Source organism: Aedes albopictus, chromosome 3 (assembly GCF_035046485.1).
Source record: "Aedes albopictus strain Foshan chromosome 3, AalbF5, whole genome shotgun sequence".
Lineage (NCBI taxonomy): Eukaryota > Metazoa > Arthropoda > Insecta > Diptera > Culicidae > Aedes > Aedes albopictus.
This window is the reverse complement of record NC_085138.1, coordinates 226,977,113-227,049,201: the sequence shown is the minus strand read 5'-3', so window position 1 is coordinate 227,049,201 and position 72,089 is coordinate 226,977,113. Positions and strand designations below refer to the sequence as shown.

The 72,089-nt window shown below is 40.7% G+C and overlaps 4 protein-coding genes across 5 annotated transcripts in view; 2 read left to right on the top strand and 2 right to left on the bottom strand.

Moving 5' to 3' along the window:
• The window catches only part of LOC115269408 (protein Red), a 33,771-nt gene extending 5,500 nt beyond the window's left edge, over window positions 1–28,271 (bottom strand). The window contains exon 1 of the mRNA XM_029878092.2: window positions 27,442–28,271. Within this exon, the coding sequence (XP_029733952.2) occupies window positions 27,442–28,145 (704 nt within the window). The 5' untranslated portion in view covers window positions 28,146–28,271. The remainder of the gene's footprint in view (window positions 1–27,441) is intronic.
• On the top strand, window positions 8,493–9,648 carry LOC109428795 (chymotrypsin-like). Its single transcript, XM_019704645.3, has 4 exons — window positions 8,493–8,651; window positions 8,716–8,879; window positions 8,943–9,208; window positions 9,280–9,648. Exons 1-4 carry the CDS (start codon window positions 8,601–8,603, stop codon window positions 9,573–9,575), a joined length of 777 nt encoding a protein of 258 aa, XP_019560190.2. The 5' UTR covers window positions 8,493–8,600; the 3' UTR covers window positions 9,576–9,648.
• A 7,196-nt stretch (window positions 28,272–35,467) lies between the features above and the next one.
• On the bottom strand, window positions 35,468–51,137 carry LOC109397774 (rhomboid-related protein 2). 2 transcript variants are annotated; one of them, XM_029878120.2, is made up of 7 exons: window positions 50,282–51,137; window positions 42,088–42,343; window positions 41,932–41,991; window positions 37,714–37,822; window positions 37,535–37,642; window positions 36,270–36,483; window positions 35,468–36,200 (listed from the first exon to the last, which is right to left on the bottom strand). In XM_029878120.2, exons 1-7 carry the CDS (start codon window positions 50,414–50,416, stop codon window positions 35,895–35,897), a joined length of 1,188 nt encoding a protein of 395 aa, XP_029733980.1. In that variant the 5' UTR covers window positions 50,417–51,137; the 3' UTR covers window positions 35,468–35,894. The 2 variants fall into 2 exon arrangements, with proteins under 2 accessions (XP_029733980.1, XP_029733981.1); XM_029878121.2 differs by lacking the exon at window positions 41,932–41,991.
• Window positions 51,138–51,486: 349 nt separating this feature from the next.
• Window positions 51,487–64,250, top strand: LOC109397789 (tectonic-like complex member Mks1). The gene is made up of 6 exons (XM_019670107.3): window positions 51,487–51,649; window positions 62,594–63,188; window positions 63,293–63,575; window positions 63,635–63,698; window positions 63,764–63,917; window positions 63,989–64,250. Exons 1-6 carry the CDS (start codon window positions 51,576–51,578, stop codon window positions 64,217–64,219), a joined length of 1,401 nt encoding a protein of 466 aa, XP_019525652.2. The 5' UTR covers window positions 51,487–51,575; the 3' UTR covers window positions 64,220–64,250.
• The last annotated feature ends 7,839 nt before the right edge of the window (window positions 64,251–72,089 follow it).

The following is a 72,089-nucleotide window of genomic DNA, read 5'->3' as shown; positions in this document are numbered from 1 at the left end:
AAAATGCATGAAAAAAAATCAAATATGCAGCAAAACTGTTGAACGGGACTGTTATCGAATCTTATCCCCGTCAGTATGGTGATGGATTATAACTGTGAATTTTCAAACTAAGCTATGAAAGACCCCGGTAAAGTAGATGAACATACGACCTTCAGAAACATACGAAAAGACACGACGAGGATGACGAAGAAAATGTTTTAAAATGTTTTTTTTAGCCATTTTTCATTTCTTGATTTTAATGCGTGAACATAATGTGTGTTTTACAATCAATCTTCTTACAAAACTAAGTTCAGACCCTCTGTCGCAACGATTTCAGGGTGCATACTACTCATACTATGCATATATAGTAGTTTCTGTACGAAATTATCATTGCTTCAAAGATTCTGTAATTATATTGTTGTACTAGACTCAGAAATCCAGTGCGAACTTTTGCCCCACAGCTCCTGCGAACTTTTGCCCCACTGTCGAGGTTTAAACAACGTCCCTTTCTGCAAGAAGCACTAGTAGTTTATTGTTTATTCGAGTGCACCTCGCGAACTACTATGGAATAACGATTCTCCGACATAAAGAGGTTATGAGATTCTTCTTCTTCCTGTGACTACAAATTCTTATTCCAAAAGATCCAAAAATTCTATCAAAACCCCTAGAAACACATTTTTTTGCATAACTCTGCCAAACCATAACGAAATCGTTCCAAATTTTATTGACGAGTAGCTGACCTGATTATGTTTCGAACCCATACAGATTTGTTTGGGTTCTTAACTCGTGCTCAGAAAAACACCCACTGCGAATTTTTGCCCCGTGCGAACTTATGCCCCGCATTACTCTACTAATTGGTTGCGACCACATTTTGTGGATAACTCGCGTCTATTGCTACTCCAAGAGAATTTCATTGTGGTTTTGTATCTACAACGCCCTCCATTGTGGTATACCATAACTATTGCTTTGAAAGAAGCTTGTCCTCTGCGGTGTGTGCGGACTGCAAGAGGTATTCCTGAATGGAACTCTGATCTCTTCAAGTTCAAAATATCTTCTGATAAACCATTCTTTTGTATAGTTACGAATCTCTAGCTTCCGCTTGAGAATTATAGCTGTATAATCGACTAAGTGGGCCCTAAAAAGCTCTGCTTAATTCAAATCTTCAGGAGGATATGGGGGTTTGTCCTATTTTTCTGCAGAGGGATTTGAGTATTTCAAACATGTTTTGAACTCTTGTAGTTTTCTATGGGGTATTTTCATGGCGTGAATTTACTTTGTAGTTTTACCCCGAAAGGGTGCGTGCGTTGTATAACGATGGAATGAGTTTCAGATTTATCTGGTTACCTCTTTCTTTCTGAAATGCTTGAAACGCATTGTCGATTATCACATCTGTGATGTTCGTCTGGCTGACATGCCTACTCATGTGAACTCACATGCCTCCCAATTTGGGATGTCCACAGTGACTCTTTTACACAAAGTTGTATATGTTTTCAAGAAAGTACTCGCTCAAACGTAGGTTTGGCGGTAATTTCTTGAATATTGAGGATGCTTTCGATGACGTGCCTTTCAATGTCATATTGAAAGTCGCATGATGTCACAAGCTACCTCCAATGAGCTATAGGCTCTCTTTACGCTTATGCGTTTTACAGTGTCCTTTTTAGGGCACTTAATAAACCCATTGTGGTATGGGCTATGAGCTCTCATTGCGCTTATGCGTTCATTCCCTCTTCTAGGGTACCCCTTCCTATTTCATCACCTTTCCCTTTCCTAATCCCATTCCACCCCTTGTCCCGTTTTCCCTCAGGTAAATGATGAAATAGGCTTATATGTATGGCGATGGCACAAATGTCCCAAATGGAGGATAACGTGCCTCTGGAGCCGGCCTTCTGATACCTGATACCTGATACCACCATGTCATAACTCTTTTCTCGGCTCCTATGCAACTGAATAACATCTTGAGAAGGCGTTTGTTTCAACCTTTTCACAGTTGTTAAATAATAGTTACACACTATCCCCAAATTAATCGATTAAATATACCTAATTAGGTTATGGATTGGATAAACATGTGGAACTGGAACTCGCTTTAAAAATTGAATAATTAAAGTACTTGCCGTTACATGGAATCGAACTCCCGATCTTCGTATCTACTGGTTCCGATGATGTCCTCGCTGCCACATTGCTATATATGAATAGCATAGAAAATAGCCCGTTTTGTTTTACTCCAGACAAGGCTTCATAATTGTGCCACAAGAAACCTTACCCAACTTCATCTTGCTGCAAAAGCTTGTGAAACGTCAAACGCAATAATGTTTACACATTGAACAAGCTGTGTGGTTGCGCTAACAGGTTCTTCGTCACAGCTTGAAGCTGAAAGAATGTGTTTTAAGCAGCTACGAAGCGCTACTGGTTTGTGTATTTGGCAGCATTACAAAACCAAAAAGTGCGCTTTGTTTGCCCGGTCGTTCACACTGCGTCGTTGACGGTGGTATACTGGATATCGTTTGGATTAGTTGTCATTAATTATCGAAATGGATGGAATGGTTGTTAACACCGTCCAATTTCGATTCCCGGCGACTAGTCCACGTCCTTCCTGGACTGAAATCGCAATGTTTTTAAAGCAGCTGAACGTGGATTTGTTGAAGATGGAAACCGCTTACAAAACATCCAACGACCGGTCGCTGTTGGTGAAATTCAATTCTCCAGAGGCGATGACAGAAGCGTTGGAGAAGAACACCGATCCAAGAAGATTTCAGTACTCCAATGGAACCTCGGTGGAAATGCGGATGTCAGTAGCGGGCAGAAATGTTCACTACGTTCGTATATTTGATCTGCCACCGGAATTAAGTGATGAATGTTTATCGTCGGCACTTACAGACTTTGGTAAAGTCGAATGGATGACTCGTGAAAAGTTTCCTGTGAACCTCGGTCTGGACCACATGTACACGGGAGCAAGAGGTGTTTTTATGGATATCGCAAAGAACATTCCCCCGACAATCGATGTCGGCAATCGAAAAGGAAGAGTCTTTTACGATGGATTGAAGGATGTTTGTCTCTTGTGCCAAGGCCAGGGGCACTGAAAAGATTTCTGTCCCCAACGTCAGTATCGAGGAAAAGCGGATGGAAAGAAGGTTTCACAGCCCATTTCATATGCGACTGTCGTCCGTGGACAGGGAGCTGTGTCGGTGAATCAAGAACCAACAGAAGAGTCGGAAGATGTCATCGAGGTCCTAGAAGAAGACGTACTGGAAACGGAAACAGTGAGTGAAGACGAGTTTCAACCAGATGTATGCGACATCAGTCCTGAAGAAGAAAGGGAAATACGCCGGAAAGAAGCCATAGCCGAACTAACCGAAGTTGCGAAGGCATTTGGAGAAGCAATTAGCAAGCAAACTGCCAGTCAGCGGCGAGCCCAATTCGCATCCTCGGCGTCAGGATCAAAGGAACACATCTTCCGGAGTTGTATTAAAGTGCAATAAAAGCAACCCAAAAAATTTCGCAGCACAAAGATGGATAGCTGTATTATATTAATGTAGTAGCTATATATCCCTCTTAAAGTTTGCTTTGACAATAATGTTTATATCTGACAAGCCGTGTTTGTATACCAATAGTTTCTTCATTACAGCTTCTAGCTGTAATTATATCGAATAACATCTTACAAAGCGCTGCTGGTTTGTGGATTGGTCAGATGTCAGTATCACGAATCGTACTGCATAGCTGAGACGAGACTCGCAAAAAGGAAAAAAAGCAACGTTAAATGTAGCTCAAATGCAGCTGTCAGTTGTAGCTCGGTTGATTATGTAACCTAAAATGAAGAAAGTATTGCTATTCGAGATAAATTCTGAAGGTAAAATTCATTCTGAGCAGCATTTTCTTCGGTTGTGCTGTCAAACATAAATTAAAAACAAAGTATTCCAATGATTACTTTGCTTGGCGATTGTTGGCGATGCTAAATTTCACCTCAAAATGATTTTGTGCGTGAGCGAGATTCAATCACATTGAATGAGAGATGATGCGGTCACGTACACTTTTTAACCACCAGCCCAAAACATAATGTCAACACAGATAGGAAGAAGAAAAAAACAAACAAACTGGAGAAAAAGAAGGCCGTCTTCGCGAGTCTCGTTTCAGCTGTATAGCAGTAGCTGTTTCGTTGGTGAGGAGTCCTATACGATTTGTTCAAGTTTTCACATCTTCCGGGAAATCTCCCGGAGTTGAAATAGAGTGCAGTAAAGGCAGCTCCTATGCGAAATGATCGATTTCAGAAAACCGAGTTTGGTAGTTGTATGGTGCTTGTTTTGCAGTCGTGTATTAGGGTAAAAAATATAATTAGGACATGTATGTAATTTGGACAGGCACGGCGATTTATGTCTTGTTCCGGAGATCCAACAAAAGTAGATACTTCTCAATATCGATTATTGGATCACGTAGACCCTATTCTGATGACTTACGTTGAAAATACGCTTAACAATTAACAATTTACTTCAAAATTATCGAAAATGTAAATTGTTTCACTAAAACCCCTCAAATGCACAGGTATGCAATGAGAAATGTTCAATAAAGTAGCATTAGGCAGCCAATCTCTTAACATTCATCTATCACGCAGAAAAATCTATGTTAAATCAAAAATATTTGAGGCAAATTCAAATAAATTGTCAATTTGTTCTGGCCACAAAAATAAAACTGTTTGGAGCAAATGGAACGTCACATTTGAAGCTAATGCAATCCTTGTTTGAAACAAAAATGCATCTTGTGACAGATTATGTTAGAAATAAATGTAAATATTTTTGTTTTTTTTTTTTTTGTGGCAGGTCGGCCCTACGGAAATATTTGTTTTCCCATTGAACTTATAAAGCAATTTCCTTCGCTGGAAAAATCCACCTCCCGTGTTGTACTTTCAATGCCAACATCATGTATACATGTATTAAATAACATACGCTCCCGAAAACAACGGGATTTCGTGAAGACTTTCGGTGAACCTTGCCTTTTTTGCAGGAGGAAATTTTGTTTGATGTTGCACACAGAACCGCCAAACTACCCAAAATTGAGTTCTTTTGACGCAATCCCATAGTTCGGCCCAATAAGCCAAATTTGAGTAAATCGATTAAACTCACACTAGGTAAATTGCCTTCACCTCCAGCAAAAACATTTACTTAAGAGTAGGTAAATTCAACCCAAGACCCCCCCCTCATTCAACCCAAATTTGAGTAAACCTGCATTTACCCAAAATTGGCTTATTGGGCTCAAGGACCCCCGTTGGGTAGATGCATCTCTGTTTGTTTTTGACAACATCGGTGAGGGAAAGAGGGAAAACCACCTAATTTTGAGTAACTAGTTTATTCGATATACTCAGCTTTGAGTAAAATCGACCCAAAAATTAGGTAGTTTGATTTCTCCGTGCAGCTGGAACTTGTGAGTTTTGTTTATGTTCTCGACGGCGGAACGGGGGGCTCCTCAATGGGTATTGTCGCAATAAATGTGTAATTGAGTTAGTTTTAAAAATTAAAATTTTAGTTTTAAACATTTCATCAATTTATCCCTCCCCCTGGATATTCGATCTTGACGCGATGGGAGGGCTTAACCCATTAGCACTTTAGCGCCAGTTCATTCACCACCGCTTGGACTTTGAGCTAGATATATCTAGTTTACGAGTTGAGCGCAAGTGAAGGAATCGCCGTAAGTGCTAATGGGAACCAAAGGAGTATCCGTTGTGCATTTATCACAAGTCAAAAACAAATTATAATTCAGCTTGCATAGACCTAATCTTTGCATTCTTTGAATTTTCTCAAATTTAACAAAAATTGTTAAATTCAACGTAATGCAAGAGTGGGTAGGGGAGGTCTCTGCGTTACACTCATCATTCGTTACTTGAATTCGTTAGTACACAGGACAGGGTACGCTAGGATAAGTTGACTTACAGCCTTACATATAAGATTCATTACAATTGGAAAATTATGGACTGATTAGGCAAAGAAAAAACTGTTGATTATAGGAGTTTATATTTGTATTTCTTATTTTTATGGGTTTTGTGAATTTATAAAAGTTGACAAATAATCATTATAATTTTTATTTTTGACAAAAATCAGTTGATTGAACTTTTTTGTTTTTATATCTTAGACGATATTATTTCAATGATCAAAAAAGCAGGAATTTAGTTAGGACTTAGGACGGTTGACAATGTAAAGGGTTACGATGCATATAATATTACTTTGGACTGAGATGATCACAGATATGCAGAAGACGACTAGCAAAATTAGGAATACAATTTGATACATTATAGACTATATTTTGACCAGTGCTGAAAATTTCATTTCGTCATATCCATGTTCAATCACCTACAGCTCATTTTGCAGGCTGAACCTGGGAGTATGGTATATGAAAGGCTGGTGCGGCTGGACCGGTTCTGCAGGAAAGTCACGGAAAACCGCCGTTTTTCGAATATTTAAGGTAGGTGTCACGGGCTACCTTTGAGGGATGCCAAATGATATTCACCGTGAATATTATTGGCATTTTTTCAAGGTAGTCCGTGACATTTATCTTGGATATTTGAAAAATGGTGGTTTTTCCGTGACTTTCTTGCAGAACTGGTCTAGCCGCACAAGTTTTTCATATATCATATTCTCGGGTTCAGCTTGTAAAATGAGCTGTAGGTGATAGAATTCAGATATGACGAAATGAATTTGACACATAGGGTTTGACTAATTTCTTTACAATATCGAATGGAAGCTCAAAAAGTGTTATCTAACACTAATATGAGAGTTATTTGGGGATGATGCTGGTGCTGTCAATAACTAACATCGGTTATTGACACTATTGGTAATCAGCTTGAAATAATTTTCAGAATGTATTATAAAATAACTGAGGATATTATCTGATTATTGTTTGGGGAAGCTGTCAGAAAAACTAGTTGCCCATATCGGCTAAAAACGCTAGCTCTGGTAGCTGTCTTCGAATAATTTTCAGAAATATCAAATCTTTAAAAATTAGCTACGACACATTTTTTTTTTGTTTTGCTCTTTGTATATTTCTAAAGAATAGTACACTGAAGGCGTTAACATAGACATAGACACCCTTTTTTATCTCTGAATAATGTCCAGTGACCTCGGAGATTTTCGATTATTGAAATATTGTTCAACTACCAAACGAACGAAATTTGTCTCCGTGTAGAACGCTTAAAATAGGTGGTGTTCAAAATACATTACAAGTTTTCTACTGTAAATATATTTTGGTCATCTCACGCACTACATAGGGATACCGTGCGATTGCATACTTGGAGGCGTATTATGTGGGTCTGGCGATATTTTCTTGATTTCAACAAAAACTGTAATAGTTATCAAAATAGATGCCTGTTAAACGGAGAAATTTGAGAATTCGTAAGAAAAAATTTGTTAATTTATGCTACTTCCATGATTTAGCAGTATTCATGGCTAAACATTGAGATAATTGCCCTGTCCAAATTATATATATATATCTGATGGTGTCCAAAACATATATTCGGTGTCCAAAATGCAATTCTAACAGGCGATTGGAAATAGTGATTTTCTCAGCTTAAAATGTTTTCGTTAAGGTTTTTGTTACCAGGAACGCAAAATACAATCATATTATAAGCGTATTAGTAACTTTGCAAAGTAATCAATTGCTTTCTAAGAAAGCTAGGAGACGATTTTTCAAACGTTGTCCTCAGCCTGTCCAAAATACATGAATTACCCTAGTTAATGGCTTATATTTGACTAGCTTCCCTTTTATTCAGCGTTGAGTGCTTCAATTCGATTGTTACACAACATAAAGCAAATGACTGAAGATAATAGTGCTAAAAATGTTATTTGGGTAGCCAACCTAATTTTTATAACTGTAAATAGCAACTCTATCTTTCCTTTTTTCAACAACATTTCCTTTTGAGGGAGTTTTAGGAGGAACTTTCGAGTTATAACAAGTCAAATGAGCTAACAATTGACCAAAATCGAGGGGTCCGCAAAAATTGTTGTGGCTCTAACATCAGTTTAAGTAACCAAATACATTTTTAATGTTTTTTGGCAAGGACTTCAATAAAATCGTCGACTTATACATTGTTAAAGACAATGTGTAAATAGTGGGCCGGTCTCAGCAAGAGTTGGTCAGGTCTGATTTCTTGGGCGACTATCTGGCGCATATCGTTGACTGCGAGTAAAAGTAGCCACCGAACTAGGTTTTTATTTTGTCTGGCAAATATTGAATAAGGTTGAAACAGATGTGAAAATTTGATTGGGCATAAAACTATGTATTCTACACATTTTTACTGCAATTGCTCTCTCAACAGAATCACATCTCTTTTTTGCCACAAATATGTTCTGGTTGCTCCTATGTGCGTCGTCTCCAGACTCGCCGGCTGGCATAGTCCATGCGACGCGCCGGTCGATGTAATTTTTTTATCATAATCGCGATTGCGCGACTTCTTGCGCGAAGGTATGTGAAAGTGTATTTGGGTGGACATTTATCGGAAACAAATAGCTCATGTCTTGATAACGCTTACACGTCTTCGAAAATTTGATGAAACCACACATCAGACGGCTATAAAAGTGAACTGGTGCGTTAAGGCTTCACCAGAAGTAATCCTAACAGCAGTGCAATCCAACATTTGCGGCACAATGAAACAATTCACGCTTCTAGCAGCTGTGCTGTGTATTCTGGGCGCTCAGGTAGGTCATGGTTTTGAAGACGTCGTAAGAAATGAATCAAGTAATGTTACTAATTTATATATAGGCGGCACCGGACCGTACTCCTCGCATCATTAATGGACATACTGCTCCTCATCAACCCTATAATGCGTACGTTCTGTACCTGAACGCACAAAACGCAGGATTCTTCGGTGGTGGCTCTATTATCTCCGATCGCCACGTTCTGACTGCTGCCCAGAACATTGTTGGGTAAGTCAATTTCGTTTGGTGAAATATTCATAGAAGAGTTACTTAATCAATAAACCTCGACAGATTTGTACGATGGGACATTGGATTTGGCACCAACGTCTTCGTTCATCTCAACATGCTCACTTCAACCGTGGCCACAGCCCATCCTCAATACGCCGCTGCCACCCGCCTTAACGACATCGGTATCATTACCCTGCCGGCTTCTTTGGTCTTCACTTCGACCGTCTCTCCGATTGCCCTTCCAGCTCTCAATGCCCAACCAGCAAATCAGCATCCCTTCGAAAATGAACAGGGAGCGATCGTCGGTTTTGGATTCGTTAACGCTGCCTGTGAGTATTAGATTCGTTGTACCTTGGTCCATAAAGCAATCCACTAACATGCCTCACGAATCCCATTCCAGCAACGGGCCGTTCGGACTTCCTGATGCGCTCCTTCCAGCGAGTGACGAGCAACGTTCGTTGCCAACAGTTCTTCCAGATTACGCTTCCTCAGCACTTCTGCGCCGAAGACGCCGTCGAGATTTCCAACGTTTGCAATGGTGATCTGGGAGCTGGTTTTGTCACCGATGTACGTGGCCGGCCGACCGTTACCGGAGTGGCCTCTCTGATCAGCCAGAGCTGCGGCAACACGTCCCCGTCTGGATACACTCGGGTCGAATTCTACCGACAATGGATCCAGAGTGTGACGCAAGTCTAACGGAATCAAACCAGTGATACAATGCTTACGTTGCGATCAATGTGAGAATAAATATTTCATTAGTAAATCGCAATAGCATGTGAATCATGATTAACCTCCACGTACCCGACCCCCAACAACTCATTTTCAAAATGCTGGCATTTTGTCAATTTTCATCCAATTTTTCCGAAGTCGCCCTCAATCGATCATAAATTGGTGCAAGTTTATTACACCCAAGTGACCATGCAATATCCGGAACCATTCCGGAGATATTCCGGATTGTACTGGGGTCAGGGAGGCTGCCGAAATGGCTAAAAATGATTATTTCGTGTGTTGTTGTGTTTGAACCACCGATTTTCAGCGGAATTTTAATTGCGAGCAATAAAACACAACTGCGATAACCAGATTTGAATAAGTTGACCCATCCGGATCACCGTGACAGGTTCCGCGGGGGCCTCATTGGGGACACTTCTGGTTTTCATTCAAAACATGTCGTGCGACACATCAAACTTCATGATTTCGAATGACTGATTCAGAAATTATACCCTGAAGTATGTATCAACTATTATGGCCACCCCGGAACATCTAGCATAGGTTCCAAGGGTGTGACATCGAGGGCATTTCTGGTTTGCAACCAAAACATGCCGTGCGACGTATCAAACTTCATGATTTCAAGAGAATGTGGCAGAAAAAGTTGACTGATCTATGTAGCAACTCATTAGGCCGCTCCGGAATACCTGAAACAGGTTCCGTGGGGGCCTCTCAAGCACAATAACACACGAAATGATCACTTTTAGCCATTTGGCAAAACATACCCTTCCCCCACCCCCTGACCCCAGTACAATCCGGAATACCTCCGGAATGGTTCCGGATATAACATGACCACTTGAGTCTAAGAAACTATCACCAATTTATGATCGATTAAGGGCGACTTCAAAAAAATCGGATGAAAATGGACGAAATGCCAGCATTTTGAAAATGCCTTACCGATGGTCGGGTATGTGAAGGTTAACTATGACAACAGTCCTTGAGAGTTGTTTCTGGATGTTCCGTTTTTTTTTTGTCATGCAATTGTGCATGTTCGAATTATCCTAAAAAACTAAACATTTCACACGTGTTTGATTCTGCAAGCCTGAGCGTATGTTCTCCAGAAACGGAGAAACGGTTCACAACAGCGTTTTTCGTCATGCTAAGGGTGGCTGATCGACGTCCGAATGCCAGTGGTGAAGGAGTCTGTGTGGTATACGTCTGACAATAAGCATCTCTCAGTGTGTTTAGAGTCTTATCCCCCAATATGTCTACAGACAATTGATAACGCACGCACATTCCCCACCCAGGGTAACGCCCACGCTATCGAGTGACAGCTGCTGACGACAACACAGCAGGCCACGATTCTTCCTCTTTCTTTGGTCAGCGTTCGACCACGTTCGGCCCTAAGCACAACTGTACACTGGCTCTCCAGAAAGTTATGCGGTTGGTGTCTGGCCCTCTGAGCCAAGTCGTGAAAAAATTGCAACGAAAATTCAGCAAAAGAATATTACAAACCGAGACCAATGATCTCGGGTTCGGCATCGTAGCGCTGCAGCAGGTGTGTTGGCCAGGATCCATGATGCGAACACACACGTGCGGAAAATAGTTTTCATCATAGTGGGCGACAAGCTTTGGCGCGTGATCGGTTGGTGGCTGATCGCCGAAAGAATGTACAGGTTGAGGATCACGGTTCATTTCTTTTACTTCAGCATAATCAAAGCGCACACACAGTCCACAATCAGGAAGTACTGATTATGACATGGACGCATTCTACGTGCAGCTAAAGCATGAGTTCCATCGCTACCCAAACCACGACGTCAAGATCATCATAGGAGATCTGAACGCTTAGGCCAGGAGAAGAAATTTAGACAGACGATTGGAAAGTTCAGCAACCACTAGCTGACGAACGGAAACGCTCTTCGACTCAATTATTTTGCCACCTCCAAAAACATGGCCATACGTAGCACATTTTTCCAACACAGCCTCCCTTATCGTTACACCTGGAAATCACCACAGCAGACGGAATTGCAACGGTCTGATTGACGGGCGCTAACGTCGACTCCGACCACTATCAAACTGCGCCCGAAACTATCCGTCATCAATAATATACGGTACCGGCGATCGCTAGGGTACAACCTTGAGCGACTGAAGCAACCGGATGTCGCCTCAGCATACGCGCAATATCTCGAGGCAGCTTTGCCAGACGAGGGCAAGCTCGATGTGGCCCCTCTAGAGGACTGCTGGAAAACAGTAATAGAAGCCATCAACGGCACAGCCGAGTGCACCATCGAGTACGTGGAAAGGAGTCGACAAAACGAATGCTTCGACGAGGAGTGTAGAGCGATTTTGGAGGAGAAGAACGCAGCACGGGCGGTAATGCTGCAGTGGGGAAAAACGCCGCCTGGAAGAAACGGAATGCGAGGAAATGGAACTGCTGTGCCGTTCCCATAAAACACAGAAGTTCTACCAGAAGCTCAACGCATCCCGCAACGGCTTCGTGCGCCGAGCCGAAATATGCAGGGATAAGGACGGAGGCCTCTTGACGGACAGACGTAAGATGATCGAAAGATGGAAGCAGCACTTTGACGAGCCCTTTAATGACGTGGATGACGTAGGCACGGGAGGCCACGACAACGAAGGGAACTGAGGCAAGTTAAGGATGACATTCACCAGCACAAACCAACAAAGCAGCTGGTAAGGATGGTATCGTACCTGAACTCATCAAGATGGGCCCAGAAAAGTTGGCCACCTATCTGCACCGGTTGATAGTCAGGATCTGGGCAACCGAATAGCTACCGGAGGTGTGGAAGGAAGATGTAATCTGCAACCATTTGAAATGTGAGAACTTCAGAGCGATCACCAGTTTGAATGCTGCCTACAAAGGGCTATCCCAGATCATCTTTCGTCGTTCTTCTTCTTCTCTTCTTTTTCTTATTCTTCTCTTCTTCTTCTTCTTCTTTATGGCTCTACGTCCCCACTGGGACTAGGCCTGCCTCGCTTCAACTTAGTGTTCGTTGAGCCCTTCCACAGTTATTAATTGAAGGTCTTTCTTTGCCTGCCAGTGCATGAATTTGTATATTGTGAGGCAAGGACAATGATACACTATGCCCAGAGTCGAGAAATTTTTCTCGACCGGAACGGAAACCGAACCCGCCATCTCCGGATTGGCGATCCTTATCCTTAACCGCTAGCATTAGCGGAGCCAGAATTTTCTTTCTTCTTACTCACTCTCCTAAACGTACACGAGAAAGAGAAAGATGGAAGAGGAGGCAGCTTGCTCTCTCTTTCATCTAGAGCTTGCATGTTTGGGAGAGTGAGCAAGAAAAAAGAAAAAGCTGGCTCCGCTAATGACCACTAGGCTAACTAGAGATCTTCCGTCGTCTGTCAGCTAAAACGAATGAGCTCGTGGGAAGTTATCAAGCCGGCTTCATCGACGGCCGGTCGACAACGGACCAGATCTTCACCGTACGGCAAATCCTCCAGAAATGCCGTGAATACCACGTCTCAACTGTAACGACCCTAAGTCGTTATCACCCTCATTATTCCATATTACTTTGGATCACTTTCTTAGTAAATATAATGTACCGTCAAGGCGCCATTCACCGTGTGCCTTCGAATATTTTTTTCATTATTTCCATATTATGATTGAATGATATGACAATTTCCCTCAAATTTCACCAATACAACACTAATGTATTGTTACCATGTCAAAACGCTCATTAGAAACATTTAAAAGTATCATTTTGACACTAAAGTGTGTTTACATGAAGCGGGTTTCTGCTCGTTCACTGCATTCATAGTGAAAAAACGAAAACTGCGCTAAGGTGATTTAAGCGATAAAATAAATGTAGTAACGTTTTTATTCCACCAAGAAGCAATTAAATTCACATATGAGGTATGTATTTTGCATTACCGATGTAAGTTTAACAAGAAAGTACGATTACTCGTACTTTTTAATTGAAACAAAAAGGCACGGTAAATGCAAATATATTATATTAACAATATGGGTCACTTCGCGTTTTTCCATATATCGGAACGGCGACATCGTATGATATGACAACAGTACCATCTGTTATCGGAAAAGGGCAATACAGTATTGTTCCGATTTTATCACACCCCTTTTCAAAAATGCTTTTAAATATTTTACAAAACCTATACGCATTTTTGATATTTTTAACGTTGCAGAACACGCCTTCAACATTCATCTTGAAGAAAAGGGGAAACACTTGCTCTCAAATGTAACAGCAAATATATGAAAAATTATGAACTGACACGCGGAGGGCGTGATAAAATTGGAACATTACTGTAATTGTGTTTTGATCATCTTCAATTTAGCGTAGAACATGACGTTTCTCGGAAGAAACGATAGGGGTGTCAAAGCGCAATTTAATAATCGGTGAAAAAATCAAGCAGGGCTGACAAATCGTCGAACTCATCATCGCTGTTCGAGGAAAAATAAAATAAAATTATTTTTGTCTGACACAACAGCATTGACTACTAGCGTTCTCATCGCCGACAAAGGGTTCCACGACGAAACCCAATCATAAATAGTCGACCGCAAAGTTTTCCCTCGTCCTTTTTGATCGTTGCCTTTTCGGAAACGTGCAACGGCGGTCCAAGCAAACGTCACCAGTGAATAGTTTTTTTTTGGTTTTTCAGCTCGCATCTAGAGCTCGCATGAGACTGCGGTGTCGTGATAGCTCTGCAGGTAAAGTTAATTGATTGACAATGCATACGTCCATTATTCGATCCCGGATGCAAACTTTTTTGTTTAATAATATCAATTTTCGTGTGCTATTGTATTTTTTTACGAATAATCAGACTTAAGCGACGAAATTGAACTCGTCCTAGTATGGTTATAACCTAACATTTATGACGCATTTTCGCCTTCTTTCCACTATTCAGGCGAAACCAGCTGATTTTGTTATGAAAATAAACAGCTGGTAGATGAGAACAATAAGGATGAACGTAAACATCGGTGAACCAGCTGATTTTGTTGTGCAAACATGACCAGCTGGTGGACCGAGAACAAAAGCCCTTAATGGTAAACATTGAGACGGTCGGCGAAAACTGTCACTTTATCGGGTGAGTTGCAAAACCCCTGCGACTGAGAGTGACAGCGAAATCGAAAGCGAAATATGAGTACGACGAAATTTATTGCATCAAAGTCTAAGTCGAAAAAAAATCGCAATAATTGTGAAATCATTTTTTGAATTATTTGTTTTTCAATGTATTTATTCGATTGCTCAAAAACATTGGACATCCCTACTTTTTACAGCGATGACAGCTGACTGCAGAAACGTCATTAGGAAAGCGCGTGAAATGAGAGTCTAATAGTACCTCTTCTGCCGCGGGGTGGCGACACATGCACTAAGAAGGTGTCGCCGAAAATCCCCAAGAGTAACCCATATTGTTAATATAATATATTTGATAAATGGGTACCCTGAAAATCAATGGTCTCCATTCACCGTGCCCCATATTGTCCCATGTATCTAGAAAAAATCTAAAATTTGAACATTCGTTTTTCTAACAAAATCTTGCAAGTTATTACTTGCAAGGATGTTTTCGATCACTTGGCAATCGTTTGACTCATTTATTCACAACTCAGTTCAGAAGCCCTATATTGGAATGTTGTGTTCGGCAAAGTCGTAGATCAGCGTTTTTCCTACAATTATCACCAAGGACGCCATATTCTAACTCTAATGTTTACGTCGTAAAAGTGCTAGTACCAGCTACTCATACTAAACGATCAGATTTTTCAATCGTTTAGTATGAGTAGGTGGTACTAGCGCTCTAGCACCGTATAAATATATAAAAGTTAGAATATGGCGTCCTTGGTGATAATTGTAGGAAAAACACTAATTTACAACTTTGCCGAACATCACAATTCAATATTCGGTTTCTGAACTGAGTTATGGACAAATGAATCAAACGATTGCCAGGTGATCGAAAACATCCCTGATTACTTGAAATGAATTTAAACGAAGAAAATTCCCTTGGCTGGGTTGTTTTGATCATTTTTAAACAAAGAAGAATAAAATTTCTCATACACGGTGAATGGGTCCCTACTACCACGGTGAATGGTGACCTACCACGGAATTAGGCGACCCTACTACCCTTTACTAATTGTACTATATCACCAAATTTTGTGAAAAATTTTCTACTTCTGTGGATATTGCTTTAATTTTAACCTATAATGAAGGCAATTAAAAGCGGTACCAACAATGTTTATAAGACTGGTGTCAAATGACAGCCCTTATTTGCCCCGAATCTTCTTAGATCCACGGTGAATGGTGCCTTGACGGTATTTGTCACTTATGTGGAACATTGGCAGTTTTACCCTATTAGTGATATATTTTGCATTAGGCGGATACAAATTGTATTTTGACTTTTTGTTTATACAATACTGCTTGAAATAATTAAAGAAGAAGTTCCAGTAACTAGACGACAACGTAAGCATTTTTCCAACGGTCTGGTTTACAAGGGAGATAAAAAACTTAAACAAAGAGGAGATAAAAATCGTAAACAAAAGACACATACAATATACAAGAAACATAAAAGCTCAGATAGGGTAGTGGAGGTATTTTGGACCGGGCAGGTATTTTGGCCCACCTACACAGCTAGTCGCGTTCGGTAATTTTTACCGAAATCTCAACTGCTGAGCGTTCGGTAATGGTTTTTTACCGAAATCCTGTAAAAAATACCAAACTTCGGTAAAATGTTATCGTTTATCTGTCAAGTTTTAACGAAGTTCGGTAGACGTCACCGATTTTTTTCCGGTAAAAAACTTAACGGTTGAGATTTCGGTAAAAAAATACCGAAGTCGGTGATTTTTTCTAAGTGTGTAGGGAGTTTTATCATATTTATCACATAATCTCTACTAAATCTTGGTAAATTTTTTATTGGAACACGAAAAGTATTCAACTATGTGATGACCTTTATTTTGAATGTCAGTTAAATATGCTGTTCAGTATCAAAAATAGAGAAAATGTTTTCACTTCCAATGAAACGCACGGAAAAGCACCAAAAACAAAGAAGGTGACAAATTTGTAGTCGGCTTCGAAGAGGTATTAAATTTTACAAATAAATATTCATTTCATGTGAATGTAGTTATGGCCTTGTAAGAACTCAAAATAAACTGTTCTTAACCTCGGTGGAGCGATAATATTTACTAAAATGGTGGTTTGAGGTATGGCCAAAATATGTTCAACATAATCAGATGTGAACATATTTTGGACCACCTGTCAGATCCATCTCTCCAGGTTCTTCTAAAGGGGGAAAATATTCATGCCAATGTAATGTACTCTAAAAGCAGATAAAAAGAATAAGTTGGGATCTCCCGTGATCTGGGTTGTTATACGTTTATTTCACAATGAGATTGTTGTGGGTTCGATTTGTTCTAACAACTTTTCGCCAAGTTAAAAATTTCGATTAGATTTGTGTCATAACAACTTTTCGACAAGTTGAAATTTTCAGGTGTTCAGTCATCCAGTTTAGAAAAGTTGTCCTTCTCGGCAATCAGTTTATGACTGAGACAATGTGTTATCTAATGTATGTTTGACAATTTACGTATCATTCAAATTACTTTATTGTTGATGGCCTTTCCACGCATTACAATATGTGTGGAACGCCTTTATATTTAGAAAAATCATTAGACTTTCACACTTCTTCTATGAAGTGTTACGTAATTTATGCATGGTGACTGACGTCATGCAATAGTTAATAAATACACGTATTGCGTAACATTTTTTTATGAAACATCATACTACAATGCGTAAAAACGGGCAATTGCAACAAAATCTCATCTTTTTTACCGTTACGTAATTTTTCAACGTTCCCTGCCTAAAAAAATGAATAGAAAAGATGTAAACTTCACGTACTTTTAACTATGTTTAATTTTTTGCTGAGGTGGCTTTCATTTCATCAATCAATTGAAGTTTAATTTGGTGGGCCAAAATATGTGCACTTGGTGGTCCAAAATAAAATCAGGTGGTCCAAAATAGAAGCCCGAGATCCTTCAGGAGTTTTGATATTTCTTGTATTTACTACAACAATTTTGAGTTCTGTTTGGCCTTTTCCGACAGAAAACATGTTGCTCTACGTAATGCCCACTTAAATTATCCATATTTTGAAGTGGGAACTTTCTTTTTTTGCTTATCTGTTCATCCACTTCCTAAATTTCATTTTCATTTTGCATCATTGGGTGGGGCAATGAGAGCGCAAGTCAGTCCAAAGCCGATGATAAGGAGGGGTAATGGCTGAATAGTCTTTGCTGACCACATAAACGTCATGGGATAGGAAAAGGATATTTTGGTGTGGGATTAGGGTGTTGGTGTAGACTTGACGATATCAATGCTATTCAGATGCAAAATAATTTTAAGGCTCAATAGTGAATCGCATACCTTCCAAAACCAAAAAACAATAATTCACAAAATACCAAGCAAGTCATAGAAAAAAAAGTGCCCGATTTTGTCAATTGAATTATAACAAACGGAAACTTCTACCCTCTCCGACTCGCCAGTCACCCCGGAAAAAATGTCCCTTCAGTTCTGGAAAATATATTATCCCCAATTAAGCCATTAATCGAATTGTCCGCGTGGTCTTGTAGTACCCCTGCTAGGTAAGAATCAGTCATTGCCATACATATTAAATGCTAGACATGACCCCACGGATAGCATTTGCATATGTAAAAGCTTTGCTGATGTGACTTTCCTATTAGGCAATTCTCTCATCTCATGTTTGTCTTCAAAACCTTATCAAGCTTAGAAAATTGAAGTTGATAAACAATACATTACAAGGTTCGAATTCCCATAGAATGAGATCATTCATTCGCACTACAACACCATAGGAGATAATACCACATTGGCTGATTACAGTACAAATGTGAAAAATCTCCCTTTTCCCCCTATCCGCAACCCGGGGACGCGCCCTGTTGGATTTCGAAAGCCTCGGAGAATATTACAAACTTTCAATGGCATTCCCATAAACTAACCCACATTGCCCATTCAGGGGTCTGACTGGGCCTATTACCCTCCCTCAGTTTGTAATATTCTCTCCAACTTGGAATTATATTTTCCCGGCACATAAATGACTTCGACAAATGTTCGATATACTATGCAGCGTCATGATCAGTATAACTATATCAGATGACTTGAAGATCTGATTCTTACAGAATTGTTTGCCATTGATTAAACATTCAGCTATTCCAATCATTACTGCAAAGGCCATTGACCACATGCCTGAAATCAAAGCTTCCTGGAAGATATAATCCAAGCCAGATATAATCCCCCCATCCACTTCCTAAAGGGGTCCAAAATACCTCCCTTACCCTAATCTGGAAAACTATCTAAACATTTGCGATGAACTTAACTCAGTAATGTGCAAGACTTTCGAGGAATATAACTTAAAAACAGAGCGTGAAATAAAAGCTTGCCCAAAAAATCTCTTCAATTATGTAAACTCCAAGTTAAAATCTAATAACTTTTCACCTACAATGCATTACAATGAAAAGGTTGACAAAAATTCACAAAAATATGCGATCTGTTGGCTAATTTTTTTTTTTTTCAAGAAACTTACATTACATACTAAATTCTGATCGTGATTACGATTTTTTAAAGCCAGTCATATCGATGTGCACGATATTATAGCTACTCTTAAGAACCTGGATGCATCAAAAGGTTCCGGGCCTGATGAAGTTCCTCCTGTATTCATAAAGAATCTCGCAACTGAATTAACTGTGCCTCTGTTTTGGTTGCTCAGTATATCACTGAAATCCGGACTTTTCCCTGAAATTTGGAAACGTTCATTTCTCGTGCCTATGTTAAAGTCTGGTAAGAAATCTGATGTTGCTAATTATCGCGGTATTGCTCTTATTTCTTGCATTCCAAACCTCTTTGAAGCAATCATTAACGAAAAAATGTTTGCTCAAGTTAAAAATAGAATAACTACAAAACAACATGGATTTTTAAAGATCGCTCAACAGCTACAAATTTGATAGAGTTGGTTGATTACTGTTTGGAAGCAATGGATAATGAAAACCATGTAGAAGCTTTGTACACCGACTTTAGTAAGGCATTTGACAGAGTTGATATAGGTACCCATTCTGCTGTTTAAATTACAAAAAGTTGGGATCCAACCTCAATTTCTAAATTGGATTGAATCATATCTGGTCAACCGTGATCTTATAGTCAGATTTAATGGACAGAAGTCAATCGCCGTACGCGCCACTTCAGGGGTGCCACAAGGCTCTCATTTAGGTCCGCTTTTCTTTATCTTGTTTGTAAACGATTTGGCAAACATTCTCAAGAAAATAAGATTATTAATTTATGCTGATGATATGAAGCTATATCTTAGGATAAAAAATACTGAAGACATCGAATCATTTCAAAACGACATAAAAATTTTCCATACATGGTGCCGAAAAAGTCTGCTACAGTTAAATGTGAAGAAATGCAACCTAATTTCTTTTAGTAGAAAACGAAATTCCACTAATATAACAATAACTCTTGGAAATCAAAATGTTGAAAGTTGCAGATCAGATCAGAGATTTAGGTGTTCTTTTGGTTTCAAAACTTACTTTTATTGATCACTACAACAAAATTATAAATAGAGCAAATAGCATCCTGAGCTTCATAAAACGATTTTGTCATAACTTCAATGATCCTTACACTATTAAAACTTTGTTTATAGCCTATGTCAGATCAATATTAGAATATAGCAGCATAGTTTTGTCGCCTCATACTACTTCCCACGAAGATAGAATTGAGTCTGTATTGCCCGTTGTGAAGATTTATAGATTCCGACGCAAATAAATGATTAGGCTCATTTTCAGCGTAGGTGCGTTATAAATGTTTGTTTACAATGCAAAACAATCACCAAATGTGTACCTAACAACACAACGTAAAATAATCACCAGGACGCGGTCTGGTTTTATATCTGTGGGCCCACGCAAGAAAAATCCACGCAACTAATTTTAGCGCAGGAGTCTAAACAGGTGGAATCTCCGCAATACAGAAGCAGTTTTTGTTATATGCACTCCGCAGATTAGGTTGGTCATCATTTGCTTTGCCGTCTTATAAATCTCGATGTACACCTCGTCCTTTTTTTACGTCCATGCTTGGCTGATCGACAAAAAATTCTACCGCTAAGACAATAAGCAAACTCAACAGTTTTATATTTTTTAAAACATCTTGGTGATTAGGAGAAGTATACAAAAATATAAAAATGTGCATTTTGATCATTATTTTGTCGGTAGAATTTTTTTTCGCTAAGCCAATAGTGGACGTAAAATAAGGTTTGGGTGTATGCTAATAAATATTAAAACATTAAAAGAGCGTAGAGAGTTCGCGATGGTTTCGTTCGTAAATAATATTATTTCGTACAGAATTGATTGATGCTATTGAGCTCCTATCAGAACTAAACTTTTACTTGCCCTCACGAAATTTGCGTCATCGAGAGATATTTTCTATTAACTTTCACTGTACTGACTATGCCAAATTTAAGCCCTCTAATCAAATGATGCTTGTTTATAATAAACACAGTAAACACATTGATTTCACATTTTCCAAGACAAGAATTAATGAATACTTTAGATCACTACGTTAACGAACAGTTGCGTATTGAAGGATGCATAATTCCAATGTAATATAAATATAAGTGAACTATCTTGTACCGACTTTTCGAACCCTCTAAGCAGAATACCCTCTTCGAATGAGTGTAATCTGTTTCGTACCTTTTAATACCGCCCTATGTTGCTTATCCTTTGATACGCGTATTTCGGCTACCACTTGTAATCTTCCTCAGTGTGGATAACTGACACTGAGGAAGATTACAAGTGGTAGTCGAAATACGCGTATCTGTCAAAGGATAAGCAACATACACACTTAGAAAAAATCACCGACTTCGGTATTTTTTTACCGAAATCTCAACCGTTAAGTTTTTTACCGGAAAAAAATCGGTGACGTCTACCGAACTTCGTTAAAACTTGACAGATAAACGATAACATTTTACCGAAGTTTGGTATTTTTTTACAGGATTTCGGTAAAAAACCATTACCGAACGCTCAGCAGTTGAGATTTCGGTAAAAATTACCGAACGCGACTAGCTGTGTAGGGCGGAATTAAAAGGTACGAAACTGATTACACTCATTCGAAGATAAGTGAACTAGTTTTTAAGATAAAATGTAACAACACGGTCTACATATTTGATTGACAACAATAAATAAATAAAAAATGCAGGATTTAAAGACGAAAATAAATCCATGTAGAACTATTCTCGCTTCTAGACTACAATTAACTTTTTTGACTACCTCAGTCAAGCATTTATGATTGCACTGTTAGAGCAACGTTTGCTAGCTTTTATTTTTGCTACAATGCATTAGCTCAGTTATTGCTGTGATAGCATTATTTAATGCTCCATTCGATGTGGAATTGATGTAATGCCACATAACATTCATAACGCAAATCTCAAGCATTATTGCTATTCAGTTGTGGAATTACTGCATTGAGCATTGCAAAGGTTGATATACAGCCTAATCCGTACAATGATATAATGCTTGTGGTTTCTTGAGTACAATCTAATGATTTAGTATAAGAATAAAATTTTTAAGTTACCACCAGTGTGTTGTTTTTTTTTCTGCTCAACAGACACCCTAACAGAAGGTTAGGGTAGTGTAGGTCTGACAGGCCGTCTTCTACAACAAAAGTAAAATCCAGGACTACTCTCTCCTCGTACCCACTAAACCATTCCTATGGTCGCCAAACCCTACGTCTCTCCGGAACCACCAAGAAGGTATTGCTTCAGAGAGGGGCTAGTGCACATCGCACCCACAAGGTTAGCTGCGTAGCCTGACATCGATGACTCGCTTTGGAGAGTCCATCACGGTAGCATGCTGGCGCTTAGCCAGTTTCCCGAGTGGTCCTCGCCACTCCCTTTGTCCTCGGAAGGCGGGCAGGGTCAACCCCGCCCGCGCCCTACTGCTGAGCGGACATCAAGAACTGATGCCTACGTGCAACCCGATCTGACCTGCCCGTAAGGAAGGGTATCCTACGGGATGCACCCGTAGGTTGCAGACAGCAGGATCTCACCTACCCCGACCCTTGCCGGGGACCCCTTTCCAACCGCGGGCTCGGATCCAACCCAGTAGACCGACGCCACGACAGCACCGCTACCGGGACTTCCTCTCCGCGGCCACTTAATCGTTGTAAGGGTCGATCTCGACCGCAGGGCACTGGTATGACCTACGAAGCCGACTCCGAACCCCTGGACCACCTCTTGTACTGCATCTGGACTAGCCACTCTCCGAGTCCACGCGCCACCTCCTCTGTAGTTCCCAGACGATATGGGTGATAGCCGTTGAAACGGCGTTCCAGCCAAACTCATGCCTACACATCCTCTGGACCAAGTTGTCCGGGTTTGTGTCCTCCCCGCATGTGGCAAGCATGCGGTCACGCATTGTGCGAAAACGCGGGCACACGAACAAAACGTGTTCCGCCGTTTCCTCTAAACCATTGCACGCTGGGCATTTGGGAGAATCCGCATGCCCGAAACGGTGTAGATACTGTCGGAAGCAACCATGACCTGTAAGGACCTGTGTCAGGTGGAATGTAACTTCCCCATGGCGCCTGTTAATCCAACTATCTACCCTCGGTATCAACCTATGGGTCCACCTTCCTTTGGTGAAACTGTCCCACGCGCGCTGCCATTTGACCATAGAGGCCATCCTGGCAGTCCTGCGTATGCCTCTTGTGCCCCGCATTTGGAAGCACTTCATGTCCTCACTGATAAGAATGCTGATAGGCACCATACCAGTAATGACGCAGAGAGCGTCGTGTGACACGGTACGGTATGCGCTCGCAACCCTCAGGCACATAAGCCTGTAAGTACTTTCCAGCTTCCGTCGGTAGCATTTAGTACTTAGCGCGGTGCCCCACGCCGGGCCGCCTTACTTAAGTATGGACGTAGCAACACTAGCCAGAAGCTTGCGCTTACTGGCGTACACCGCAGAGCTATTGGACATCATCCGGGACAGTGCCGCAATAGCTGTGGAGGCTCTTTTACAGGCATAATCGACGTGGCTACCGAAGGTAAGCTTATCGTCGATCATCACGCCCAAGTGTTTGACGGAGCGCTTTGACAGGATAGTACACTCTCCTACACTGATCTCCGTCTGCTGCTCCGACTTCAGGTTGTTAACAACCGTCACCTCTGTCTTGTGGTGAGCCAGCTCCAGTTTCCTGGACCGCATCCACGCCTCCACAACCTTGATCGAGTGGTTGGTAGTCAACTTTACCTCCTCGATCGTTTCACCGTAGACTTCGAGCGTAATGTCGTCGGCAAATCCGACAATCACCACTCCCACTGGATACTCTAACCTCAACACCTCGTCGTACATGACATTCCATAACACCGGACCCAGGATGGAATCTTGCGGGACTCCTGAGGTTATGTGAAAGCACTTCCGACCTCCTCCGTGTCGTAGACTAGTACACGATTCTGAAAGTAACTTCCGAGAATCTTGTACAGGTACTCCGGTATCTCCAGACGCAAGAGCGCATCGGCAATAGCAGATCAGCTGGCGCTATTAAACGCATTCCTTACATCCAGAGTCACTACCGCGCAAAAGCGAATTCCCCTCCTCTTAGGCTCGAGTGCTTTCTCGGCGGTTTTTGTAACCGACAAGATAGCGTCTACGGTGGACCTCCCCTTCCGGAAGCCGTACTGGTTACTCGAAAGACCATTTTCGCCCTCGGTGATCCGCAACATTCTATTGAGGATGATCTTTTCGAGCACCTTCCTCGCCGTGTCAATCAAGCATATTGGTCTATATGCCGACGGGTCTCCGGGTGGTTTCCCCGCCTTTGGCAATAGTACCAGGCTCTGCCTCTTCCAAGCTTCTGGGAAAACTCCCTCGTCCAGGCATTTCTGCATAGCAGACCTGAACATCTCGGGAGCCTCTGCAATAGCTACCTTTAAGGCCAGGTTCGGAACTCCGTCCGAACCTGGGGCCTTACCTACGCTAAGGGACTTAGCTATCCCCGCAAGTTCCACATCGGTGACCCTCTCCTCATCGCCAGCCCCAGTCCCCGGCTGTCCTACGAAAGGAGGCCAAGGACTAGGATCATGACGCGGAAAGAGTCCTCCAATGATCCCCTCCAACATCTCTGGAGATTGCTCTGTAGGAGCCATCACACCTCTCGTCTTGGCCATAACGATCCTGTAGGCGTCACCCCACGGGTTCGTATTGGCACTCTGACAGAGACCCTCAAAGCAGGCCTTTTTGCTTGCTCTTATCTTGGTCTTAAGCGCGGCTTTTGCAGCGGCGAACACCACCCGCCGTTCGTTTCGCTCTTCCTCTGATCGTGCTCGCTGCATCCGCCGCCTAGCCCGTAGGCAGGCGCGGCGCAGGTCCGCAATCGCGTCGGTCCACCAGTAAGCCGGTGGCCTCCCATTTCTAGGGTGGACTCGCCTAGGCATGGTCGCATCACACGCACGTGAGAGCACCGGTACCAGCTCGCCGCCGTCTAAACCGATTAAGTTTCACTCACGGCGGAGCGCCTCCCTAAATACCCCTTCGTCGAAGTATGATGTCTTCCACCTGCGAGGGCTTGGCCTTGGCCTAGCCGCCTCTTCTTCTATCCGCTGTCTGCTGTTATTGTAGTCGATACTGTAGCGAACCGCCAGGTGGTCGCTGTGAGTGTAGCCATCATCTACTCTCCAGTTCGAACTACTTGTTAGGCCAGGACTACAAAAGGTCACGTCAATAATTGACTCCGCTCCGTTTCGACTAAAGGTACTCTTGGTACCGACATTAGCAAAGTCGACATCTAAGATGGCCAGTGTTTCTAGCAGGATCTGACCCCGCTGGTTCGTGAAACGGCTTCCCCATTCCACGGCCCAGGCATTAAAGTCGCCCGCTATTACCACCGGCCTTCGCCCTGTTAGCACGGTCGTTAAGCGGTCCAGCATTTGCGTTTGTTGTCCGAAGATATGACTGTTCTTCTTCTTCTTTATGGCTCTACGTTCCCACTGGAACTTGGCCTGCATCTCTTCATAGTGTTCTTTGAACATCTCCATAGTTATTATTTGAAGGTCTTTCTTTGCCTGTCATTGCATAAATTGCTTGTACATTGTGTGGCAAGCACAATGATACACTATGCCCAGAGAGGCGAGAAACGGGAAACGAACCCGCCGTCTCTGGATAGGCGATCCACAGCCTTAACCACTGGCTATCTGGAGACCCAAGATATAACTGTTACTTTGCCAAATGAAAAAAAAAACTCGACTTCAAGTTAAAATTGTCAAGTGTTACTTAACTATCCGGACGACCAAAGAACACTGACTTTTTTGTGCCCAAAATATATTAGCTAATCTCCCTTGCTATCTAAACACCTTATACTTGTGATTGTATATGAAACCTTCACATTTCAGGGAAACCGCAAAATTTCACTGCATGAATAAAAATGTGAAACAAAAAAAAATAGAGTAAGAATCATCTCTTGATTTGATTTTTATCATAGGAACTTCAAATGACTCTCTACTGGTAATATGTATGTGATATGTTTTAGTTGTTATTGCATATAGACTGCAACTAATAGAACCCGTCCATAAAGTACGTTAACTACAAGGAGATAGGTGGGTAACCGGTGATGAAGAAGAAAGAGTCTACGTAGATTATGGACAGCGCCTTATATGTCCAGTAGAGTGGGTAATCGTTTATATGGAAAAGTGAAAAATTCAATGGTATCCCATTAGATCAAAGCTTTTTTGATACCATTTCAGGACCCAAAAAAGTGTGCAAAATTTGGGCACGATTGGTTATGTCTACGTTTTGCGCATCGCGATTGAAGTTTGTATGGGGTTTTATATGGGAAAACATACTTTTTTGCATTTCTCTCATAACAAGCTCGAATTTTTCTAAAACCGTGTAACCGTTAAAGTGAAAACATAGCCTAGGGTGTCCTGAAAAACTTTGTCGAAGACCGCGAAGTGATCTGATGCTTATGAAAAAAGTTATAGCGTTGGCATTGCTTGGTGAAACAGCATGATTTTGTTGCTATTGTTATTCCTTTAGATGTTAAAACATAAACACATGCATGCGGTTCGTTGGTGATAACTATTTTCACAAGCGTCGGATTGCTTCACGGTCTTCAACAAAGTTTTTCGGAACATCCTAGGCTATCATTTTACAGTATCGGTTAAAAAGTTTCAGACAAACTTTTTCAACTTATGGCTAAAATGCAAAAAAGTATGTTTTCTTATACAAAATCCCATACAAATTTCAATTGAAATGCGCAAAGTGTAGACGCAACCGATCGTGCTCAAATTTTGCACAGATACTCAGGACCCAAAACGGAACCAAAAAAGCTTTGATCTGAGAAAACGCTTCCGATGACCCACACTAATGTCCAGCTACATACTTATTAATTTTTGATCTTCTATCATATCTTGATAAAGTGGCCAAAGTCTGCGGTGTTCATAAAGTATTTCATATGCAACTTTGTCTTATAGCTGCCGATTTATGCTGGATCGTTAGCGCTGTCAAGGTGAAATATTTACTGATGGTTGACATTGTAAACATGTAGGTAAAAATTCATTTCAGTATCAACAATTCACATGATCAATAGCCAGAGCAATTAGATGAACATGCCGCAACGCAATGTAATTGTAACCTCATAAGGTAAACCCGAATACTAACTACTAATAACAATTTAATAAAAAACTACTTTTTAATTGAATAAAAAAAAAATAATAAGACAATACAATAACTTTTGTTGTTTTTTTCGGAATCGCTTTCTTGCATAGAAATATCCGTTCAAAGTTGTGGGAAGGACAGAGTTCAAAATCAGACAGCACTTACCTTTGAATTTCCTGAATCCGATAAATGTTCTTTCCCATCGCCGTTCGGAATTCTATTTCATCTCCCTTGGAAGGTTCTTTTTCCGGTACCACCGGTTGCTTCACAGGAGGCGCCTCGGCAGCCGGAATATCAGCCAGTTTTTCCATTTCCTCCTCTTGGTCTTGCTCCTTGGCCACAATCTCACTCCGGACCTTCTGCAGCAGGGCATAATCGAGACCCTTGACCAAGTGAGTGTGCTCCATGTCACCACCCAAGAACTTGGATTCCTGGATCTGCTGCCGGCGTCGTTCGGCCGCATCCAGACCAGATTTGATATCCGGGGCCACCGCTCGGTAGCCACTGGTGGAACTGGTCGGATCCAAGTTCTGATAATCCGGATTGGCTCCATCACGGCGCTCCCGGGCTCGATCGCGATACTTCTCGGCCAACTCTGCCAGCTTATTGTCTTCCTGCTTCTTGAGCTGGGCGTAGAAATTTTTCTTCTTACGACGAGCTTCGTGCCGCTCCGAAGAGGGCGGCTTCATGGCCGACGTCGCCGAAGACGAACCGGAAGACGACTTGGCCATTGCATCCCGGACGGATCCGGCAGCATGAGAAGAACCCCCCGAAGGCCCTCGGGGGGTCATCAACAGCTTTCGGAAGTCATCATTCGTAAGCCGCTGCGTTGCCGGGGTCTCCGGCTCGTGCAAATCGTCGCCGGGCATCGCGTCACTATGGATTCACTTTGTAATATTTAAAGTTTTTCACTTTTGATGCTATTTTTTAATAAATTTGCCAGGAATCTGCAATCACAACCTTTTACTACACCTTTCAAAACCTTGACCCGATAATTATAAACTGGTTTACGTTCGATCAATAAATACAATTACAATTACAAAACTAACATTTTGACAGTCCACAGCACTACAGTTTGTGCATGTGTGCATGTGTGCATCATGCACCAACCAATAAGTGTGAAGCTAAATGTGAAACAAATGCTCTTGAAATGTTTCGTACACTGACGGACAAAAAAAACATAATATTATTGTGTATCATGAACTATTAGGCACCCTACACACTACTCAAACGGTTTGACCAACATTGACTCCGCCCCCAGGTTGGTGGTTGAGTTGGTGCTGTGTTTGACCGTGTGTGATGCTGCTTGACGAACGGATTTGGCAGTTCGTCAAACCGATTTGACGGTTGACGGTTTGGTCGGCAAAAATCAAACCAGTTTGATTTTACTCAAACCAACGGTGGACGGAGCCAATGTTTGACGAACCAATCGTACCGTGTGTAGGGTTGTTGCACAAACACAGTCAGGGTGTCGACTACCTGGAAAAACCTGGAAAGTCAGGGAATGTCAGGGAATTTATTTTTGGACCTGGAAAATCAGGGAAAGTCAGGGAATTTTGTTGATGGTCAGGGAAAATTTTTCTCTATAATCATAAAACGATGTGTTCGAGTTATACAACATGTTACAGAATTTGAAAAACTTGCGAAATTGTTTCTTCAAACTGTAACGTCCATGATTCTGATTTACGATCAAATCAATGTATTAACTTCATCCTGATTTTTGTAGCATTCAGTTAAAGTAATGCTATTCTGAATTTTATCATGAAGCCTTATTTCATAACAAAATTATAAGTCCGGTTAATAAGCTAAAAATTAAAAGTACATAACACTCAATTTAATGTTTGGCGAATTTTTGGTCCTTTCTTTGGTGGTATTGTTTTGAGATGTCTCACTCCTGCATCTTGATGGGTTTCTAATGAATTTATTGGCGGGTAAAGTCTTGGGATGCTCAGAAGTTTGTTGTTCAGACCACTGTGATTTTTATTATTTTCTAGAGATATCTTTGTTGAAACTTGAGTAATAATCCCAGGAAACTTTTCCCGAGATGGTTGCGTAGTACTTCATCTGATTCATTCTAGATCTACCCTCTCAGTAGAGCTTGGTCTGCCTCTTCAACTTAGTGTTCTTTAAGTATTTCCCAAAGGCAATTCAAACCTTACGCACTAGAGATCTGGATACCGTCGTGCGGGGCTACTTTGGACACTTTTGAATATGGATTTTTTGAATTTGAAATATGGTTCAAATCTGTTTGATGTCTTTGGGACTATTATGACGCAATATTTTCCCCTTCATTTGGTTGAAATTGTTTTTCAAACAAACCCTTTATTGCTTGTCAGGAGGCAAAAAAACATCGAATGAATCATAAAAATATACATAACGTATCAGAACGTTTGCTCTGTAAGCATTGTTTCTACAGTTCATAAATTTCAGAGGGTTGCTCAATTCATGCAAAAAGTATCGACGTAGCATATACAATCAAATATTTGTATCGATACACATTATAAATGACCGTTTAACCTAAATAAAGGATTGATGGCCCCCAGACAGCCTTTAATTCTATATTAAAATATCGCGCTGCTCATAATACCAAAGGTAGCACAGAACCACCTAAAAACGCATATATTTATTGAAATCATGTATGATATAGTATACAACAGTACTGGTACAATGTAGTATTTTAAATAAACCCGGAATTTTAACTGCAGCTTTGTTTTAATTATAAATGTCCAAAGTAGCCCCCCTTTGGTTCTATATGAGATGTCTCCGATTGGTGTATGGGCAACTTTTTTGTTTATTGATGGATTTAGTTCAAATTTTGCATGCATCCTACATACATACTCACAATTATTATGTGTAAAAATTGTGGAAATACATTCACTACTCTGGGAGTTATAATGTCATAAAGTTGAAAAACCAATAAAAAGTGTATAAAGAAACCCCGCACGACGGTACCCAAGTTACTTCACACCTTTTTAATACATTTTTAACTCATGGTAATATTTTAACCCAAAAAAAAATCTAAAATATTTTACCCAGATTTTTGAAGTAGTCTTCTTTTGCAAAACACAAATACAATTTCCAATGAATTTTCTAAAACTATTTAGCAAACTTTCCTTGACAAATTCTTACCAGACTTTTCGCATTCCTTTCACAAATTTTAACAAGTTTTATTTTGTATCCAAACGCCATCTTTATTAGTCTCCTGGCATAGTCCTCACAGAATTAAAATGATTTTTTTTTCAGATTACTCGTGACATGATTTAGTGACATCGTGAAACAGCATTCTTTACAGTTTTTTTTTTTCCAAGATTCATAATAGTTTTCTACCGTGCTCTCGAACAGACCACTATTTAAATTTATGTAAATTTTGAATTTGGGTGAACTTTTGAAGTGTTTCTTGGTACGGCAAAATATCTCATGAATACATCCGATATTATCAATGATGCGTACCAGATTATATGCAGGTTTAATTGTTTGATAAAAATACCTATGTGGGTTAAATTCTGAAAAAAAAAACTGAGTCTTGCCTTCTGCAAGAAATCCTTCATAGATCTAAATCTACAGTAAAAAAAACCATCAAGAATTTTGATGAGAATATGGAAAGAATCACGTGACTAGTTTACCAAACTTCCCAATAAAATTACAAGTTAATTGAGGGGCCCAGATGCAAAGGGGTGTAAGTGACCATTTTGTCGATTTTGAGCTGAGCATATCATAAAATCTTCAAATTTCAAGCTTTCAGGAACTTTTTTAAGATTGTTTCTACGATGATTGGGAAAATTACAATAAATCAGAGAAAATTGCGTTGATTTTGATACTCCATACATTTTGTATGGGATGAAAAGTTGGTTAAAAACTTTAAACCTCATTTACTCGAAAGTGGGTTTTTGTCACTTACACCCCTTTGCTTCTTACCCCCTCAATTAAGACTTGAAGATTGTTATATACGGGATTTTTGGCCTTTAAACATAAGACGTTCTTCAGGGACGGCAATAATAAGACCGCTCGAGTTCATAGTCTATAACGTACTCCTTTATTAGGTCACATATGTACAATCTCTTACATCTTCATTTACAGTTCTCTCTGAGTACCCAATCCATAGGCATCGTTCTATCGACCTAAAGAAAGGGGTTGCTAACGGTTATAACAAAGATAAAAACACAATAAAATAGAAAAGACATTCTCTTTTATAGATGATAACTATTGTGAATATTACGCAACTCCCTATAACAATCCGTTTCCGACATTCTTAGCAAACTACAGTAGAATCACTTGGCATGATACGGGACCTCGCAATACAGGCGACTGGCTCCGCCAAAGCTCCACTCCTCAATGAGGCAGCAACACACTCACTGTCTCGCCATGATGATGATTGCTGTCACCGATGCTTACTAGGGGAAGGACACGCAAGGGGAATATCACTAATCATTATTCACACCCCACAACTATGTAACGAAGACAGAATTAGGCCTTGTCGTTAAACTACGTAGACTCTTAGGAGGGTGAATTTTACATGGAAAGTTACACGATTCATGAAGGATTTTTGTAGCGTGCTCGACGGATTTTATTTTGAGATTTTTTTTTCATGATGAATATGCGAAATTTGCGACAACATTGCAGCCACAAAACTGAACATCTGAAGTAGTTCTAACTAATAAAACGATATCACCCTAATAATGTTCTAGGAGTAATGTCTTTCGAATATCCTAGTTGTAATGTAAAAAATGTTAGTTGGTCTTCTTCAAGAACTTTTATCTGAATTTGGGAATTTTTGGTGGACTTGTCAAAAGTTATTTTCAGCACAGCGTATCAGGTAGAGGAATTCTGAAAAAATACTGTAAATTTGCCTTAAATCTATTGGAAAAATCTGGTGCAGTTGACTTAATTTTTTAAACCTCATTTACTCGAAAGTGGGTTTTTGTCACTTACACCCCTTTGCTTCTTACCCCCTCAATTAAGACTTGAAGATTGTTATATACGGGATTTTTGGCCTTTAAACATAAGACGTTCTTCAGGGACGGCAATAATAAGACCGCTCGAGTTCATAGTCTATAACGTACTCCTTTATTAGGTCACATATGTACAATCTCTTACATCTTCATTTACAGTTCTCTCTGAGTACCCAATCCATAGGCATCGTTCTATCGACCTAAAGAAAGGGGTTGCTAACGGTTATAACAAAGATAAAAACACAATAAAATAGAAAAGACATTCTCTTTTATAGATGATAACTATTGTGAATATTACGCAACTCCCTATAACAATCCGTTTCCGACATTCTTAGCAAACTACAGTAGAATCACTTGGCATGATACGGGACCTCGCAATACAGGCGACTGGCTCCGCCAAAGCTCCACTCCTCAATGAGGCAGCAACACACTCACTGTCTCGCCATGATGATGATTGCTGTCACCGATGCTTACTAGGGGAAGGACACGCAAGGGGAATATCACTAATCATTATTCACACCCCACAACTATGTAACGAAGACAGAATTAGGCCTTGTCGTTAAACTACGTAGACTCTTAGGAGGGTGAATTTTACATGGAAAGTTACACGATTCATGAAGGATTTTTGTAGCGTGCTCGACGGATTTTATTTTGAGATTTTTTTTTCATGATGAATATGCGAAATTTGCGACAACATTGCAGCCACAAAACTGAACATCTGAAGTAGTTCTAACTAATAAAACGATATCACCCTAATAATGTTCTAGGAGTAATGTCTTTCGAATATCCTAGTTGTAATGTAAAAAATGTTAGTTGGTCTTCTTCAAGAACTTTTATCTGAATTTGGGAATTTTTGGTGGACTTGTCAAAAGTTATTTTCAGCACAGCGTATCAGGTAGAGGAATTCTGAAAAAATACTGTAAATTTGCCTTAAATCTATTGGAAAAATCTGGTGCAGTTGACTTAATTTTTTCTTTCTATTTTTCCACTCCTAGGAAAAAGCAGGAAAATACAGAAAATTGAATTTCATCTCATGACCAGACACCCTTAAGCTTAGATTTACATGACCTGGAATTTTCAGTGAAAGAGACCGGAATGTCAGGGAAAGTCAGGGAATTTGATTTTCAAAATTGAGTCGACACCCTGACAGTGCGATTTCAAATGGGGGATGATGTTGGTGCAACCAAAGTGACATGTTGGTGCAACACGATTTGGCAGTTCGTCATACGGTTGCAGAAACATTCGCTGGTTCGACCAACCAGGGGGCGGTGGCAATGTTGGTCAAACGGTTTGAGTAGTGTGCAATGAGAGTATATTACAGGTGAGGAAGAAGAAGAGATGTCTATGTATTAGTAAGGAAAGAAAAATGTAAACACAAATAGAGACGTCACTATTTGACACGCATTCTTATGGGAGCTCGCTGTGCCTGTAGTAGTGACATGTTTTGCACCAGACACGGATCTCACGCACACGAAGTATCTTCTTCCCCACCTGTAATATACTCTCATTGAGTAGTGTGTACACGGAAAAATAATAAAACCCAAAGAATAAGTTTTAAAAACTCAAATTTGGCTAAACTGCTTTTAGTTTTAACTCAAAGTTGGGTTGTTTTCTCCCTCGCCCCACCGCAATGTTGTCAAAAACAAAGAGAGAAGCACCGACGCATCCGCTGCTCTTCCGTGGAAGAAGCCAAATTTGGGTTTTCTTGAGTTAACCCAAATTTGCGTCATTTGAGGCCTCCGTTGGGTGAAAATGACTTACCAGTGGGTTAATTTTTTTGCCGCTCTCAAACGAGAACTACATACTCACCACTTTCGCTGTTTGACGCAAATTTGAGTTATTCCACGGAAGACCGGGATTGCGTCAAAACTACTTAAATTTGGGTTGATTTGTAGTTCCGTGTAGGGTGCCTTACAGATGTAAATAGGGTATGAGTGCCATCAGTAATCTCACATCCATCCTATTTCGAAAACAAGCGATTAAGTGGTGCTCAGGTTGAAGCATACCACGGGCCAAATTGGGATTTTGCGTTTCAGTCACGTGCCGCTGAATAAAAATCATCATTTGAAAGAAAAGAAACCTAAATTAACTATTACATTTTGCTAAGAGTGTTCTAATCTTTTCACAAATGCAATTTTACACAAACATCGTAGATTTTCAGTAATTCTCGACGCTTGTCACTTAAATAATTTTGCCTCAAAGAACTGAGTTTGGTCATCAAACACACGATAGATATCGAAAATTCAATAAATTTGTAAATTTTCATGAAGTTTAAATTAAATAATTAACAATCAGTAACTTTTTTGCCAAAGTACTCTGCGGGCCCCATTCAAGAGCATCGAGGGCCATTCTTTTTGTTTTCATGGGTGCTCACTTCGAACAAAAAATATAAAAAATAAGAAACAAAAAAAAACCGCTTCAATCCTTTGCTAAAGCTGAAGCCAAATGTGGCCAAATTTAGATTTTCCCGTCTAGCAAAATGAATTGCTAGAAAGAACTGAAGTTTTCCAAAAAAAATCAACAATGAGAGATGTAGAACCAGCGAACAAAAAAAAATCTAGATTTAGTTTAATCGCGGAAGGGTGAAAGCAAGTATGAAAATTACGTGGTAACATAGTCGATTTCTCTTAATCGACCCTCTCTTCTTCAAAATAAAGTAACAAGAAGCAAGTATGGTTGCACTATTTAACCATAAAACGCTATAGGTTGTGACGGTTACGATGCAATCTTGCGTCCAAGCGATCAAATGTACAATCGAACTTACTGGTAAAGGAATATGATGACAATCTTGTCATATAGTGTTCCAATCTTTATGACATTTGGAATGTGCATTGTCTACCTAGCTAGTACACTTTCAGATTATGCAATAAAAAAAGTTCGATACATACCTTAAGGATACGGCTACGGTCACAGCGGAAAGATTCTTCTTCCTCTTTATGGCTCTACGTCCGCACTGGGACTTGGCCTGCCTCGCTTCAACTTAGTGTTCTTCGAGCACTTCCACAGTTATTAATTGAAGGGCTTTCTTTGCCTGCCATTGCATGAATTTGTATATTGTGAGGCAAGTACAATGATACACTATGCCCAGGGAGTCGAGAAAATTTTCTCGACCGGAACGGGAATCGAACCCGCCGTCTCCGGATTGGCGATCCATAGGCTTAACCAATAGGCTAACTGGAGACCCTGCATATCTACAGCGGAAACATATGAAATGTGATATATAACATAATAAAACAACTATGTATAAGGAAAAACTCAATGTTGTAGAGATAAAACTTTTCATTTCGTATGAAATGCGCTTAAAAGAAATCAAAACATAAACTTGTTCGCAAAGAACTCTAGAATAAATATGCTTTTAGCAATTGTTCAAAATTCCTCATATCTTATCTTCATTTGTGCTTTTAATTTTGTAAAGTAGGATAAAATACTTCTTAAGTAAAGATATCAAAAGGCACATTGGCGTCAAGTACAGAAATCGTTCAAGATCGCTTAAATAACTATACATATCGTCGTTCATCAACGAGGCACGAGTTTGCTTTGCATTTGCGCTGTCATATTATGCTTCAATGCCGGCGAAATCGGTTGTCTTTTGGGATACTCGGAGTAAGTAAATGCCTAACAATGATTCTTAGGAAAAACTACGTATAAACCCTATAGCTACAGACTGACCTAGGCGAACTTAGGATAAAAGTGGTCGGGATAGAAAATGTGGAACATCACGCCGGCTGCCATCAGTAGGAAGTAGATGGTGACCGCACACCACCACAGCTTCCGCTCCCATGGTCGGACTCTGAGATTCCGCAGCACTCCAATGCCGACCAGGAAGCCCGCCAAAGCTCCGCTAGCGTGGGCGATGTAGCCCACCTTATCGTACGGATCGTAAATGCTGTTATAGATCGAGACGCTCAAATCGGTCACGCAGAACACCAGGAACACGAACAACTGCACGATGGCGTACTCCATTTGGCTCCAGTTCTGGAATGAAGGAGGGTGGTTCGGTTAGGGGATTCATCATTTGGTTCAACTGCTTCCTTAGCTCCTTACCATTATAATCGTGGCAATGTGAGCCGTGATGAGGGCGTATACGCCTCCGGACGCTCCAGCTAGGAAAACTCGAGGAGAGAAGATGGATGTTCCCATGGAACCGGCCAACACTCCGGCCAGATATACGAGGGCCACCCGCCACCAACAGTGCACTAATTCGAGGGCTACTCCCAGGAATATTTGCACCAGTAGATTCATCACAATGTGCATGAAGCTGCAATGGAAAAGACGTAATATATCATCAGTTAGAAACATTTTTACAGACAAAAATTGATGAGTAGCTATGAGTAACAGTTGAATCACTCTGGCACCTGTTAGAACTTTAACAACTTTCAAATGCAGTTCACCTCATTCCTCAATGAACAATCCTAGATGCTAGCCACGTCTTTAGGAAGTATTTAAGTTCAGATACAACATTAGTTGAATTTTCTGTGAAGATTTCCAACAGATACATCAATTGGGACACATACATCTCTAGTAATTAGTTCCAAGACGAGAGTGTAGTAACGATTGCGTTGTTGGTAAGCACACATGTTCGAGGCATGACACGCGAGCTTCCTATTTCATGATTACTAAAAGAATCGAACTCCGGGTTTACAGGTTAACTAGATTTCCTTAACGAAAGAAAGTTTCCTCGACTAAAGCCATTTGAGCTGTACCATTTTCTTAAAGTCTGTAAAGATTGATCCACAGAGAAACAGATGTAATACTTAGAACAAACATTGATCGTTCGTTACTGTTCTTTTATGCTGAATATTGATCTGAGCCATCCTTAACGTAGCCACTATTCAAAACTAGGCAGGATCAGACTCTTAACAACAACAACACAAAACACAGTAACAGCGATAAAACCAAAATAACATCTGAAAAGGGCCTATCTGTTTTGCGTAAAAAAATATTTTTGTCTCTGTAGGGCATATCTGCATACACCCACGCACATCAACACCCTTATCAGAAAGAGTGTTCTTCGAGCTATCTGTTAAGGGTGTTGATGTGCGTGGGTGGATGCAGATGAGCCCTGCAGAGACAGAAACATGTTTGTTCACAATAAGCAGATAGGCCCTCTTCAAATGTTCAATAGGTATCGATTGAAGAGCGTACTGTCAAAAAGGCACAGAGAATACTGAGTAAACCCAAAATGCAACACCATATATGTAGGTGATAATTAAAGCTAATAAACAACATACCCATGATTCCACCAATATTAAGCCTCGAGTGTGGGACTTAAAAAGGGCAGCTCTTACGCAATCGTCAAAAACACTTACCCTATGTGAACAAACATATACGTCACAAATCGCCACGCTTGCTCTCGGAGCTGAGGATTGTAGATGAACAGGGTGGCCATTGGACCATTCGTACTAGTTCCCATCTGACTGTAAAAGAGATAGAAAAAAATGCTAATTAAAATATTCCTTGTTCGAGCCTTCCCACAGCCGTTACTTACTTATTAGTTTCGATAATGTCAATGACGAAGAAGATAATTTCCACTATCGAAAACACAATCATAGTGAGGGGAGGAGGCCACAGGCTCATACTTCGCTCATACTCGCCATCTAGAAGAGAGTGTGATAATTTTGAATAGCGTGGCCAGATCGTTATGGATATGGATGGATTTAAGAGATAAAATCGGATTATGATGGTCATAACATGAATGGATGATGGAAAGCTTGCCCTTGCCCGTAAAAATAGTTCTGAAGCTGGTATGGACTAAATAAATGAATGCTGGTATGGACAATGAATGGTTTCAACATTTAGCAGCTATCTGATTAGTAACAAGAGTAAATTAATAACATTGACAGAACATTTGTACTGGAACTTTACAAATGAAATCCTAGGGATGCCAATACGCACATAGACAGTGTATATTAGACAAGTAAATTAAAAAAAAACACGCAAATTCAGTTTGTAAAAAAATGGAGGTCGATTTGACGGAAATATGTAGTCTGTTTTTGGAGGGTTCTTGATGTAATTTTATTTTAAGTAGAGACATATGTAAATAAATTTATAAGCAGGGAAACCTTGATGGTCTAGTAGTAGCTAGCGCTTCTATTTCATTTACAAAGTCCAGAATTCAGTCCCTTGTCTGTGCTTTTCATTCTACTTTGTATCTTTCTATATACTTTCTTCCTCTTCTCTACAACCATCGCTAGAACCAGAAACTGGTTGAATAAGCCGTTTCCCTTCATAGCAACTTCCACAGCATAGTGTCAATCTATCAGATAACGCCTTCAAGTTATGCAACAAAACTTTGCCGCATTACCTTCAAAATAATGAGCACACAATCAAATACCCTTCCCGTGGTGTTGGTGGAGATGCAGAGTGCTCTCGGTGTCTGTTAGCAACAATCATCACACTGTAACATTCCTTTCCCTTCCCAACTGACTGTAAGGACTTGGTCGGCGTCGTTATTTGTCAAAAATATATGAGCTGTTTTAACTGCATTTTCAATATAATTTCCAGCCTTTATTACTTTGAATCCCATTTTAATTTATACCCAGATCAGATGAATTACGGAAGAGAAACCATAAGCAGGTAAAAATATACGTAGGTATGCAAAGGGAAGATTCAAATATTACGTCCATCGTTTTTCGGGATTTCTAGACCCCCCCTCCCCCTCTGTCACGCACTTTTCCTATACCCAATACACGTACTGTCACACTTTTCTAGACTCCCCCAAATGTTGGACGTAATTTTTGAACGTTAACAAATGCGTAAGTAAGTAAGTAAGTTTACGTAAGTAAACATGCAAGTGTGTGAAAAGGCGTGTAAGCGAATGAGCAATCAAATGAGTAAGTAAAAAAGTATGTAAATAAGTAAGGTAGTAAGTAAGCGATTGAGAAATTGAATAAGTCTTGCTTACATATGCAAGAAAACTTTAGTAAATTGGTAAGTAAGTAAGTAAGAAAGTAAACATTCATGTAAATAAGTAAGTAAGTAAGTAAGAAAGTAAGTAAGTGAATAAGTAAGTAAGTATATATGTAAGTAAGTAAGTAAGTAAATAAATAAGAAAGTGTTTGAGAAAATATGTATTTAAGTAAGTCAGATACTTAGCTAATAAAAAACCGGACTTCCACCGAGTTTCAACAAAGCTTCTTCAAATGAATCCTCGGGTGAAGTTTGAAGCTAATTTTTTAGAAGAAATCCGGAAATATTTTCTGGTGGATCTACTGAAAGAATGCTGAATGAGATTCCTGGAAGAACTCATGTAGAACTTTTGGAGTTCGATAGGAAAATTTGATATCCAGTTGTTGGCAAACTGTCTACTAGTATTGAAGCATTTTCTAACTGAATCATTGTAACATCGCTAATTGAATTCAGAACCTTAATTTTATAAAACAGGAAAAGTCATCGATATTTTCGAAGCGTCGCGTATTTCCCCAAGCGGCAAATTACGATTGAAAACATTCCTACGATGCTTTAAATAATTACCAATCTCAGAGATAAGGCGGCGGCCTATTCGCGGTTTCTTCCCTTCCGCGGTGGGTGCGATAATATAGTACTTATCATTGCACCTGGTTCAACGGTGCCTTGGTTGGTTCCATAGATTACACATAGCGATGAGTGATGTCACATTGGCCGACAACGACGTCGGCGACGACAGTAGTGTGAATCACACGGTCGCGTCGTCGGGCTTCTCCACTTGTCCCATAAAATTCGCAAATATGCGAAACAGTGTTGAACAGTGCTATTTTTGGTGAGTGTTGACTAATCCTCCCAGTTGTGATAAGACCTATTGTGGTCAATTAAGTAAAATGCTACTTTTTTCCCTTGTCTATGATGGAGAAATTCCTGGTAAATTTATGGATTATTCTTATGAACTTGCAGTAATGGCTTTCGGTGATTTCAGAAAGTTCCTACATTCATTCCTAGATAACTTCATGAGAATATTTTGAAGATATGTTTCGATTTTTTTCCCTATCTAAATTCCCAAGACAAATCGATAAGGTATCCTGTGGAAATTTGAATGATATATTTAACATTTTTGACAGCGTCTCCAAGTATTTCAATTCCTAAAATTTAGAACTATTTCGAAATTTTTGAAGAATAGCTAAGTTTTTTGTGAAATGTATTTTCAAAGATATTAAATGGAAGAAATTGTTTGTGAAAATGCCAGAAAAGTATACTGCAACAAACTGGCCATTGTTAAAAGGCAGTTTGTTTCTAGTTGATTCATCCGCAATTACGAGCCTTTGGTGGAGACGTGCGGTAAACGCCAACTTTCACAATACAAAGGTTGTTACTAACATTCCTTCCCTCTTTCAACCTGACTGCAAGGACGTGGCCGGCGCCGTTATTGTACCGTTATAGAGAGCCTCTAAAGGTTGCACAGTGAGAATGTTGACCAGTCCCAGTCAATTATTCAGTTGATTCATTGTGCAACTGTTATTGGTTCGGGCCAATCACAGAGTAGCAACCATAGATATGTGCAGTCAGTCTAAGCTAAGCTAAGCTACGTTGATTCATCCGCAATTACGATTGTCATATAAGCAGAAGTTGTAGTGTCTTAATTTACTTTGGACCAATCAATAATTGAATCGATATGGCCTAGATCCACTCGCCACTGCGAGTATTCATAACAAGCCACATTTATGTGACCATTGCTTTGAATGTTTAGAAATCATTTGAGTTTCGGAGGTATAATTTCAGGTACTCTAAATAGCAATACTCCCTGACTTTTTGCTTGAAACTTTTTCAAAAACTCAATTAGAATTTTCTATAGCCATTCCATTTTCAAATATTTTTTAGGAATATTCCTAAATTTTTAACATAATTTATTCAAAGAATTCAACTACATTCTGAGTGTTTTTTTTTTCATTACATTTTATTTTATTATGTTCAGCAGTTTTCTTCGAAGTGTTTATTAACGAAGTGTGCTAAGTGCCTTAAAGTGCGTGAATCCTGCATATTATCTTATTTGCATGATCCGTCTTAATTCAGCAATCTGAATTTTTATACAATTTGACTTTTCAAAGCAAAATTTTAAAATTTGTCAGAAATATCTTTAGAACTTTTAAATATTAGATTTTCCGTGGTCTAAAAGTTGCTCCAGTGTGAGCTTTTTTACAAAATTTTCTTCATGAAATCAGCTAGGGCTTATTCCAGGAAATTCCATGAAAGATGTACCAAATCGTTAGGCAACAGTGCAATAAGATATATGTTTAATTGTAGCTCGAGAGTTTCAAACGTCTAGGGTTCAGACCTAAATACTAAATACATTTAATATCATTGATGCAATAGCTCAACACATGCACTAATGCATTCCGGGATTTTCTCATTTTACCAGTTTCGCAACCATCCATCAGAATTCCAACTTCCAAATGAAGCGACCGCCATTCAGTGCGTCTCATCCAAAACGACCGTTGAGGTGTTAATTTTAGAAATTGCGTTATGTATTGGAACAAACTCCTTCGTATCGAAGCAATTCGCGACCAAACAAAGCGTTCTTATCTCCGGCACCGTTACGACGATTAAATTAATATCTCTTTTCCCAGAGCCCTGATTAGCACACAACGTGAAATTACCTGATGAAACATGTTCTAGTTAACTGAAATGGGTATATGGGAGCGATTGGCGTGATTGCGGAGGAAGACAAGCGACATAGCAGCGTTATATGGTGAACATTTTGACATGAACTCTTTCGAGTGTTCTAAAAACTACCAACCTCGTTCGGAGGAAATGACTGTTGCGGTGGATATTTGTCGTTGGTATGCCATTGCTGGGCCTTTCGAGTGTAAGCATATATTTTTTAAGGGAAACACGACGAAATGGTTAGTCTGGGGAACAACATTCGCAAGGTCAAACATCCAGGTGCACTTACCAGTCTCATCCACTGTGGCCGGGTTTCGACTGGGGATCACCAGTTTGCAGTACCGGACGCACATGTCCCGGAAGAGGTAGTGATGTTCCCGGGACATTTGGTAAAACTCTTCGAAATCCAGGTGGCCATCGTTGTTGGTGTCGGCGGTTTTCAGAAGATTCTTCACGAAGCCTTTCGGTAGATCCGGACACCGTCTGTTGTTGATCATACGTTTGAGCTCCTGGATCGACAGCAGGCCGGTTCGGTTACGGTCGTACTAAAATTATATTTGAGAAAAAAGATTATGTTAATCAATGACTAAAATACTAATCTGGACAAAGTTAATAAGATATTTTTATGATTCCCTGAAGAAAAACAATCCGTTTACTATTATTACTATACTTTTGCTTTTCTTGATGTTTGAAGGTTTTCAGCAGGCTACATTACCGGAGTAACACTGCCTACATTGCGATGAAGGGGCTGCTGCTTCCTTCGGTATAGCTGACGTGATACAGCATTTCATACTCAGTCGCTAGATGCCAGAATAGACGCTGTTTGAGCCGCATCTCCTTGGTGAACAGACGCTCGGAACGCACCTCTTCAATCTACCTGAAGTCAGAAGTTTTTGGAGGAGGTATACGACTGGGAGGAAATTTTGAACTGTTGTGGCTTTCTCAGTCTAAGAGCATTACATAGTTACATAGTTTGGCATAGCCCGACGTTTCGGTCCCGTGTATTGGACCTTTTTCAAGGGATAAGCAGTCAACCGTCTCTCGTTATGCGGTTTTTGAATGCGGTTTGAGAGTTGGAGCTTCTTGTAATGCCATTTAACACAAAACACATAAATTTTCCTTGTACTTTTTGGGGACAACTTGCACTGCACACAGCGAGCGACATACATCTGAAGTCAGAAGGACAACAGTACCTAGGCTGAACTTCTAACTATACACAACTCTTAGCTGCCGCTGCCGGTCTTTGTCGTCGCTTGACCCGTGGAAGCATGAGGTATGAACTTGTAAGGAAAAGAGCTATGGTGGAAACTAATAAGGCTGATATGTACGCGCAACGCTGCTGGATGGATCAAAATCAAGTAAAAGGCAGTGTCTACCACATTTGTGGTCTTGGATGGATTGAAGCAGGGTGATGCTCTTTCAAATTTGCTGTTCAGTGTTGCACTCGGAGGAGCGATTAGGAAGACTGGCGCGCAGAGGAATGGCACTATCGTCACACGGTCGCACATGCTCCTTGACTTTGCAGACGAGTTTGATCTCTTCGGCATTGATCGTAGGGCAGATGAGGGAGCTTATACACCTTTGAAAATAGAGAGGCAGCAAGGTTTGACGATCATTTCTACCCAGACGAAGTACATGATAGCAACTAGGGACAGAGGCAAGCCTAGTGGTATTGGTGCTGTGGCTGTGGTGGTAATTGATAGGAATGCGTTTGAAGTTGTTGAAGAATTTGTTTATCTTGGAACACATGTGACATGTGACAATGACATTTCCCTAGAGCACTTTTGCTCATTTGGATATATAATCTGACAAAAAATATATGCTTAACTTTAGAAGAAACTGTATAAAGTCCGCTTGGTTACTGATGTCGACACCGCTTAGATATAGCTCAACAGCTATTAAAAATGTTTGGAATGTAAAATAGTGAAAGAAAACTGGACAACAGACATACCGGTCAACTCAATTTCAAATTTAATTTTCCCACTGCAGAAGTTGATTTATCAATTCCTGGAAAACCTTCAGTTTCTTAGGAATTGAATATTTCATAATTAGCCAAAGTCTCACAGTCTTCTTGGAATTGGATTTTTTTCCTTCCGGCATTGTAAACTCTTATTAAAATTCTTAAGATAATACAAACAATATAAAAATTGTGAACCCAGTATTTTTTCCCTCAAGTTCCTTCCGAAATTTCATCTCGATCTCCTTAAGGATTCTGTCAGGAATTTGATTAGAAATTTTTATGATACTAATTTGGTTGGTTCAGTATTTGTTAAAAAAAATCTGTGGGATTTCCACCACATGTTCCACCATGTTCAGGTCTGCTATGCAGAAATGCCTGGACGAGGGAGTTTTCCCAGAAGCTTGGAAGAGGCAGAGCCTGGTACTATTGCCAAAGGCGGGGAAACCACCCGGAGACCCGTCGGCATATAGACCAATATGCTTGATTGACACGGCGGGGAAGGTGCTCGAAAAGATCATCCTCAATAGAATGTTGAAGTTCACTGAGGGCGTAAATGGTCTCTCGAGCAACCAGTATGGCTTCCGGAAGGGGAGGTCCACCGTAGACGCTATCTTGTCGGTTACAAAAACCGTCGAGAAAGCACTCGAGCCTAAGAGGAGGGGAATTCGCTTTTGCGGGGTAGTGACTCTGGATGTAAGGAATGCATTTAATAGCGCCAGTTGGGCTGCTATTGCTGATGCGCTCTTGCGTCTGGGGATACCGGAGTACTTGTACAAGATTCTCGGAAGGTACTTGTACAAGATACGACACGGAGGTGGGTCGGAAGTGCTTTCACATAACCTCAGGAGTCCCGCAAGGTTCCATCCTGGGTCCGGTGTTATGGAATGTCATGTACGACGAGGTGTTGAGGTTAGAGTACCCAGTGGGAGTGGTGATTGTCGGATTTGCCGACGATATTACGCTCGAAGTCTACGGTGAAACGATCGAGGAGGTGAAGTTGACTACCGACCACTCGATCAAGGTTGTGGAGGCGTGGATGCGGTCCAGAAAACTGGAGCTGGCTCACCACAAGACAGAGGTGACGGTTGTTAACAACATGCAGTCGGCGCAGCAGACGGAGATCAGTGTAGGAGAGTGCACTATCCTGTCGAAGCGCTCTGTCAAGCACTTGGGCGTGATGATCGACGATAAGCTTACCTTCGGTAGCCACGTCGATTATGCCTGTAAAAGAGCCTCCAGCTATTGCGGCACTGTCCCGGATGATGTCCAATAGCTCAGCGGTGTACGCCAGTAAGCGCAAGCTTCTGGCTAGTGTTGCTACGTCCATACTTAGGTATGGCGGCCCGGCGTGGGGTACCGCGCTAAGTACTGAATGCTACCGACGGAAGCTGGAAAGTACTTACAGGCTTATGTGTCTGAGGGTTGCAAGCGCGTACCGTACCGTGTCACACGACGCTCTCTGTGTCATTACTGGTATGGTGCCCATCAGCATTCTTATCAGTGAGGATATGGAGTGCTTCGAAATGCGCGGCACAAGAGGCATACGCAAGACTGTCAGGATGGCCTCTATGGTCAAATGGCAGCGCGCGTGGGACAGTTCCACCAAAGGAAGGTGGACCCATAGGTTGATACCGAGGGTAGATAGTTGGATTAATAGGCGCCATGGGGAAGTTTCATTCCACCTGACACAGGTCCTTACAGGTCATGGTTGCTTCCGACAGTATCTACACCGTTTCGGGCATGCGGATTCTCCCGAATGCCCAGTGTGCAATGGTTTAGAGGAAACGGCGGAACACGTTTTGTTCGTGTGCCCGCGTTTTCGCACAATGCGTGACCGCATGCTTGCCACATGCGGGGAGGACACAACTCCGGACAACTTGGTCCAGAGAATGTGTAGGGATGAGATTAGCTGGAATGCCGTTTCAACGGCTATCACCCATATCGTCTGGGAGCTACAAAGGAGGTGGCGCGTGGACTCGGAGAATGGCTAGTCCAGATGCAGTACAAGAGGTGGTCCAGGGGTTCGAAGTCGGCTTCGTAGGTCATACCGGTGCCCTGCGGTCGAGATCGACCCTTACAGCGATTAAGTGGCCGCGGAGAGGAAGTCCCGGTAGCGGTGCTGTCGTGGCGTCAGTCTACTGGGTTGGATCTGAGCCCGCGGTTGGAAAGGGGTCCCCGGCAAGGGTCGGGGTAGGTGAGACCCTGCTGTCTGCAACCTACGGATGCAGCTGATAAGGCCTGAAGGGTAGTGATACCCTTGCCTTCAGCAGGTCAGATCGGGTTGCATGTGGGCATCAGTTCTTGATGTCCGCTCAGCAGTAGGGCGCGGGCGGGGTTGACCCTGCCCGCCTTCCGAGGACAAAGGGAGTGGCGAGGACCACTCGGGAAACTGGCTAAGCGCCAGCATGCTATCGTGATGGACTCTCCAGAGCGAGTCATCGATGTTCGTTGCTGCTAGGCTACGGCAGCTAACCTTGAGGGTGCGATATGCACTAGCCCCTCTCTGAAGCAATACCTTCTTGGTGGTTCCGGAGAGACGTAGGGTTTGGCGACCATAGGAATGTGTTTTAGTGGGTCGAGGAGAGAGTAGTCCTGGCTTCTACCGGCATTGTAGAAGACGGCCTCATCCCCACACTACCCTAACCTTCCTGTTAGGGTGTCTGATGAGCAGATTTATCCCCCTATGGTTTAGAAGGAAAAAAAAATCCCTCTTTTTATCGATAATAGGCTTAACTGTACTATCGTTATATCCGTTGAGCCTAGCCGTTTCAAAAATATAGTTCATTTCCTTTTGTTTGCCTATATCACTTAAAGGAAGAGTATGCATCCTGTGAATCATATGATGGAAAGCTACCATTTTGTGCTGATAAGAATGATGAAAAGTTCTGGGAATAACCCTCATAGTATTCGTTGGTTTCCTATAAATTTCGAATAAAAAGTTAGACGATTCCCTGACAATTAGTAGATCCGAGAACGACAATTTACTATCCTTCTCTTCTTCATGGGTAAATTTAATAGCTTTATGAATGCCATTGATTGCTCCAAGTATCTCTGGCAAACTTTCTTTCTTGATGATGCTAAAACATCATCAACGTACCTCCACCAACGCTTAGGTAACAAATCTTTCTTTTTCAGAATATTCTCAAGAATTGCCATGAATAATACGCTCAGAAAAGGAAACAATGGTTTACCCATTGGTGCTCCTTTTGTTTGTTTGTAAAAATTCCCTCGGAAACTGAAATAGTTTTCTTCCATGCAAAGTCGTGTCAATTTAATATAGCTACGAACTTTGTTTTTTGTTTCAATTCGACTCCTCATACTGGCTAAGAAGCCAATCATCCAAAAGATTTATAGCTTCTTTTACCGGCACACTTGGGAATAAAGCAGTGACGTCAAACGAAACCATGATTTCATCGTCTCGAATATCACCAGAGGCTTGCAGTTGACTTGCAAACTCCTGAGTTTTATTCACCGAACGACTCTCAAACGCTTTTGGTATGGATTGGAATTCTTTCACCAGCCATTTTGCAAGTTTATGGGTAGGGGACCCTTCCGCTGAAATAATCTCTCTCATTTCGTTTTCCGGTTTATGTATAACGCACGGGTTTTCAGCATGACCATGCTGAGAGTGACGGGTTCGATTCCCGGTCGGTCCAGGATCTTTTCGTAAAGGAAATTTCCTTGACTTCCTTGGACATAGAGTATCTTCGTGCCTGCCACACGATATACACATGCAAAATGGTCATTGGCAGAGGAAGCTCTCAGTTAATAACTGTGGAAGTGCTCATAGAACACTAAGCTGAGAAGCAGGCTTTGTCCCAGTGAGGACGTTACGCCAAGAAGGGGAGAGGAGGAATACTGAGGCCAATGAAAGTGAATGGAGTTCAGTGGAAAGATTCGCGAGAATGAATAAATTTGATCAGCGAGCAATAGCACATTTAATCGACGTTTAAACACGCAGGCAGCCGTTTCCATAAGGATTATGTTTTAAACTGGAATCGTGATCAATCTCCTACATCTATCTGACAAATTCCACCTCAATTACCTCCTTATCTCTTGCCTCACCTTTATGCTACCGATTTGCACTTCCCTATATCAAACCCCACTAGAACTCCAACATTATCATGTTCGTCCTCCGGCATGGTCTCTGGACTAAGTGACGATCGCAACCTCTTAAATACCAACAGCTTCTTACTCGTGTGAGATCGTTTCCTCGACCGCTTCTACTAAATGGAATCAAATTTTACCAACTTTTATCTACTTTAAATATGGTTCTAAGCAAGCAAACTCCATGGTGCATTGATGGAACAGATGGGAAGTTTGACGACGAGTGCCGACTCAAGAGGAATCTCGAGGACTTCGACTGAAACCTGAAGCGAGCAGCAAAAAAGTTCGATAGAAGCACAAGACGCAAGAAAAAGACAAAAGATCAACAAGTTATATGTTTCTCGTTTTCTTTTTCCAATTTTTGACAGCTCTTTTTCCAGAGACTCGGTACGAATGGTTTCAGCAGGCCGTATATCAGCCGAATAATTCGCCAAAAATGGCTTTTGAACAGCTCTATTAGAGGATATAGAACTTATTAGCTCTATTAACCATGTTCTATATTCGACTATAAAGTCGAATTTATGCCACTTTTACGGCTTAATGGTTACTTAGTAGATGTGTGCAGTCAGTCTAAGCTGAGATAAAACTCGGTGAATTTAGATTATAAAAACAATTATTTGTGTAATATAAAAAAAAAATTGGAAATTACATGCATAGTAAGTTTCTTTATTAGAGTTGTTTTAAATTTAAATAGACAAATTTTGAACAGAACAGTCCTAACAACATGGAATTTCAAGGGCCATGCATAAGCAATGCATCATAAATTGCATAATCGTGGGAACTACAAAAGTACTTTGTCAATAGTTTTCAGTTTCGGCTCCCAGTGTAAGATTCACAATTAAAGCAAATTTCCTCCAAAATAAAATCCATAGGCTTATTTCAACCTATTTTCCAGAAGCACTTTGTAAAGACTATTTTGTATTGCGGCAATCTTGCATAAATTTAAAATGCAATTGCAATGCGAACACACCGTATAAAAATGTAGCTGCGTCAATGATTCCATAAAAAAATCTTGGAAATGCTTCTACATACAGGGGATAGACAAAATGATCGGGACAGGCAAAATTTTCCCTTCTCAAAATTTTTTCAAATGGCTGTAACTTTTCGAAAAGTTCATCAAATATTCTCAAATTTTCACTGTAAGTTCATCAACTAGTTGTGTATCAGTGGACAAAATTTGGAAATGATCGGGCTATTCTCGAAGTAATAAAGACTCTAAAAAAGGTATAATTATCCGATAGCCAACTTTGAGCTGTCATAGCTCCGGATTCAATGAACCGAATGCAATGAAATTTTGACTAATTATGACTTATACAATTAGCTTTGAAAAACTTTTGACTAAAATTAAAATTCTTAACACGGAAGAAATTTATAACGATTAGATTATTTTGCTAATAAAACACCAAGTTTTCTTAAATTTCAACATCGTTTCAAAATTCATGATGCTAAGTACAGTTCATATAAATTCCCTCCAATTGTGTTGAATACAAATATGTTTTGAGGGAAAGTAACAACATAGCCGGCAATTAATTGAAAAAGTAATAGGATGCATATTAAAAATAGACCAATTTACTAAAAAGTCATAAAATAAATGAAATCGCTATAACTTTTTCTCTTGTTAATAATTTCAAGTTGAGTCAAACGTTTTTCAGAGTTCATTATAAGTCATGAATGGTCAAAATTTCATTGCATTCGGTTCATTGAATCCGAATATATAACAGCTCAAAGTTGGCTATCGGATAATTATACCTTTTTTCTAAAATCGTTATAACGTCGTGCATAATAGCCCGATCTTTTCCAAATTTTGTCTACTGATACACAACTAGTTGATCAACTTACAGAATATTTGATGAACTTTTCGAAAAGTTACAGTTAAATGAACATTTTTTTAAAGAGAAAATTTTGCCTGTTCCGATCATTTTGTCTATCCCCTGTATGCTTATTTTTAAATCTATAATAACATATATTTCAGATAAGGTTCTTCGCCCCGTTCATTTTTTCAGATTGAAAACCTAAAACCGCTCTTATCTCTGAAAGGAGCGAGCATTTTTTCCTGGAATTTCGTAAGAAATATATTGAATAGTTCTAAGAACCATCTAGTAAGTTAAAATAATTTGAAATGAAATTTATTCGCAATATCATTCAAAAGCTATCTCAAAAAGTTACCCCAAAGCCACCTATCTGTTTTTTAGGCTACTGAGTCGCAAATAGTTACAGAATGCTTAAGAGAGGTTTGTTCAGATAAGGCTTTTTGAAGCAAATTTCTTCGAATTAGTTAAAGGTCAGGAAACTTGAAAAAATAAACCTTCGATTAAGGTTTAAACAAAAATTCAGTTACACTCTCACAAGAAATAAGCGTTTTTTGTCGACATAATATGTACATAGGTACCAACATAACAATAATTCCCAAACTTACTTTGTCGAAAATATCCCGGATTCGTTGTCTCTCCGTGGCTTCCTCCCGAGTGGTCATTCGCTGAAGAGGAATGATTTCGTGGTGTGGATCCGTGGGGTGCTGCATTTGTTGCTGGTTATTCAGATACGCGGCCATGTTCAGCTTCAAATCAATTATTTAGTCTCAGTCGCGATGATAAGATAAGTTTCGGACTCCCCGATATCCGGTCACGAATCGGGTCGGTTGCGAACTTTGTGCAAATTAATACTGGGCCCAGTAGTAAAGCACTATTCACTGGAAACTGGGCAGCGACAGCGAACTTTCACTTTGGTTCATCACTATGAGAATGCGAAATTTTTGAAATCTCCATACATCTACAACAGGGTGAAGCCACAGCTCTGAATTCCACTATTGCGAAACACTATCCGGCGACTCCGCGACGACGACGACGACGAAAAAACCGACCGCTCTTATCCACGTTCTACTGATTAGTGACTCATTATCACCGACTGGCTGACTGGCTAGCAGCGCGGTGCTATATTCGATTCCGATTCAAACTGTTTGGTATATAGGTGGATATCTATACCCCTCAATAAAGTGTCACACCGACAGACACACCTTTCTGGATGTGTGACTGATCAAACAGTAATTTGCTGCCTCCAGAAGATACCGTTGCTTACACGATCGTCGATGGCTTTCAGTCACACGAATTGCACAATAATTCCCTGTAATTCAGTACAAAATGCAATTTGTTTCCCATACAAAAAAGCTAAGGTCAAACTCGCGAAAATTAAATTGCCACCGTTGCAAAAGTGCTGACCACAGGCATTCCTTTGATGCTTAGCCATCCACTGTTTATCGTGCACTATGATCTCATTCATAATAACAGCATCACGATTAAAAGGGTACAACAGGACAAAACACGAGTGAGAGAGAGCGAAATGGCATCCGTACACTACGATGATAGTAGTGAAAACGGTACGCACGCCATGTAAACAAAGAGCATCATTGTAACGGTAGTTGTAGTTACGTTCATTCAACCAGTCTGTCAAACCGCCGCCGCTGCCAGCGAATGAAGCACGATGTGTGAACGTCTCTGTGAAGCATTCTGGAAGGCGTGGTCATGGGAAACATTTCACTGCGATTTCGTATGAATGAATCTATGAATGAATGAAATGTTGCATTGCAGTCGTCGCCATGGTTACCGTAAGTGCAGCACAATATGGATACAGTTATATTTAAATAGTGCATCGTTGTGCAAGGGAGAACAATGCGGATAGTTTTTTAATCAAAAGTTAGAACCTATGGTAGAACTATGTTTTCTCGGCAAAAATGTTTCAAAACTGGGGTGTATCGCACAAATGGATTAGTGAACAACTGGAAATTCAGGTAAATCGCTTTTTAATAGTGCTTGTATGTTTCTCCATTGAAATTTAATACATATTCTAATTTATATTCACTTAATGGCATTGAGTTACTATTTGGTAATCTGGTCGCTAATGTCTCGCAATTTATCGCCGAACCTTACCAAGGTGCTAAATGTGAATACATGTCATTATTTGATAAGATTTATCCTTTTGAGTCCAAATTGTCGCAACCTCGCACACGTTTGTGATCCAGGAATACCTCGATTTATGGGACATTTTATTTTCGAAATATATCTAAAATCGAATGATTTGTTATATTTTTTTTCTTAAATTGTAGGTATACACAAACGTACCAGAACATAAAAACTGCACGAAAACTAAGTTTTCGATAAAAGGCTCGGAGTTTATGGCAAATATTAGTAACCCTTGCTAAATAACGAATAAATCACTATATCGCTTGCTTATTACGATCAAAATCTTTTGTCTCCAAAAATATGTTCAAAAGCTAATCCTTTGAGCAATAGATACACAATAACGTAATTTGCATAAATGTTCCAAAAAAATACAAAAAGTTCAGAAATTCATTCAGGGATTCCTTTGAAAATGTTTCCGAGAATTTATTCTGGAATTTCTGCACGAATTGCTTCAGAAATTCCTCCAGGGGTTCCTTCGGAAATTTAAAGATTCGTAACAAGCAATTGATAGAGCGTGGTTACTGGTTGTCCGCTATCTGCTCCGTTGCCTTTTGTTACAATTCTGTGATGTTAAATAAAGGAAAATGAACTTAGAATTTTCAACTTTATTACCACTGTCTCCCATAGCAATAATTTCCTTAATCTAACCATTATACTCAATGTCTTCTATGTGTTCCTCCACAAGTGTCACAAAGAATTCTTTTACGAAATTTGGCAAGAATTGCTTCACCAATTCCTCCGTGATTTTTTTTTACAAATCATTTCAGATATTGTTCGAGAAATTAGGAATTCCTTCAGAAACTTCTCTAGGCATTCGTTTGGAGAACCCAAGAAACTTAAATAGCTGAACAACAGTTTCTGAGGCTCAAGTTTGCTTAAGAGTGATATGTTCCACTTTTATACAGCGAAAATGTTTGTTGGAAATCTATCGGAGATTCCTTTGAAAAGTCTACCAGAAATTCTTCTAAAAAATCGCTTGAAAAAAAATTCTTTTGGAAAATTGTCCGAGTATTCGGTCAAAAAATCCTCACGGATTCTTTCAAAAAATTCTCCATGGAAATTTTCTTCAAGGATTTGTTTAGGAATTTGCTTATTCTGAATTAACTTCTGAAATTCCTAATCTGATTTACTTCTGAAATTCCTTCATTAAAAAAAAATATCCATGAATTTGAGAAGAAAATCCTTCAAGAATTCTTTCAAAAATTCGTTTAAAGATTCCTTTTTTTGGACATTTATTTAAAAATTTATCCAGAGATTCCTTTAAAAAAACTTTCAGTGATTACTTTAGAAACTATTCCAGAGTTTTTTTCCTGTTTTTTTTTCTTCAAAAATTCCTTCAAAAATTTATACTTGGTTATCTCGGGAATTCTTTCAAGGATATCTCCAGAAATTTTCAGATCAACTTCCAATTTCACCAGAAATTCCACTAGGAATTTCTCCAGAAATTTCACAAAAAGTTGTGTATGAGTTTCTGCAGAAATACCTTCAGGTATTTCTTTAAAAAAATCTTTAGAGATATTTTACCGTGACCGTTCCAGATTTTTTTTTCCGAAAAATTCTTCGGAAATTCCTTTAAGCATTTTAGCAAACGAGCTTCGAAGAATTTATTTTAAAACTTTTTCCGGGGTTTGCTTTAAAAATTGTTCCAGGGATTTTCTTTTTAAAAATGTGTACTTCTGCCAGAAAGTCTTCGTGGGATTATTTAGAAATTCTTCCAGGGACTCTTTTCAAAAAAGATTGTGAGATCTATTTGGAAATTTACTGCAGGGGATTCTTTCAGAAAATCTTCCATGGGTTTTATTATAAATTTGACTAATAATTTCTTCAAAATTATCTCCAGATTTTTCTCCAGATTTTTTTTACAAACTTTTCCAAGATTACGTCAAAAAAACTTCCACAGATTTTCTGATAATTCTTTTATGAACCCTTGCTGAATTCCATCCTTGAATTCATTTAAAAAATCGTTCACGAGTTCGTGAAAAGACCTCCCAGGGATTCTTAAAGCAGTTCATTTAGGGATTCCTTTGAAAAATCCTAAAAAAAGAACTCAATCAGAAATTCTTTCACAAAATCTTCATAGGGATTCCTTTGGACTTAAGAATGTCCTCCGGAAATTTCTTCAAGAACTTCTTAAGAAAGTCTTGTACGGATAGCTTCTAAAATTATTGCATAGATTCGAGGAAATATTTCAAGAATTCCTTTAAAAAAATCTTACATAGATTGTTCTAGGAATTTATCTACAAATTTCTTCAGATTTGTTTTTTCACGGCGATTCCTCCAGAAATTTTTCAAAGCTTTCATCTAAAAAAACTTCTATGAACTTTTTCAAAAATACTACATGGATTTTTTTTTTTCAGAAATTGATTTTACGGATAACTCCTTCAAACCATCCTCAGAAGCTTTCTCAAGGATTACTTATGAATTCTCCAAGAGATGATTTAAAAAATTCCCAAGATTTCTTCACATTCATTTGGATATTCCTTTACTACATTTCTCCTCCAAAAATTGCTCCAAGCATTTAAAAAAAAAACCATAGAAAAACCCTCCACGGATTCCATCAGATTTTTTCTACAGATTCTTTCAGAGACTCTTTTAAGGATTCTTACGGAGTCCAGTGGAATTACGCCTGGAAGGCATTCTTGCAGAAATTACTGCTGACATTTACACAGAGATTTCATCCAAAATTCTGCTGCGCGTTCCTCTATGTATTTTCTCATAAATTCCTCCAAGTTTTCCTGCAAGCGTACGTCTAGGAATTTTTCCACGGATTCCTCCAGGAATTCATTGAAACATGTATTGGATTGTTATTAAATGATTTCTCCAGGATTTTCCCCAAAAATATCTCAAGAGGTTTTGTCAGGTATTCCACCAGGGGTTTCCAGGTGTTTCTTCAGGAATTCCTCTTGGAATTTCTTCAGAAAATCTATCTTTGGGTTCTAAAAATATTTCTGTTTTTTTTTTAATTCTTTCAGTAATTCGTTTAGAATTTTCTACAGATTTTTTTTCAATTCCTTCTGAAATTTCTTCTGTGATACTTGCGGAAATATCTTTACAGACTTCTTCAATCAATGTTCCTAGATTTACTTCAGAAATTTCAGGAGGGATTTATTCAAAACCCAAGTAACACACATGTTATATAAAAGTTGCGACAGCGCAAGTTTTGGTTGTATAGAAGTTTATTTTACGATATTTCATCACAATGTTAGAATTACGTAAAATAAACTTCTATATAACCAAAACTTGCGCTGTCGTAACTCTATTATAACATGTGTGTTGCTTGGGAAGTTGCTCCAGGGATTCTTTCAGAAGTTATTCCAGTAGTTTCTTCAGGAAAAGCTCAAGCGGTTCCTTCAGAGAGTCCTCCAGGAATTCATCGGTGAACTTTGATTAACTAGATCTGATTTTACCATGGCAGCACTGGAAATAATTTATCACACATCTTGTCAGTAATCTGCTGAAGCATTACAACGACCTTTTAATTTGCTACAAATTTTGGAATTCAATTAGCTAAGTACATGAAAAGATAGTATAAGGCAACATCCAAAAGTATCAGGAATATGTTACAATTCTCGGTGAGGAAGTCATAAGAAATCTTGAAAGAAGTTTGTTTGAAAGAAGAAAAGCCTAACGAATGTGCAATTTGCGTGCGTCCGCCAAAAATGTTGTCATTGCTAAGGTATATCTGTAAAAATATCGCCATAGATTCACCACCCCATATACTCTGCTCATCGTGATCATCGAGTAAGCGAGAGGTAAGGTACACCGGGGAAAGTTGAAACGGGTGGGGCAAGATGAAACACGAAGTTTTGAAATAGATTTTAATACAATTTGGAAATTTATTCTTCGCTAAAAGATTGTTTGAATCAAAAACTATGTGTTACGGCAATCAAATTGTTTATCATCATTTGAAAACATCATGTTAACCCGCTGCACAGTGGGAAAAATCGACCCAAAAAACGGATCTTTTAACGCCGCTGGTTTCGGTACGTGAAGTTGACCATTTCTGACGTAAAAATTACGAGAAATCGATTGGTGCTAATTTAATTCACCGCACGGTCCGGGAAGTGGTCCATTTTGCCCCATTTTGCCCTTTTTTCATACAAAAAGAGAACCAAAATGTACTTCCAAACAACTATCACGACTGTAGATCATTGAAAATAGCTGCAGGTGTAATTGAAAGTTTATAGGAATCATAAGAATACATGGAAGATCCTTTTAAGTGCTTATTTTGCCCCATATGCCCCAACAACTGTCAGATATTCACAATTTTTCCTAATTATGAATGATTTTTTAATGTTACTGACATGAAGTTGAATTGTTTGGCATAAACAAAAGGTGCTAGATCTTTTTTCATCAGAATCATCTTCGGGAGTTGTCCAATTTACCCCATTTTGCCCTATTTTCATGAAAAATGGGATTTAAAATGTATTTATGAAAAACAAATACTGCTATGGAACGTTGAAATTAGTTTTAGGTGCAATTGGACACCAACAGCTATCATGCGCATATATGAAAGATATTTTCCCTATTTTACCCTACATGCCCCTAAAACTGCTGGATAATAACATATTTTGTATGGTTTTATAATGTCGCTGGATGCAAAACATGAAACCCTGGATCATTTTTGATACATACAAATGCGGTTTATCGAATAATACTACAATCATTATCGGTTTAGCTGTCCATTTTACCCCAATGTGCCCTGATTTTTATCATGTAATGAATAATTATAATGAATGATTTTTTGTCAAGTAATGAATAAATTAATTTCCCTTATTAGCATTGGTACTGAAACCAATGTTATCAAAAAGACATATATGACTTTTTCTATAATTTTAGCTTTTGATGGGGAATTAAGGGCATAATAAGCATTTTATAAAATATGTCAAATGTGCGCTAAACTGATTAAATAGGGTGTCTCAAAGCACCCAATTATATATATATATTTAAGATGCCTCATTCAATCAGTTGTGTGCATATCTGCACAAATTAAGATTAGAGTTAATGCTTATTATACCCTGTATTCCCCTCCAAAGTCATATGTTTTAACTGTCCTTTCGATTACATTGGTTTCAGTAACAAAAGTCCATTCCATTTCCAAGTCGGACATAAGCAAATGAGGGAAATCAATTCATTCATGAGGCGACAACAAATCAGGGCAAATTGGGGTAAAATAGACAGCTATGTGTACCCTCCCGTGAATGATTTTAAACCTTATAGATAAACCGTATTTGTGTGTATAAAAAATGATCTAGGACTTCATGTATTGCAACACGTGACATTACAAAGCAATAGAAAAAAATGTTATCATCCAGCAGTTTTAGGGGCATGTAGGGCAAAATAGGGAAAATATCTTTCATTTATGCGCATGATAGCTGTTAGCTTCCAATTGCAACTAAAACTAATTTCAACGTTCCATTACAGTATCTGTTTCTTATAAATACATTTTAAATCTCATTTTTCTACGATAATAGGGCAAAATGGGGCAAATTGGACAACTACTGAAGATGATTTTGATGATAACAGATCTAGCGCTTTTTGTTTATGCAAAAAAAAAAGAAATTCAAATCAGTAACATTAAAAATCCATTCATAATCATGTAAAATTAACAATTTTAGCAGTTGTTGGTGCATATGGGGCAATATAAGCATTTAAAAGGATCTTTCTTATATGTTTATGATTTCTTATAACCTCTAATTACGCCTGCAGCTATTTTCAATGATCTACAGTCGTGTTAGTTGTTTGAAAGTACATTTTGATTCTCTTTTTGTATGAAAAAAGGGCAAAATGGGGCAAAATGGACCACTTCCCGAACCGTGCGGTAAATGAAATTAACACCAATCGATTTCTCGTAATTTTTTACGTCAGAAATGGTCAACTTCACGTAGCGAAACCAGCGGCGTTAAAAGATCCGTTTTTTGGGTCGATTTTTCCCACTGTGCGCTGTTTCATCTTGCCCCGGTGTACCTTACAGGGGGTGGCCAAAATGATTGAGATAGGCAACTTTTATCTCTTACAAACAAGTTCAACAAGCTCTAACTTGTGCATTGAAAATTCCAAAATTTTGACTGTTTGTCAACCTATTTCATATGTATCTTCGGTACAAATTTGAGCTCGATTGGTTAATCTTTCGCGAAGTTAGAACCGTTCTCGTAAAACACTACTTTTAGACAACTAATGTTTGAACTGTCACATCTCCGAAACCAGTAAATCGAATTTAATGAAATTTTAAGCGTTTAAAAACGTTTATTATTTTATGAAATTTTTTCATGAGTTCAGGCATAGTGTTTCCGGTTTTTCTTTATAAATTTTCTCAACAGTGCAAAATTTCGTGGAAAAAATTTTCTACTCCATCTGGATTCCTGAGAAAATTTGCTTTAATTTTCATTAAAAGCTTTGTTTCTACGATGCTTTCTTGAGTTATGAATTTTCAAAGAAAAGGCTTATACGGCATATTTGGACATTTTTCACAAAACTGGCCATAACTCAACAACGAAAAAAGTGCATTCCAAAAATGTCAACGCTTAAAGCTTATGATATTACCTTATCAAAAATATTTTTTACAAATTTTCCACGAGTTCGCATAGTTTTTTTCTGGCTTTACTTTACAATTTTTTTCAACTGTGGAAAATTTTGTGGGATACTTTTTCCAGTCTATATTTTTTTTATTGCTGAGAAAATTTGATTTCATTTTCTTAAAAAACTTCGTTTCCACGATGCTTCGTTCTTGAGTTATGATTTTTCAAAGTAAGTAGTGTCAGAGGAAAACAAAAAAAAAACACCTAAATTTTCTGGGAAAATAGGCGGCCCTAAATTTTCCCAATATGTTTTATTCATATATCGATGAACCCTCCCGGGTAGAGGTAAAATACTGACGATCAAAACATGATATTGGTTTGATTGATATAAGAGATAAAAGATCTGAAAATAATATCTGAAAAATGTTCCTGTAACATCTGAACAATATCAAAATTTGATATTTCAAGATCATACGAATAGCTCGCTGCTATTGGTTAGATCTTACAAAATCTAAATATGATTTGATGATGATGTTCCAGGAGTAAATTTTTGATTTTATTTTTAGATCTTTTATCTCTTATGTCAATCAAACCCATATCACTTTTTGATCTCCATATCAAAATATGCTATTATTGAGCTCTTTTCCTCTACTCGGGCTGCCTGTGGAAAAGTTTCCGTGCGGTAATAAAAAAATGTTTGATCTCTAAATTAAAAGTAAATTAGAACTGGATTGTGATTATGATAAATTGATGAGCTTGTTTCATATTTCGACTATGATTTTTCATAAGGGCCTAACTGACTTGATCGATTTCTCTTCGTCGACTCTCTCTTTCGCTAATAACTTGATCAAAACAAACAAAATCATTATTCTTTTTGTTTCTATAGCAATATGTGGTCGTCTTCTTCGCATTTCAACAAAAAAAAACTTTGGAAAACTCAATACACATTCTGTGATATCAAAAGAGAGGATCAATGAAGAGAACTCGAAAATGTCAGTTAGGCCCAAATGAAAAATCAGTGTCGATTTGTTTTTTTAGTATATGTTTTCTTTAACCCTTCGAAGCCGGAATTTTTCCAAGCGTTTTCCTGGAGTTTTTTCTACGTATTTCTGTAGTTTTGGTGGTCAATAGTATAAAAACGCTAGAATATTATGCGGAATATTTTTTCTGGATATCTTAAGTGATCCAAACCATTCTTGAGTTTAGATTCTTAAGTCTATGGGCGTAATGGTAATTTCTTTCATTATACAAAGCTACGATTTGCAATCTATCATGTCCAGTAAATCTTCTGAAAGGTTAATAGACAATATCAGATCATTCGGGATATCCTTGGTCATCCAAAATGTTCTTGAGTTTAGATCCTAAAGTCTGCGGGTGTAACGGTAACTTCTTTTATTATACAAAGCTACGAATTGTAATCTATCATGTCCAGTAAGTCTTCTGAAAGTTCAATAGACAGTATTAGATCGGTCCGGAATTCCAAACTGTTCTTGAGTTTAGATCCTCAAGTCTACGGGTTCTTCTTTCATTATACAAAGCTACGATTTATAATCTATTATGTCCAGCAAGCCTTCTGAAAGTTACAGTGGTTATTTTTTTATCAACTAAGCTTCATAACAGTTAGAAGCCCATAACTGCTTTGGTAAGTACATTGGATTATGTAACACTACTTAACGTAGTGGAAAAAGCTATTAGACAGCATCCATTTATTACGTAACGCTAAAATCGACATTTTTCGACCCCCCACCCCTCTCCCCTCCGTAACGCCTTTTTGTACGAAAACCCGAAAATTTTTGTATGGGCCGTAACGCTCGGCCATACTTCCCCCTCCCCCTAGAGCGTTACGTAATTTGTAGACGCCGCCTTATCACAAGTGTAGACCTGAAGCTATGGTCTCCGGAGTAGTGTTGTTGATCTGGAATATCACAAAACTATCTTGAAATGACTCATGATATGCTAGGGGTATTAAGAAAACTGTTTCGCAGTTCGGCTGGCTAGTCCGTTAACTCGACTAAAAGAAATTTATTGTTAGAATCATCATCAATTCATGTGTTTGTTAACTTACAAATTAGTTTTCCTTATTAGAAGGTACGATACGAGTTCAGTTTGCCCTTGCCCTTGCAAATTGTGAGGTTACCTATATGAATAATTTTAGTTCATCTAAGTACATAATATAATTTTCAATATTGTATGACATACGCTTACTATGGCGGTAACGTAGCGATAAATAACAAATTCCGCAGGTATGGAAACAATCCGTATGGCTAGAAAAATAGGCCAATAATGTGTTTATAAACTGTTAGTTCAATTTAGTTGCTTTGAAATTTACTAAAATTAAGTCCAGTAAAATAATTTACACGAACCTATAAATAGTGAATTCAACTGTAATAACAAATAGTTTTAACTAAATTATCAATTCACTTGATTTTATATCTTTTTATACACGATATTCTACAACAACTTCATTAGTTCAACACGTTGTTGTAGCATGTAGTTTGTTGTTTATCTCGAAGTAGCGATATCATTGTCAAGCTGTCACATCTACCTACATTGTTTTCTCCGGACAGCCATAGACAACGTGACTCTATCGAGCTAGAGTGGCTTTAACTTAGAGTGGCGTCGATGTCAAAATTGGAACAGCGGTCATCTGTCAAACTCATACAAATTCCTGTTCCAAACGAGCAGGAGACCTGTCAAAATGGCAACATGACACCACTCTCCCTTCCAGTCACTCTATATTGAGCGAGGTGATTTCTCAAAGGGTCTCTCGCTATAAATCCGCAACAAGGGGGATTACAGATTACAGTCTAAAGTTCAGTGTGAGACTAACTACTATTACTATCAAGAGCTAAACTTCAGGATAGTTTGGACGACCCTCAATGTCCCAAAGGTTCATAATAATATATAGTAGACTTCAGGTTGGTCCAGTCAGTCACCGCAATTGATTATGAAACGTTACTTAGTGTGTCAGATATAGCTGATGTTACGAGTATAGACCTGATGTTTTGAACTCGTAGATAGTCTGGCTGGCCTGGAACATTCCTATAGTGTCTCTGAATGACATTTGAGTGTGAAGAATTAGCATAAGTTAAAATTCACGAATAAAAAGAAAAAAAATGACATTTGAGATTTCAAGAGCTTCACGGATCTCAGCAGATTATGCTATACTATTATTTATGGTGAAAACATATAAAGTTTTTTTTGTAGATTTGAAGGACTTCGTTATAGAACCGTTTGGACGAATCTGAAAGTTTCAAAGGTTTATAATAAAAAAGTAGAGTTCAGATTTGTCCAGTAACCACGGATAAATATGCAACGTTACTTAATTTGGCTGACCTAGAATATCCCTGTAGTGTCTCTAAATGATATTTGAGGTTTCAAGAGCTTCGCGGAACCCAGCAGATTTTGCAATACTATTATTTATGGAGAAAATACATAAAGTTATTCTTGTAGATTTGAAGGACTTGGACGACCCTAGATGTCCAAAAGGTTTACAATAAGCTAGTAGACTTCAGATTGCTCCAGTAACTGTGGTTGATTATGCAACGTTACTCAGTATAACAGATATGGCTACTGTTACGAGTGTAGACCTGAAGTTCTGAACTCCAAGGTAGTTTGACTGACCTGGAATATCCCTATAGTATCTATCAATTACTTTGTAGATGTCAAGAGCTTCAAGGATTCCAGTAGGTTATGCAATGCTATCTTACGTGGCGATAATACATGAAATTGTTCTTTTAGATTTGAAGGACTACACTATAGGACAGTTAGGATCAACTACAACATCCCAGAATATAAAACACCTTTTGATATTCTTGACGAAGGCTACATGAAAACATATAAACGAAGCCCGCATCGAAGTTCAGCTTTTAGAACAACGGATATGTCAATTATTTAGTTTTTTTTCCAAATTTCATGGTGTTCTGGATGTTCTAGGTTATCAATGAAGTCCCAAATGCAGATATCCCCATTTTCCCCAATAGAGAACTCAATTTGCAACAACTTTGCCGAAGACAGTATTCTGTTTTATCGAATGGGTGAATTTATACAGCCATTTATATGTTGGGGCCATACCCAAGTAACAAAACCAGCTGAACAATAGTTTCTTAAGCTAAAGTTTGCTTAATAGAGGTTTGTTCCACTCTTGTACAGCAAAATTGATTAGTTTGTTGGGTATATGACCCCTCCGGCTCCAAAGGGTTAAAACCTGTAATATACAATAAATTTCATTTTCGTTTTTTTTTTGTTTTACAGAATAACTTTGAAGAAAATCTACTCCCTGATCGAAATTCCCCAATTCGATCAATCTAATGAGGCAAACCTGTTCGACGAACCATCGGGCAATGCGGAGGAACAGCTGGAAATCATCTGGCAGGGAAAGGTGTTCAGTCAGTACGAAATCGAGTACTACGGCGTTCGTGAGAACTGCAGCACTGATTTGCAAAAGAGCTACCACAATACAATTAAATCCAGTGGCTTGGCTGATCGTGAAAATCGGGGGAAAATCTTCACTTACACAACGGCCGATAACTACGCTCCGGACGACGAGCTTTCCATGGCCATCCAAATAAGTCGAACGCGTGTTGAGCAGGAAGATGATTTTGAAAGCATGTTCATTATGGCCGATTTGGCATCGGAAGTGGTTCTGTTCACCATTAGATGGAATTCCAAAGAAAATATGCTGCTCGTGTATCCGGACTTCAACAGCATGGCCGTAAATCCGTACTACAAGGAAATTCAAGGTGACAGCCGGCAGATGTATCACTTTGGAATTCAGAATCTCAGCAGTGCGTTGAAACGTTCGGTGTCGCGGGAGACCGTTCAAATTCAAGACGCTCTTATGGCTAAGGTAAATTGTGGCTTGGTGCTTTATTATTACTAGTACGAGTTTGATTAGAAAGATTTTCGGCCCAAACTTGGTATATTTTTGTGACTAAAGCCAAATGTTTTCAGCTAACTCGACTAACGCTTCGTGAAGAACTGTCCAAAGACAACTTCTCCTATCCCGAAAATCACCAGTTGCAATTTCTAGTGCTACTGGAGGTGATTTCGGGGGAAAATTTCTCCTACGACAACACCCACGTAAGGTTCACATTTGACCTACCAGTCGAGACAAAGATTATCAATGGTTTTATCGATGGATGTACGCACAGCAGTTGGGAAACCGATGGAAGGTGGCAATATTCGCATTGCCATGAGTTGATGTTGAAAACTCCGGAAAATTTTGACATTGGAGGTAGCTTGGAATACGGTCTTTTGAGTTTCTCTCGTACTGGACAAATCTAACCATTTCAGATAGCATTAAAGTTTACTTTGAAGTTATATCCATCGATGCTTGGAAACGCGAACGTTTACTGGGGTATGTTTCAAGATGTACGTACATACATCATCATATTCTAAACTATCAAAAGTTACCCTTTTCAGCAATGCATTTCTCTGTATACCGCTCAAATCTCAAGTGTTGGAGACATCGTTGAAGTGTGTCAAAGTCGAGAACAATAAAAGCTTTTACGATAAGTTGGAAGCATTTCTGGTTGGAGGCCGAAGGAAAGTCAATCTCAAGGAATTCTTCGGACAGGTTGCAACAATTCTTTAAAATCCCAATGTAATTGAGCATTTTAATGTATGTCTCGAACTTTTCCATTCCAGAACGATTCGACGGTGCTCAATCGCTACGGAAGCCGTACCGAGATGGCAGGGACACTCGACATCAAATGCCAAATAATTCAGCAGCATAGGCCTCAAATTGTTCAGCTTACGGGAATGGGCACGAAGAAGCATAGCAAGTTCCGAGCAAATGTGGTTACAATCGAGGAGCTGTTGAATTCGTATCAAAGAGCCCGGGAGAGGTTAGAGGAAGTGGTGAATCTTAAATATTAACAAAGATAATTAACAAAAACGAATCTACCTATATTCATTTTAAATCCTCCGAACTCCGTATAATAGAACGTAGGTATTAAGTATTTTCACAGGTGAACGGGCGTAACACTCTTCCAAAGGACTTGTGCTTATGGTTCTTTTTAAAATTCTATCAGGGTTTTTTTCGAGAGCTCCTTCGAGGTTTTTTTTACAGAATTACCTAATTCCTTTGGAAATTCCTCAAGAAATTTTTTAGTGAATTTCCCCTGGGTTTCCTCTTTCAAGTTTCAGGGATTTTTCTTGGAAGTCCTCCAGGGATTCCTTTTGGAATTCCTCAAAAGATTCATCTTGGAATTCCTCCAAGGGTTCCTTAGGGAATTCTACCTGGAATTTCTCCAGAGTTTCTTTCTGAAATTCCTCCAGATCTTTTTGTTGGGATTACTCGTGGGATTTTTCCTGGAAGTACTCAAAGGGTTCTTTCTGGAATTCTTGCAAGGATACTTGCTGAAATTCCTCATGAGATTTCTCCTGGAATTCCTCAAGGGATTCTTCATGGAATCCTTTCAGGGATTCTTTCTGGAACTCTTCCAGGATATCATTCTAGAATTTGGAATCTGTCCAGGGATTCCATCCGATGTCCTTCTATAGATTCCTTTAGCAAGTATTCCTTCCAGTTATTCTTTCTGGGATCCCTTCAGGGATTTCTCCTGATGCTCTTTCATAAATTCCTTTAGATATTCTTTCACGGATTTGTCCTGGAATTGTTCCAGGACATTTCATTTGGAGTTCCTAAAGGATGCAAATATTGAACTAGCATAGGTAAAAAAAAACACTATGATAAACAAAAAAAAATCCTAAAGAGATTTCTCCGGGAATTCCTCCCGGGCTTTCTCCTGGAATTCCACCTGGGATTCCTCTGGAAATTCCTCCAGGGATTCCTCCGGGGATACCTCCAGGCATGCCTTCTGAAACTCCGCCAGGGAGTCCTTCTGAAGTTCCCCAGGGAGTTCTTCTGGAATTCCATAGTGGAACTGCATCGGGTGCCCAAGCGGAATTCCTCTAGGGATTCCTCCAGAAACTCCTCCAGGGATTCCTTCAGGAACTCCTCCGCGGATTCCTCCAGGAACTTCTCCAGGGATTGCTTCAGGAACTCCTTCAGGGATTCCTCCATGAACTCCTCCAGGGATTCCTCCAAGAAACTCCTCCATGGATTGCTCCAGAGATTCCTTAGTGGATTGCTCCGGAGATTCCTCCAGGAATTCCTCCTGGAATTCCTTTTGACATTCCTCTGGGGATTCCTGCAGGAATTTTTCCGGGGGTTCCTCCAGGAATTTCACCAGGAATTCCTTCAGGAATTCCTCCAGGAATTCCACCAAGAATTCCTCCAGGACTTCCATCAGGAGTTCCACCAGGAATTCCACCAAGAATCCCACCAGGAATTTCACCAGAAAATCCTCCAGGAATTCCACCAGGAATTAGGAGCCAAGGCCTGAAAGTCTCTATAATATAGCTAAATCAATCAATCAATCCGGGGATTCCTCCAGGAATTCCCCCGGGGATTCCACCAGGAATTCCTCCAGGAATTCCACCAGGAATTCCTCCAGGAATTCTACCAGGAATTCCTCCAGGAATTCCACCAGGAATTCCTCCTGGAATTCCACCAGGAATTCCTCCAGGAATTCCACCAGGAATTCCACTGGGAATTCCTCCAGGAATTCCACTGGGAATTCCTCCAGGAATTCCATCAGGAATTCCTCCAGGAATTCCACCAGGAATTCCTCCAGGAATTCCACCAGGAATTCTTCCAGGAATTCCACCAGGAATTCCTCCAGGAATTCCACCAGGAATTCCTCCAGGAATTCCACCAGGAATTCCTCCAGGAATTCCACCAGGAATTCCTCCAGGAATTCCACCAGGAATTCCTCTCCAGGAATTCCACCAGGAATTCCTCCAGGAATTCCACCAGGAATTCCTCCAGGAATTCCACCAGGAATTCCTCCAGGAATTCCACCAGGAATTCCTCCAGGAATTCCACCAGGAATTCCTCCAGGAATTCCACCAGGAATTCCTTCAGGAATTCCACCAGGAATTCCTCCAGGAATTCCACCAGGAATTCCTCCAGGAATTCCACCAGGAATTCCTCCAGGAATTCCACCAGGAATTCCTCCAGGAATTCCACCAGGAATTCCTCCAGGAATTCCACCAGGAATTCCTCCAGGAATTCCACCAGGAATTCCTCCAGGAATTCCACCAGGAAATCCTCCAGGAATTCCACCAGGTAATCCTCAAGGAATCCCACCAGGAATTCCTCCAAGAATTCCACCGAGAATTTCACCAGAAAATCCCTCCAGGAATTCCACCAGGAATCCCTCCAGGAATTCCACCAGAAACCCCTCCAGGAATTCATCCAGGAATTCCTCCAGGAATTCATCCAGGAATTCATCCAGGAATTCCTCCAGGAATTCCTCCAGGAATTCCTCCAGGAATTCCTCCAGGAATTCCACCAGGAATTCCTCCAGGAATTCCACCAGGAATTCCTCCAGGAATTCCACCAGGAATTCCTCCAGGAATTCCACCAGGAATTCCTCCAGGAATTCCACCAGGAATTCCTCCAGGAATTCCACCAGGAATTCCTCCAGGAATTCCAAAAGGAATTCCTCCAGGAAATCCACCAGGAATTCCTCCAGGAATTCCACCAGGAATTCCTCCAGGAATTCCTCCAGGAATTCTACCAGGAATTCTTCCAGGAATTCTACCAGGAATTCCTCCAGGAATTCCACCAGGAATTCCTCCAGGAATTCCACCAGGAATTCCTCCAGGAATTCCACCAGGAATTCCTCCAGGAATTCCACCAGGAATTCCTCCAGGAATTCCACCAGGAATTCCTCCAGGAATTCCACCAGGAATTCCTCCAGGAATTCCACCAGGAATTCCTCCAGGAATTCCACCAGGAATTCCTCCAGGAATTCCACCAGGCATTCCTCCAGGAATTCCACCAGGAATTCCTCCAGGAATTCCACCAGGAATGCCTTCAGGAATTCCACCAGGAATTCCTCTAGGAATTCCACCAGGAATTCCTCCAGGAATTCCACCAGGAATTCCTCCAGGAATTCCACCAGGAATTCCTCCAGGAATTCCACCAGGAATTCCTCCAGGAATTCCACCAGGAATTCCTCCAGGAATTCCACCCGGAATTCATCCAGGAATTCCACCAGGAATTCCTCCAAGAATTCCACCAGGAATTCCTCCAAGAATTCCACCAGGAATTCCTCCAAGAATTCCACCAGGAATTCCTCCAGGAATTCCTCTGGGGATTCCTCCAGGAATTCCACCAGGAATTCCTCCAGGAATTCCACCAGGAATTCCTCCAGGAATTCCACCAGGAATTCCTCCAGGAATTCCACCAGGAATTCCTCCAGGAATTCCACCAGGAATTCCTCCAGGAATTCCACCAGGAATTTCTCCAGGAATTCCACCAGGAATTCCTCCAGGAATTCCACCAGGAATTCCTCCTGGAATTCCACCAGGAATTCCTCCTGGAATTCCACCAGGAATTCCTCCAGGAATTCCACCAGGAATTCCTCCAGGAATTCCACCAGGAATTCCTCCAGGAATTCCACCAGGAATTCCTCCAGGAATTCCACCAGGAATTCCTCCAGGAATTCCACCAGGAATTCCTCCAGGAATTCCACCAGGAATTCCTCCAGGAATTCCACCAGGAATTCCTCCAGGAATTCCACCAGGAATTCCTCCAGGAATTCCACCAGGAATTCCTCCAGGAATTCCACCAGGAATTCCTCCAGGAATTCCACCAGGGATTCCTCCAGGAATTCCACCAGGGATTCCTCCAGGAATTCCACCAGGAATTCCTCCAGGAATTCCACCAGGAATTCCTCCAGGAATTCCACCAGGAATTCCTCCAGGAATTCCACCAGGAATTCCTCCAGGAATTCCACCAGGAATTCCTCCAGGAATTCCACCAGGAATTCCTCCAGGAATTCCACCAGGAATTCCACCAGGAATTCCACCAGGAATTCCACCAGGAATTCCACCAGGAATTCCACCAGGAATTCCACCAGGAATTCTACCAGGAATTCCACCAGGAATTCCTCCAGGAATTCCACCAGGAATTCCTCCAGGAATTCCACCAGGAATTCCTCCAGGAATTCCACCAGGAATTCCTCCAGGAATTCCACCAGGAATTCCTCCAGGAATTCCACCAGGAATTCCTCCAGGAATTCCACCAGGAATTCCTCCAGGAATTCCACCAGGAATTCCTCCAGGAATTCCACCAGGAATTCCTCCAGGAATTCCACCAGGAATTCCTCCAGGAATTCCACCAGGAATTCCTCCAGGAATTCCACCAGGAATTCCTCCAGGAATTCCACCAGGAATTCCTCCAGGAATTCCACCAGGAATTCCTCCAGGAATTCCACCAGGAATTCCTCCAGGAATTCCACCAGAAATTCCTCCAGGAATTCCACCAGGAATTCCACCAGGAATTTCTCCAGGAATTCCACCAGGAATTCCTCCAGGAATTCCACCAGGAATTCCACCAGGAATTCCTCCAGGAATTCCACCAGGAATTCCTCCAGGAATTCCACCAGGAATTCCTCCAGGAATTCCACCAGGATTTCCTCCAGGAATTCCACCAGGAATTCCTCCAGGAATTCCACCAGGAATTCCTCCAGGAATTCCACCAGGAATTCCTCCAGGAATTCCACCAGGAATTCCTCCAGGAATTCCACCAGGAATTCCTCCAGGAATTCCACCAGGAATTCCTCCAGGAATTCCACCAGGAATTCCTCCAGGAATTCCACCAGGAATTCCTCCAGGAATTCCACCAGGAATTCCTCCAGGAATTCCTCCAGGAATTCCACCAGGAATTCCTCCAGGAATTCCACCAGGAATTCCTCCAGGAATTCCACCAGGAATTCCTCCAGGAATTCCACCAGGAATTCCTCCAGGAATTCCACCAGGAATTCCTCCAGGAATTCCACCAGGAATTCCTCCAGGAATTCCACCAGGAATTCCACCAGGAATTCCTCCAGGAATTCCTCCAGGAATTCCTCCAGGAATTCCTCCAGGAATTCCAGCAGGAATTCCACCAGGAATTCCTCCAGGAATTCCACCAGGAATTCCTCCAGGAATTCCACCAGGAATTCCTCCAGGAATTCCACCAGGAATTCCTCCAGGAATTCCACCAGGAATTCCTCCAGGAATTCCACCAGGAATTCCTCCAGGAATTCCACCAGGAATTCCTCCAGGAATTCCACCAGGAATTCCACCAGGAATTCCTCCAGGAATTCCACCAGGAATTCCTCCTGGGATTCCTCCAGGAATTCCTCCGGGGATTCCTCCAGGAATTCCTCCGGGGATTCCTCCAGGAATTCCTCCGGGGATTCCTCCAGGAATTCCTCCGGGGATTCCTCCAGGAATTCCTCCGGGGATTCCTCCAGGAATTCCTCCGGGGATTCCTCCAGGAATTCCTCCGGGGATTCCTCCAGGAATTCCTCCGGGGATTCCTCCAGGAATTCCTCCGGGGATTCCTCCAGGAATTCCTCCGGGGATTCCTCCAGGAATTCCTCCGGGGATTCCTCCAGGAATTCCTCCGGGGATTCCTCCAGGAATTCCTCCGGGGATTCCTCCAGGAATTCCTCCGGGGATTCCTCCAGGAATTCCTCCGGGGATTCCTCCAGGAATTCCTCCGGGGATTCCTCCAGGAATTCCTCCGGGGATTCCTCCAGGAATTCCTCCGGGGATTCCTCCAGGAATTCCTCCGGGGATTCCTCCAGGAATTCCTCCGGGGATTCCTCCAGGAATTCCTCCGGGGATTCCTCCAGGAATTCCTCCGGGGATTCCTCCAGGAATTCCTCCGGGGATTCCTCCAGGAATTCCTCCGGGGATTCCTCCAGGAATTCCTCCGGGGATTCCTCCAGGAATTCCTCCGGGGATTCCTCCAGGAATTCCTCCGGGGATTCCTCCAGGAATTCCTCCGGGGATTCCTCCAGGAATTCCTCCGGGGATTCCTCCAGGAATTCCTCCGGGGATTCCTCCAGGAATTCCTCCGGGGATTCCTCCAGGAATTCCTCCGGGGATTCCTCCAGGAATTCCTCCGGGGATTCCTCCAGGAATTCCTCCGGGGATTCCTCCAGGAATTCCTCCGGGGATTCCTCCAGGAATTCCTCCGGGGATTCCTCCAGGAATTCCTCCGGGGATTCCTCCAGGAATTCCTCCGGGGATTCCTCCAGGAATTCCTCCGGGGATTCCTCCAGGAATTCCTCCGGGGATTCCTCCAGGAATTCCTCCGGGGATTCCTCCAGGAATTCCTCCGGGGATTCCTCCAGGAATTCCTCCGGGGATTCCTCCAGGAATTCCTCCGGGGATTCCTCCAGGAATTCCTCCGGGGATTCCTCCAGGAATTCCTCCGGGGATTCCTCCAGGAATTCCTCCGGGGATTCCTCCAGGAATTCCTCCGGGGATTCCTCCAGGAATTCCTCTGGGGATTCCTCCAGGAATTCCTCCGGGGATTCCTCCAGGAATTCCTCCGGGGATTCCTCCAGGAATTCCTCCGGGGATTCCTCCAGGAATTCCTCCGGGGATTCCTCCAGGAATTCCTCCGGGGATTCCTCCAGGAATTCCTCCGGGGATTCCTCCAGCAATTCCTCCGGGGATTCCTCCAGGAATTCCTCCGGGGATTCCTCCAGGAATTCCTCCGGGGATTCCTCCAGGAGTTCCTCCGGGGATTCCTCCAGGAGTTCCTCCGGGGATTCCTCCAGGAATTCCTCCGGGGATTCCTCCAGGAATTCCTCCGGGGATTCCTCCAGGAATTCCTCCGGGGATTCCTCCAGGAATTCCTCCGGGGATTCCTCCAGGAATTCCTCCGGGGATTCCTCCAGGAATTCCTCCGGGGATTCCTCCAGGAATTCCTCCGGGGATTCCTCCAGGAATTCCTCCGGGGATTCCTCCAGGAATTCCTCCGGGGATTCCTCCAGGAATTCCTCCGGGGATTCCTCCAGGAATTCCTCCGGGGATTCCTCCAGGAATTCCTCCGGGGATTCCTCCAGGAATTCCTCCGGGGATTCCTCCAGGAATTCCTCCGGGGATTCCTCCAGGAATTCCTCCGGGGATTCCTCCAGGAATTCCTCCGGGGATTCCTCCAGGAATTCCTCCGGGGATTCCTCCAGGAATTCCTCCGGGGATTCCTCCAGGAATTCCTCCGGGGATTCCTCCAGGAATTCCTCCGGGGATTCCTCCAGGAATTCCTCCGGGGATTCCTCCAGGAATTCCTCCGGGGATTCCTCCAGGAATTCCTCCGGGGATTCCTCCAGGAATTCCTCCGGGGATTCCTCCAGGAATTCCTCCGGGGATTCCTCCAGGAATTCCTCCGGGGATTCCTCCAGGAATTCCTCCGGGGATTCCTCCAGGAATTCCTCCGGGGATTCCTCCAGGAATTCCTCCGGGGATTCCTCCAGGAATTCCTCCGGGGATTCCTCCAGGAATTCCTCCGGGGATTCCTCCAGGAATTCCTCCGGGGATTCCTCCAGGAATTCCTCCGGGGATTCCTCCAGGAATTCCTCCGGGGATTCCTCCAGGAATTCCTCCGGGGATTCCTCCAGGAATTCCTCTGGGGATTCCTCCAGGAATTCCTCCGGGGATTCCTCCAGGAATTCCTCCGGGGATTCCTCCAGGAATTCCTCCAGGGATTCCTCCAGGAATTCCTCCGGGGATTCCTCCAGGAATTCCTCCGGGAATTCCTCCAGGAATTCCTCCGGGAATTCCCCCAGGAATTCCTCAGAGTAATCATATTTTTTCTGTGTATTGTTAACGTACAATTAAAACATACTTGTTTAGCCAATGTACTGTTATTATATAGTAGTGATACAGTATA

Excerpts from the sequence above, each read along its gene's own strand:
- LOC109397774 (XM_029878120.2), bottom strand. The coding sequence starts at position 50,416 with ATGGCCGCGTATCTGAATAACCAGCAACAAATGCAGCACCCCACGGAT. Across the intron at positions 42,344-50,281 it reads TCCGGGATATTTTCGACAAA|TACGACCGTAACCGAACCGG; the intron begins GTAAGTTTGGGA and ends ATATAATTTTAG. Across the intron at positions 37,823-41,931 it reads AGTCATTTCCTCCGAACGAG|ATGGCGAGTATGAGCGAAGT; the intron begins GTTGGTAGTTTT and ends ACTCTCTTCTAG.
- LOC109397789 (XM_019670107.3), top strand. The coding sequence starts at position 51,576 with ATGTTTTCTCGGCAAAAATGTTTCAAAACTGGGGTGTATCGCACAAAT. Across the intron at positions 63,189-63,292 it reads AAGACGCTCTTATGGCTAAG|CTAACTCGACTAACGCTTCG; the intron begins GTAAATTGTGGC and ends AAATGTTTTCAG. Across the intron at positions 63,699-63,763 it reads AAACGCGAACGTTTACTGGG|CAATGCATTTCTCTGTATAC; the intron begins GTATGTTTCAAG and ends TACCCTTTTCAG.
- LOC109428795 (XM_019704645.3), top strand. The coding sequence starts at position 8,601 with ATGAAACAATTCACGCTTCTAGCAGCTGTGCTGTGTATTCTGGGCGCT. Across the intron at positions 8,652-8,715 it reads TGTGTATTCTGGGCGCTCAG|GCGGCACCGGACCGTACTCC; the intron begins GTAGGTCATGGT and ends ATTTATATATAG. Across the intron at positions 9,209-9,279 it reads TGGATTCGTTAACGCTGCCT|CAACGGGCCGTTCGGACTTC; the intron begins GTGAGTATTAGA and ends ATCCCATTCCAG.